Source organism: Struthio camelus, chromosome 3, assembly GCF_040807025.1.
Source record: "Struthio camelus isolate bStrCam1 chromosome 3, bStrCam1.hap1, whole genome shotgun sequence".
In the NCBI taxonomy this organism is placed as follows: domain Eukaryota; kingdom Metazoa; phylum Chordata; class Aves; order Struthioniformes; family Struthionidae; genus Struthio; species Struthio camelus.
In genome coordinates, this window is record NC_090944.1 from 101,249,959 (window position 1) to 101,322,047 (window position 72,089).

A 72,089-nucleotide genomic window follows, 5' to 3' on the forward strand; every position below is an offset into this window, starting at 1 on the left:
GGAGGTGGAATCCGCCTTCCTGATGTGAAGGGCAGCTGCCTGGGCTTCTCTGAGAGTCTTTGAAGTCAGGCTGAACTTGGCCACCGGTGTTGCATCCCTACTTCTTCTTCAGGACCCAGAAACTGGGTGTGTACATGTACAAATACAATCATCTGGTTGTATTTGGGGTTGTCACTCCGAGAGGTATTGCTGGGAATTTAGAAACTTAAATAACTGTTGTAGAAATAAAACCACTCATTTTCTGTGAGGCTAAATTAAACAGCATCTTTCCAAACATGTTCCTGCTTTTCCCTCTCTTCTGAACATGACTGTTTTTGGTGTTGTACTAGAATGCTGTGGTGTCTTGGATTTAGTGCAAAATAAATAAGCTTTTTTCCTTTTTTTTTTTTATATTGAAACTGAAAATTTTTAATGGGAAGTTCATGAAATGAGTTCCTGAAGTCCACAATAGAATTCCTGGAGGGAGAGAAAACAGGGCCTGCACTCTCACCAGTAGCTTGGAAATGATGGAGATACAGGAAACCCGTATCCATAGACTGTCTTCTAGTCATTGCATAGCTCAAAACTAGCAGCTAGTTAGCTGCTCTCAGGCTATAGTCTTTGTTTTGGTGTTTGTTTTTTGACATATAACTTTGAAAGTCCCAATTTTATTTTGCATGGCAAAGATAGAAAAGATTTGGAGATCAAGGTGTGGAACTCCTCTCCTGCTCCTCTGTCCTCCCTTAATACTGTATTTTTTGGTATGAACAGAAAGAAGAGCTACCGTCTTCTCAGCCTCACTGAGGTATGGGAGAAGGTATTCCAGCCTGAATCAGCACTTTTCTTCCTCTAATGTCACGGAGCAACTTACTGCCCAGTTAGGGAAGTGTCCATGGAGAAGTTTGCTTTGGAAGATACAGGTATACAAAAAGCTGTATAGGGCAATGGGTGAACAGACAGAAAAGAATTGTGTTGATTCATGAGGTTTGATTCTCCGCAGGGAATAACATGGTCACAGGGCTATCCGTTCATGTTCCCTACGTGGGTAGCTCCAGATCTATGCATTCACCTCCTCTTAGAAACAGCTAATCACCTCGTGTGCAGCTGTTCTACTTCTCCTCTGCCAAATACCAATTGGTCCCTGACAGTCAAGCTCCTGACAGGAAGAATAGCTCACTGGGTAATGCTGAAGGAACCTATCTGGAAACTGTGATCCAGAAAATCTCCAGATTCTTCATTTCCTGCTTCATCAAAAGTAGATTTTTCATGAGGATTTTGAGTGCAAGTAAAAGCTTGTGTACAGTTATCACAGGTTTCATTTCACTGGCAGAGAGGAAAAGTTTCCCTTGGAGATACAGTTGCTTTAAGCATCAGCATGCACTGTGTACATAATATCGTTGAGTAAATCTCCTTTAATCAGATATTTTCTTCAGAAAGCAAATGCACAATTTATCTTTCAATAGAAAAAGAAGACTGTGAGTAGAACATATATAACAGCTTATTACTTACAAGCACAAATATAACGGACCTCTAATCTTTTGTAATAAGGGCGCAAGACCACAAGGGGTGTAAGCCAGCTCCTCTTTTCTCTCTCTTTGCCTAGATCCTCAATACACAAGTAGCACAAGTATAAGAGGGCATGCAACAGAGGAAAAATTAGAAATATGGCTACAAAATTCTGGATTTATTCTCTGAGTCCATCTACTATGTGTCAGGTAAACTTCTAATTAGAAAATATTTTGTTTTGTTTCGCATCGCCTTGGTTCCCATTCTTTCTTAAAGAAAAAAAAGCTAATTGATTTACTTTCTGCAGAATCACTGCATGCATGTGCAGCTCTAGTGTAAATCTAGTCTTTTTCAGTTAATAACATTTCAATTCTCTGTTGTACCTTCATCTAGAGCTAGATGAGCAATTTGCCTTTAACTCAGAAGAACTTTAGGTCTCAGTCTGAGATCAGAGGTGCACATCCTGCTAATAGTGCAGAAAGATCTTTGGTTTAGCTGGAAATTTTAGACTCAAAAGTACTTATAAAAATCACTTGAAAATGACCATTCCTCCTAGCTTATAAACTGTACAAAAAATAATAATCCTCCCTTGAGATGAGCCTTTCCTTTTCTTTTCTCACTTCGCCTTGCCTTGCCTTGCCTGTGCTGTCCTGTCCTTCCCTTCGCTTTGCTTGACTTTCTTTTCCTATCCTGTCCTTCTTTTCCTTGCCTTGCCTTGCTTCGCCTGGCCTTGCCTGGCTTTACTTTCCCTTAAATGACCCAATTTACTGGACTTTCCCTCAAGGGAAGTACTAAATCACCATAACACTGCAGCTTGAATAGTCCAAAGGATACTAATGAAGCAGTGATTTTCAGTCTTTTTTTAGTCTGCTCCCCTAAAAACTTCCACTAGACTTGCAGATTATTTATAGTGAATTTAAGATCATTTGCATTGGTCTTTTTTTTTTCCTCACTGATTCTTAGAAGTAGCTTGTGAACCTCTTGGGGCCAATGGACTACAGATGAAAATCATGTCTCTAAATCAAACATTAGACCTCAGTTCTTAAATACTGTCTGCAAAGTATTTTCTATCTTACACCGTGACTGAGGTGATATTTTCATTTCAGCTCCAGCTTCTAGGTATTATTTCCTGTTCAAATGAAACTATTAACTTTTTCTTTACTTGTCTTTTTTAAAGCTTCTGATCTCTTGTCTAGAATGGACTTTATCTCACAAACTCTTTTTCACATCCCTCTTCAAACTGAAGATATATAAGGAAGCAAATTACTAGTCTATGGGTAAGTCACTCCTCTGCTGCCCTATCTGATAGAGCACCATGAAGCTTTTTTATCTGGTGAACCTTCAAATGCTTCCAAACAGAGCTGTGTCACAGTGTCTCAAGTGAGTGCAATGCATAAAAAAGAGCTGTGAAGTTTTTCCCTCAGCCTTTAAAGGGTAGGCCCTTTTTGCCTCCTGCATGAGAATGTCTGAATTTACCAGACACTCTGGCTGTTTAGTGTCATGCACACAATGCACAAGATAGGGGTGCAGAAAGACTGTAAAATGCAAAGAACAGTAGGAAATGGTGGCTCAACTTGAAAGACATTATAGTGGAAGTGCGGAACCTGTGAAAAAGGCTTAGTCTTAGTGGCAAAAAAAAAGAAAAAAGCAGAACTCTGTAAGCAGGTAGGAAACCAGAGTGTCTGTGTGTACAAGGAACTGTGAAACGAGACATTCAGATTAAAAAAAAAGCTGTAAAAAGAAGCCAGGGCAAGGCATGAATGTTAGGTTATATGGTAAAAAGCTGGTCTTCACAAACAGAGGATGGAGAGAAAATGGCAGGTTGGGAACTCAAATATTGCCCTGCCCCAGCTACTCCCAGCCCATCACAGGAGAGTTCGTCCCATCAGGGGCTCTCCTCCACAAGCAAAAAGGAGTGTGGAGGCACGAGGACAGGCAGGAACCCAAATCACCTCCTCAGAGGAAGGGATACCGTATCCGGCTTCTCCCAGGCCAGTGTCAGCCCCATGGCCTAGGCATGAAACCTAGCAAGGTGAGGCAACGGGAGCCGCTCTCTGGACCACCTTTCAGACAGGGGCAGGTCACTGGCTAGGAGTATGAGACACATTGTGGGATGTAGGGGAAGAGCATTTTGGGATTGTGCAAGACTTATTATGGGATGTTCAGTGGAGAAAAGGAGGGATCTAGGTGATTTGGGGAGAAACAAATATGGGAAAATAGAGGGACATGGGGATAAAAAGCATCCAGTTGTGTGAAAATGAGGCTGTCCCACTGATGGACCTGACTCCTGATCAGCCAGAGGGGGAAACAGGATGAGGCCATTGGTGCTGTTTGCATTTAAGTGAGTGCTGAGTGTGTCTGTCCATGTTAGCTTGTGTGACTGGCTGTGTATATATATGTAAATATATGCTGCATGTGTGTGTTTGTGTGGGTGCCTACTGGGAATGCATTCTCAGCCTTGATGCTGATTGGGACTGGGGACATGGCACTGCAGCAGCCTCACACCATCAGGTGACTGGGTTTGGCCACCTTACCTAACAACGATAAAATCAAGGCTCATCCATGAAAGAAACATTTAGTGGGGAGAGTGCTATGCAGACCGGAAATAAATAAGAAGTTCCTTTAGGTAATAAAGAATATGAAAGTTGCACATGAAATCCTTCTTTATCTTAAAGATTCAAGCCAGGAATTCAAGAAGCAACTGTGTGGGAGATACAGTTCAAATTCCTCTCCAGACTTGTGGTGCATAAAGTTCACACAGTTTGCGTCAGCCTAGCATCCCAGAAAAACAGGAAAAGCCGCTGAAAAAAAAGAAAAAGATGATTATTTTACTATTTACAAATACATGTGTAGCATATCAAATTTTCACTGGGAGGTGGCATTTTTTCATTTTGGTGCATCTCATTGTTTTCCAGTGAATAGCACAATGATTTGCCTAATTGAGGAAACAGTGGAGCCTTGCCGGAAAGTTCAATGAGTTTATCTATTTTCATTTGGGAAAAGGGCTGTCAGTCCATATTTCAGCTCTCCAGTCTGAAAAAGCATCATACATTATGGGCTAGACCCTGGTCTTGCTTTCCTTGTGTATTGGTGCAGAGCTGTTCCTTTGATTGCAGTGAAGCCACTGTGATACTGAGCCACTGGGAGGTCGTTCAGAATCTATCCCCAACAGCTTGCACAGATCTGCATTTGTCTTTCTGTGCATGAACAAAGGCCTGACCTTTCATTTTACCTTCTTTTTTTTTTGTAGATTACAAGACTGAGAAAATATTTATTGCTCACAAGAGGGATAATTTGACTTTTTGTTGTTGTTGAGTGAATGCACATGAAAATTCACACAGAAAAAAGCCCTAACCAATTCCCCATTCCTTCCCCACGTCTTTGGAAAGCTGAAGACACTCCGTTTAGTAGTGAATTCCTCTTTACATGACTAGCCATATATATAGCCAGGAGATAAGACATTTCAGCTGGTATTTTGAGACAGACAAATCAGAATCATGTTCTAGGATGCTAGCTGATTACTTTAAGATTGTCAAGAAATAATTCTCAACCTCTTCCTTTCCTAAGCTGCAAAACTGAGTTCATTATGAGTTTTTTGTTTCTCAACTTTTTTTCTGATGAAGCATCAGTTCCTAGCCATCCTCAGAAGCAGGACACCAATAGGAATGGTACAATGGTCTTAATCAAGTATCATAAATTCCATAGTCTCATGGGGTAAAAGCGAAACAAGAACAGTGAAGTCCTGCCTGACAAAAGAAATATAAATTATCTTTAGAAAAAAACCCATCTTATAAGAGGTTGGTGCTTCTTTAATATCCATCCAGTGTAAATAAGGAAGATCTGACAACTTCTGGAAAAATTCTAGACATGATTAGAGAGATATGACTGCATTCAGGGAATGGAGATGAAAAGCTTTTGGCTAATGTTCACTGACCATAATGTGCTCATCTGTTCAAGAGGTTGATCATGGCCTGGCACGGCCTGTGGTTGGTTAATACAGGGAATATCAGCAAGAGTTTATCTCTGCTGAGCTATGGAATTTCCTATAGCTTCCCATTACATGGGATGAAACATAGTGAGTAATACACTTTCAGTAGAGGCTCCATACATCTCCTGGTTTGCCCTCATGGCTTGCATGGAAGGGGAAGATAACTTCCCACTCAACCCCACTGACATTCAGATGAATACTGACTGCTGCTAGAATTCATCCAGTGATATTCCCCACGCAAGTCAGGGATCAGGATATTTAAAGAGAGCTGTATCTTTATCCCCTATTGCTCCAAAGACAATTAAGAGCTGTCATTACAATTAAGTTACATTAAACACGTGGAATTTGACTTAAAGTTTTTCTAGTCATCCTAATGCAGCTATTTTCATGATTCAGTGTTTCTGGATAAACTAGATCCTCCGTTCCACAGAGTCCGGAAAAGAAATTCAAGGTTCTATGCAGGTGAAGAAATGTAGGTTTATTTCCCTGTCTCTTCAAGATGACATGGGAGAGAAACATCCACAAAAAATTCCTAACAAGAGGCAGGAGAGAAGAGCTTTGCAGAAGTTCTATTATCTTCTCAGTGAGAAACTTCTCATTAAGGTTGAAGGGTGTAGACATGTCTTTGAATGAAAGTCCTGTGAAGGGTTGAAAACAGGTGGGGTGTGTCACAAGAATTTCATTTTTGGAGGAGCTATGCTTTACAGCCAATTTTTTTTCATGAATTAGTCAGTAACTTAGACCTAGACCTTTGTGTTAGAGGTCCACCTTGCACTGGTTTCAAACCACTTAGATTCATGTCTGACAGTCATACCTTCAGGTAAGTTAGCTATTTCAGATAAGCCTCCAAACCTTTGAATACTTCTCTGCATCAGAACTTCACTCTAAATCTTTTGCAGTTCACCCAGCACTACTACAATATCTAATTCATTCACTAATATTCATCCAAGGTAACAGTAATTGTGATGCTATTGTGTCACTTCTAAATAATTAAAGGCTCTTCAGCAACACCTGTGAAACCTGCCTGACTTTTAAACTAAGCATAGTTATCTTTTTTATGTATGTATTTTATTATATCACAAATACTACCCTGGGAACATGGTCAAACAGATGATTTTGAGAGTTGCACTCTGAAGAAATGAGGAAAGCATAAAAAGTATTCTTCAGGGAAAAGTAAATTAGAAAGATTGGTTTCATTAGAAAGCACATAAGCTTTTGTGATCCATCTGTTGGCAGTAGCTTTCCTTACGAAAGAGACCTGTATGATCAGAGCATTGGAATTCAGAAGCAGAAAATGTTAAAGTGTGTACTGGAGCAAAAAAGCAAATTTAAAGTAGAAAGACTTCTGGGAGGCAAAAGTTAGGCAGAAGCAATAATTCCAAATACTTAGATTTGTCCCAATGGAAAAGAAAGTCTGTCCCGTGCAGCGCAGATGACTTATGCTCAACACACAGATGCCCTGAAATTGAAGAAAAAACACACAGATGAGACACGCGGAAGGGCATGATGGCTATTAATGTAGAGTCTTTCCATCTTCATGTACCTGCACTGTCATGGGTTGCTTGCATGTCCTTCTTTGTCTACACCTGGGACAAACTCCTTTAGGAGGACCCTGAACTGATAGTTACTCTCCAAAGGGGTCTGTCAGGCTTTGTATTGCTTTTCTCTAACCCGTGAGCACTTCTAGTGAAATGGTGCTTTTACTGCAGCTCTCTGTTTACCTAAGAGGTAACAACCCAAATCCCCGCGCTGAGTGGGCAAGTCATCAGCTTTGGGCTTCTCCCGTGTAAAGTATTTTGTATCCATTCCCCCCTTCAGGAGAAGAAAAAGAGGTCTCTAGTCATTTTTGTTTTCAGCAGACGTTTCTACCTGGACACCACAGACTCCTTTCTGGCTACCAGCACCATTACTGCTTCCAGAGGCTTGAACTTGCTCCACTACACTCTCCTTCTTGCCTGCCAGCCAGCCTTTTTTTCTTGGTTTTAAGGTACCGTGTACGCTGTTTCTATTTGTATGCTTATACAGAGCTGTGGGAGATAAAGAGATCAGCTAATACTCTTTCCAGGATGCTACAATGCGAGGCTTCTATCTTCACCTTATTCTTCCTTAGTCTTATTTCCTCTGTCTATAGGCTATAAATTTGAAATTTCACAAATTCATACCAAGTGATCGCTTATAAAGAACCCCACAGACTCAAGGCAAAAGAGGGGAGATTCTAACATTTTTCAGGATTAGAGGAAGAGAGTTAGGATGTCTGAAACAAATCCTGTTCAGGGATGGTAGGTTTATTGGTCAGAAGACTTGAAAATCTGTTGTGTCAAAAATACAGACCTTTGATTTACAATATATGAAATGGGTCTTTGGAAATCTGGCTACAGTGAAAATAAGGGAAAGAAACTCAGAGTTATGTCTACTGTGCTTTCTTAGCAGTGTTTAACTGGAGGTAAACGGCATCATCTGGAGTACAGAAGACTCTTGTGCAGAAGCATCTCAGATGCCTTTTCCTGAGGGTAAAGGAAAACCAGACGGAAGAAGACAGAAATGTATTGAAAACTGAAAATAAGTAGAAGGCTATTAGGCTGACATTCTCATATATTCTGAAGGAGACTGGGTGCCAAATCTATCTAGATGCTTTAAAATTTTAATTAAGCTTAAACTAACTAAGTCTTTAAGATCTTTGAAAATGCTATTCTTTAACATCCTTATGTTAGTCTCAATATAGAGTCCTAAATCATAGGGTCTTCTGGATCTCCCAAAATGGAGAGCCAAAGTATTAGCTCTACAGAGGGTAGAACAAGTGGTTCTGTCCATCCCCAGGCATACATGTTACCCTGTCCCAATGGCTCTATCTTCACTCTGCCAGCCGTGAACACTAGCATGGACAGAGGCAAAAGCCATACAGGAATCCATTTTGCCAGGTGATTGCACAAAGGAACAAGGGGGAGAGTGGCTTCTTGCATCTTCCTTCTTCGGCCTTGCAGAAAGCACACATACTCTGGCCCCAGACTTTCTTCAGCTGCTCCTGATGATTGCAGGTAACAAATGATTCCTCTGTGGATTCTTTCTGAGGTAAAACTGTAAAAATTCACACAGGGCATCATGTAGGGATGAAGGAAAGTGTACAATAGCTGCTCTTAATTTCCTGATTAGGAGCCCTGAAATAACGCCTTCTATCCCTCCCTTGCAATCTTATCTGAAACGGACTTCATGAAGGTAACTTCATTAATATTTCACACTTCAGTAATATTTCAGGCAACGTCACGTGAGAATAAAGCAAAAATGCACTTCTGAGCTACTTCCGTGACATCTCTCCAACATGCTTGACATGCAAGGCACAGATTCATCTTTTAGATGATTAGATAACTGGATTATTTTTCCCCTTTGTTGTTTAGTAGCTTCTTGCTCCCATTTTGAGGCCCAGATGCATAATGTATAGCTTCTTTACTTAGCTCAGTGATGAGTTCGGAATTGTTTCCTGGAGTCTTCAATCAAATACGAGTCACAGAGCAAGTCCGCCTTAGACGCTTTGCAGAGCTAGGTAGTATATAGCCCCATCTAAAGCCAAAGGGAATATTTCTGTTGACTTCAATGAAAGCTTTCTGTCAGTTGTCTTTCCCCAGCATACAAACTTTTAAGGAAAATTAACATCTCTCTGACATGCCTGCATTAAATCTTTTAGTCTTGTATAGCTTTGTCAGTATACTCTCGGGAAGCAATTACTCCCAAAGCATAAGTGATGGTTTTGGTCGTAATAGACACAGTATTCCCACCATTGTGGTGTTATTTCAGCAGTCATGCAGGTACCAGTACTGTATGTGCACAGAACCATTTTTTCTTGGATATCTTCTTTTTTATCTGAAATTTTTATTAAGCGGTAAATAGATGTTGAAAGCAATAGATAAAATTTGTTTAAATTGGTGTCGATTCGCATTTCAAATGGGGCAATTGAGTAGAACAATGCTAAACATTGCTTATTTAATGATGCATGATATGAATATGGCAAATAAAAATTGTTTTTATGTACATGCATACACATGCATACCGTCGTGCAATGTAATCTGACAGGCTTCAGGCAACTGCAGCTCATGATAAATTGTATGTCATATCTTTAGTTCAGTGGCATACCTTTTTTAAGATTTTGTCCCTTTCAGTGTAAAATGGCATTCATTTTGGATTCATTCTGCATTACAAGTACTGACAAAGCAAACTGGACTATTTGGCCAATTGCTTCATTTTGTGCAGCACTTCTCTTTCATTATGCCTCACCAAATCAGGTTTGACATCCCTGACTACTTTGCATATCCTGTCTAACTGAATGTTGGATTCATTTTCATTTGTGCCCTAAAGGTACATGCACAGAGCAGTTATACTAGGTTTTTATAAAAGAAACCTGAGAATTATGTTTTTAGTTTGTCACTAAATCCATTCAGATAAGTTCTCCCTAATTATAAGATATATGCTTGGAGTCAGATTCACACTATCTACTCCATAATGATGTTACTATGGCACTCCTATTGCTAGTCTAAACATGAATGTTTAATTTATAAGCGTTATCTTTTGAGAGGTCAGCATGGGTTGGTTGTACATTATGCAGAGCCAAACTTATTTCTTTTGCATTTTCTGCTAAATCAAAGGCTGAATGCTTAGGATTACTAGGAGATAAAATACTTACAGGTAATTTTAGTGAAGCGAGAGGGTTCATCTATTTTGCAAAACATACCTGTTGTATCTCAGTCAAAATTCAGAGCATAACAGGGCTGAAGTCCTTATTCAGGAAAGCTCCTTAATTTCTAGTGAATACTTTCTGATTATAATACATTTTTTTTCTTCTTGTGTCTCTTCCTCCATAATCTTCTCTCCATTTTAGGATTTTATTTATTTCTGCATGTACTTATGTAGCTTATATTGTATTGTATAACATAACATAATATAAAACGTGGGTGATATTTAGTCTTGCATACACCAATGTTGAACTGGACTCTAGAAAATAAGGATTTGATCCAATTCCGATCAGAGATAACAGAAGCTTAGTCTCTGGGTGACCATCTACCTGTGAAAAAGGTTATTCGTCCTTAAGGTCAGACTGTTTCAACCCTTCAACCCCTAGATGGCTGTGTAAAGAGAAAAGAAATGAAGTAGGGAGGAAAGAGACCCTCTGTACGCTCCTAAGGGGCTGTGCAGGCTTCATAATCTGTCTTGCACTGCAGTGGTTTGAGACATGGTCAGAGTGGTGCACACAGCTTAGGGTTGACCTAAATGGCATAATTTTGTCTTTGGTTCTCACACGTATGTTAAAAATGTATCAGAAGAATGCAAAGCCCCTGCCTTTTAAAAATCTCAGCTTGAGCATATTGACGGTTAGCTTTAATTGGCCAGCCTCAGAGCTTAGGTATAAGCTGATATACATAGTCTGTGCACATCAAATAATACTTAAATATTATAGCTTCTCCCTGCACAAAGTCATTTTTTTCAATGAAATGGAATTGTTGGATTGAAGAATCTATTTTATAGCAATATTTTAGTGAAATCCATAATTTTTAAGCTAATGTTTGATGGAAATAAAAATAAAATCATAAAACTATATTATGGGGTAATAATATCTGAAACAGATCTGTAAAATATGTGTACAGTCTTTCTCTAGCTGGGGAAAAAAAATTCTGATTGGTTTAAAAGGTGTTGATCTGGGCAGGAATGCCTCTGAGTTCAGTCCTATTCCACTACGCTACGATGAATTATGACTTTTTGGGTGTTATAAAATGTTGATCAAATATGGTGTGTGTTATTTAATTCTTTAAGTATCAAATTTCCAAAGTGTATTCATACTACTTGCTTTAACAATTGTGTTAAATTTTCTTTGCCGTCACATTTGCAGAAGCAGCTCACACTGAATTTTGATATCAGTATCTTATTACTCCTATGGTTGCTGAAATGATCAGTTAGGAAGAGAGTCCTCGATGACAGTTGCTTTGCCATAAGATAACTAAAGCCTAGTAACTCAAGACCATAAAGGTAATTATTTTAAAATCATTGTTTTTGTCCATTCATTGACTATTCACTGAATTCTGTACAAGAACACCAGTTGGCAAGGTGAAGATACCACCACATGCCATTCACAAGCTGTATAATTATGAGCTTTTATGGCAGCACCACATGTAATCACACAGGATCACTGAAAGAAAAAATAAAAGAAAAAGATTATACCTCTTTTCTATTTGTATATTTCTTTGTCCTTATATTTTGTTAGAAATTTTAAGAAAGACTTTGTTTCATCAGTACCTGGATTTTTTTTAGTTTAAGTCTTCATCTGTCATTAAATTAAGCATGGAAACTTAAAAGGATCGATGGGTTCATTGGGTGTTGACACAGTTTTGCCAACAGTAGACAATTGGCAAACTCTAGATCTCTGTTTCTATTGATCCAGGCTACTTTCACTTGGAGAAAAAAGAAAATTTCCACCTAAGTCAAAGTGACATTGAAAGGCCTTTTATTTTACAATTACCCCCACATCTCCTTGCATATTTTCGTTCATTTTGCACCAACAATATTTAAATCGTCTCCTCTGTGCTCTCTTCTTATCAGATTCTCTTTAATTTCACAGTATTCTGAGCTGAAATCTGCTCTGTGATAGAGATATCCTGAATTCTTTAGTCATTTCTAGTAACTCGCTCAACAAAATCAATTGAAATGGGAGATATGCCTGAGCAAGAGCTGAATAAAAGCTGACTGAGGAATTTAAGTATTTGTCCTGAGGTAGGTAGAAAGGTATTTTCAATTTCTGTGCACAAAGAGAAGAGAATTAAGAATACAGTGAAATCACCTGTAGAGTAGAATTTTCCATGAAGAGAGATTCATATATTTGTAATATTCTACAGGGAATAAAGTGAAGCACCTTCCCACAGTGGCTAGTTTTCCCTATATTTTATTGTAATAAAGGAATCATACACTATGCCACAAGGCATTTATCTTATTACTATTAGCAACTGCACATTTGACCTGGGCAGGAGATGGTCACAGATTTATTCTAGCAGTGCAATATCTTTCTTAGAAAAATGTCCCCTCCATAATATACAATCTCAAAAGATATGCAGGAGATTAACTTCTCATAGTAGCATTTTGATGTATTTGGTTTCATATTTATAGATGAGTTTGCCTAATACTGTATTTCCACAAGTATGATTAAACACTGAAAATAAAAAATATTCCTTGTTAGACATATGTTTTTAAACATGATAGAGTTGACAAGTAAAATAAAATGGAAAATTTTACATGGTCAATAATATTTTGGTAAAAGTGGTTTGATGGTTTCTTTTTTTCCCATTAGGAACATCTATTAGAGTCAATACATATCCACCTCGCTGGATGAGCTTTTTACAGAAGTGGCTGAAAGATATCACAGACTTTCTCCAAGAATTTAAACTCCAGTAAAGATGGAGGAAGGAACACACTTAAAACTCCATCGCATGAACAGTTTTTCAGATGGATTATTGTGTGTTTTTGGTAGTAGTAGTCAGCTTTTTTACTTTTTTTAAACAAGTAAAAAATATTCTTAATTTTCAGAGACCCATTTTAGCCTTTCAGAAAGTTCATTGAAATGAATTTTTTTTTAAAAATGAAGAATTTAAAATTGTTGCTATTTTTCATAGTCTTCAAAGAGTAAAGTTTTGTTCTAGCTGAAACATTTTCATTTCACTGTGTAAAATCTGGTTAAATGATACACTTTGCCTGAATATTCTTGAAAAACTAATTTCGATGCTATTTCAAAACCATCCAATAAAAGTCAAATTTCACAACAAAAAGTCCTGCTCCAAAAGATGGAATGTTTGGAAAGTGAAAGATTATAAATCAATGCTATCATTACTGAGCCAATAAATGGTCTGGGGATGCCTTAAAACTGCTTTTATGTATTTGGGGCAAGCACATGTTTGTTTTTTGACTATGATGGTGAGGGAGAGAAGTTTAGGGAAGACAAGAAGCTGAAAGTTGCCTTGTATCCATTTATGTAGCAATGAAGATAACTATCTCCATTTTCAACAGTAATATATATCTGTCAGAGTTCTTGTATGATAAGTTTGGCTGCCAAAGTGGACCTACAGTTTCTGTAAGAATCTTACTGACATTTAAGAAATACCGATATTAAAGGAGATACTGACCCCATGTTTGCACTGCTGTCCTTAAGACTTTCTATCAGCAATTTTCTGTTCGGTCTTTTACAAGGTCACATATGTGAAGACCACTATACCTTTAGTTCAAGTTCATTCTCCATAAAAGGCAGTAAGATGTTAAGGAACTGCTTGAAAGATTAACTCAAAATGTATCAAAAATCTACTTTCTATTTGAACAAAAAAGAGGTGGTGAAACAGTGAAGTTCTGAGGCATGAGGTCTGTGCATGGAAACAGCATCTAAGAAACAAACTTTCTTTTTTATTGACAGAGATATTGGGTGGGGAGTGAGGAGTTCGTGAATATTCATATAGAGGCGTTTGCCTGTGTCCTGTTTCCAGAAGTTCACTTAACAAAAAGATGTTAGTTCAAGTATCTGCCTCAGACTTACTCATCTGGGAAATGATCATCAAAAGGTAGTTGTGAAATCGTATTGGCAGTTGCTGTTATTCTGAGACTCTATTTTTACACTAGTCATCTTAGTTATTTTTATATTTCAGGTTTGTTCTTAAGTAATGCTGTCATTTTATTAGAAGATTAGATTAAATATTGGGAGTAGCCTTCATGTTTTGCTACAGGTGTTGACAGTGAAAATTGGCAGGTGGTTTGCATGATGAAATATGCACTGTTTAAAATTGACTTACCATTTAAGTATCTACTTGTGATAAAACTTATACACCTAAAGAGAAAGAAATGTTAATATGAAACACTAATATCTTGCTGTGGCAACAGCCTCGACTATTCTTCAATATATCTCATAGCAGTATCCCTGTCTATAATAAAACCACAATATTCTTTATTTTTTTAATTATATATCTTTATTTGGTCTATGTCCTTCCGATTCAAAACACTTTATACCTGGGCTGTTGTACAAAGGAACATCTGACACTTAGAGAGCTACTGGATATCAGCTATTGAATGTGCCAGAGCTCTGTAACACAAAAGTATATATATTCCGTGTACAATAAGTGGAGTTTTGCTTGTTGATTTGTTTGTTTTCCACAGAGGAGGAGAAAGAGGAAAGATGCAAAGGAAAATGAATCAGAGGAAGCAACTGGGGAGTTGTTAAAGTTAATTGAAATTCCCACAATATTTGTACAAAAGAAAAATGCCAGATATTCAACAGCTATACATCAGCCTGTGTTTGTTGACATGAATGAAATACACTGATTTACACTATACACAGAAAGATTCATCTCCCATTGTTATAATGAAAAATATGTTTATTTGGGGTGGGAGTATATTTCAAAAGATATGTCTTTCATTTAGCAAAATATCTCAGCAAAACCTCATTGGTGGCAGGAAATTTCCCTGGGAACCCAAAAGAATTCTCTAAGTTCCAGCAGTTTTGTTCTCTAAAGTCCCTGTAGAGGTTAATCATCATGAGCAATTTCATAGTTCATTGCCAAATGAGAGAGACGCACCATACTTTAACTATATGCAGGACTGGAAGCATACACAAAACAAAAGACTGGCACTCCTATCAAGCATACTAGAGACACAAGACTTTAGAGTATTTCTTCCTTAGTAACAGAACCTATTTTCTCTTCATTACTGTACATTTGACCATAGAAACACATAAATAATGGAAGTCTGATTTTAAGAAGAATGATTATTTCTTTCAATAATCAGGCTTCTACCCACTCGGGGCAGTTTTATTCTTATGTAAACCACAGACTGCAGTACCTCAAGATCTATAATCAGATAGTTAAGAGAAGAACCAGGCTTTCGTTCTGACTGGGAAGAAGTCAGGCTGACCTCAGTGAGATTCTGGCTTTGCAGGAAAAGACCCTGAATCTAGGAGGTAGCAAGCATCTTCTGCACACCCTGTGGTTGCCCACGGTAGCTGAAGATGCTCAGAGCTCTTCAGGATTGGCCCTGCACCTCCCAGGGCTGCGCTGGGGCCCTGAAGGGCAAACTTTCCTGAGCAGTGTTATCATGAGGCCTGGATAATACACATCAAGGCACAGCTGAGCAGCAAGACCATAAACCTCTGATGTCATCAGAGGTTTAACTGCAAATAATAAAGAAATGTAACTAGCATTAACCTAAGATAAGTCATTCTTTTGTTTAATGTAAGATAGGATAATATGCAGATTGCATCACAGAAGGCAAAAATGCCTGCTTAAAAGCAAACAGAATATTTTTGAGATTATTTAGTGGTTTATTTTTTTCCTGTGACAGCTTTCAAAAATTAACTGATGCCTCCAAGCACTCCAAGTAACGGTGCTCTCAAAGCTGTAGGAAGCTGCATAGCTCAGTGAAATTCATGGGGGATCCTTAATACAAACACAACCCCGGAAAATGTGGTCAGCATCAGCACACCCAAAGCTGCAGTAAAAATGGATAGAATTTATGATCAGGAGTGTTTTGACTTACAGTTAGCTATTAGATGGGATTGTTCACGTTGCCTTCTTCAGTGCAGCATAATAAAAGTCAGTATTTTATTTACATCTGTATGAGAGGAATATCATTCGGGGACTAGTTTGTTAAATAGCTGTAAATAGCATTTTTACTACCTTTTTTGCATTGCTCTGTATCACTGCTTTGCTAGAGGATAGCGAATCCACACAACTCTACTCCTTCCTCCCCCTCAGGTTACAGAATCCTTCACAAAATTTCTAGATTGAATAGCAAGGCTATCCATTCCTCTTCTGCATTTCACTTCATATTAATGTCTTAATTCTGAAGAGAGTTAGAGAAGTAAACAGCTGCTGAATAATTTTCTCTGTGGTCTTCTCGCTGCCTTTGTTGGTGCTCAGCATCCCCACTACCTAAGCATAAGCAAAGTCTTGAGGCCCGGAAAAATCTTATTCCTTGATTTTCTGTTTTCTCCACCTTTTCAGATGGGGTTTATGGCTGTATTCCACACATGTACTATTTACTTTTCTTTCTGTCACTCTTCAGCCTACTTCCATTCTTCAGCCTACTTCCATTACACTTGTTTTCAGTTTCCATGTTATGGTTCTCCTTTCTCTGATATTCCCATTGCTATTCCCCATACCCGGGTAGGCTGCTTTTCTGCATACGGTGTAATTTATGGTACAAATATATACGAAAAAAAAAAAGAAGAAGAAGGTCTGGCGAAATCCAATGCTTTCACAGTAGGACTTAACTGAACAAAGTATGAACAAAGTATCTATGGCCTAATAAGATGCTGCATGCACTATCCACATGGACTTTTACAAACATGGAAAGGGTACCTGAGAAAAAAAACTCTTCAAATTTAGAGTAGGAACATCCAGTAGCATGCCCAGCTCACAGACATGGTCTTTTTGTCCTTTGTTCAGGACACTAAATATGCACACATATACATGTACATACATGTATATTTGTTCTTAGATATGCAGTCATTCCATTGTCCTTTGGCTTCAACTGAGAATGATAATATTGATGGAACAGCTGAAATGTGTCTTCCCTCCCAAAACAGACAGTTTTCCACCCTCAGTCACTCTTCTCTCAGCAGTTTATGAGATGCTCTTTCTCCTCTGGTACATTGCTTTTTAGCAATCTCCAACCTCCATCTTTGTGTCTTTAGTTACACAGTAATGAAAATTTAAATTGTTTACAACAGTTAGTATGAATTTTACTTATTACCAGGTACTATATTATAAGACTGCCCAGAGGTCATAGCCAACCTCTTATCCCTATTGTGCCAGGGACTGTGCAAATCCCTAGTGAAATATAGTCTCTGGCCCTGAGATTTTAAATAAACACGATACAGTATGAAAGGAGAAAAATATGTTAGCCTTATTTACACGTGAAGGAGTGAGAAGTTGAGAGGCTTACCATGACACAAAGAACATCCATATGGAAGTTTGGGTTTGAAGCAACTTTCAGAGAAAGTGTGTTTTTTTTTTCTTTCAGGGCTATTGAATATGTTCATATATTTTTTTTTTTTTTGAAGGGAGAAAAATAAACAGAAAAGCAGAACAGGAGAGGAAACCGAAAGGAGAGGAAATGGATATATTAGTGTCACAGAAAACTAATATATGCAGACTAAACGGAGGCTTAATTTGTCACCTTCTTTACTCAAAATGCTAAGGAAATTCAGTCCTCTGAGCTTCTGGGAGACAAGATTTGAAAAAAAGATGCTTTTTGGAGCAGGACAAAACTACCAGCTTCAGTAAAGAAGAGTCGGTATTTTCAGTTTTGCTTTAACTAAACCTGGTAGGCAGGTTTAACTTGGTAACCCAGCTGAAAGGGTTAGTTAAAGTATAACTGTGCATCTCTACACCTATATAATATATTAGTCTTTCCCATCTAAGTCAAACATATAGCCATATGTTACAAACACTTATATTATGAGGTCATATACGGAATGAGGGATCAGTAACAGAACTGTATTAGAACATAAAATATCAGCATTTTCCAGAAAACAATGGGTATGCAAACATCAAATTGAAATAGGAACATAAACAAGAGCAGATGCCATATTTCTCCTTGAATGACAGCAGGGAGCCTCCATTCGCTCTTGTCATTTTTCAAGCTGACAGAGAGGACTGACTGCAGCTGAATCAGATGTCATCCAAAATTACCACTCAGAAACTAAAATTGATACAACTGCAGAGACTTTACCAGAGACAAGTAAGCCAATAAAGGGTACAGAGGAAACATCAGACAAAGCTGAAGCGCTGGGAGTACCTCGCCCATATGTACACAACAGCGTAATTGTAGGGGGTTTGCTTTCTGCCTGTACAACCGGACTCCGGAACATTTGTACTGCTGAAATGAATTATAGGTGCAGATGAAAATGCCTGCAACTGAGAGCCCCTGACACCAATCACATGCAAACACCTGCAGGCACGAATTTTCATATTTATGACAGCAATTCCGCCAAGGCTATGCCTCTGCTGTGGGGCAGCTGTGCCTTCTCTTGCATGCCTGGCTTCTAGTGAGGATCAGGAAGAGGCATGCTGGTGTAGGTTGTGGCTCATACATTTGGGGTTTCTGCCCATGTAAGACAGGAAATGGTGGGTGACGTGGAAGCCCTCGTCTCATCCTACCCTGAGACAGCCGACTCTCCGCACCTTAGGTCTGAGAAACACTCCCAAATCTCACGTGACGTTCGTAGCTTGATGTACTTTATATAAATGTAATTTGCTCCCTTTGGCAAAGGAAGATCATTGTTTTGGAAAATAAGTTTCTAAAATATAATTTGAAAATGCTCCTAGCAGAGCTGCTACGGCTTAACACCGACGTGGACCCGAAAGTGGCCACGTTACACTCCTCAGCTCTGCAGGGTCAAAGGCAGAGGTGAAGTGAGTGACCTGCTTAAGCACATGCGAAGAATGGATTATAAATGATCCTTGAGATTTATTTTTCCAGACATGAGCTATTCCGTAACATTGTTTAGTAAAGCTTTCACTAAGCACAGGAAACTGTAGAATCAGAAAATTCCTTTTTCTTCATTCCCAGCCAGCTGAGGAGCTCTGACAAGGACTCCAGTTATTATCTACACCCTGCCATCACTTACACCCATAGAGCAATATCAAGTTTAATGGGACTGTACAAGTGTAACTGAGGTCAGAATTTGGCCGTTTTCGTTTTCCACATACGTCTGGAGTTATAGCCTGTCACTTTGGGAAAAATATGCTTTAACCGAAAAAGAAAGTTTTACTTTGCTATAAAAATGTTAATGCAGCTGCATGGGGTAGAAGTTGTCATTTAGCCTTGTTATTTTTTTCTCTTCATCTTAAAAATCAATGAATGACAGTTCTGAGAGACGGAAGCCTGAGTTCATTGAACTTTTCTGTAAGGGTGAGTCAGCTAAACGAAGTCTTCCCTGTCTTGTACCACCAAAAGTTTGTGAACATCCTTGTTGAGTGAATGTGAGTGCAGCCATACACTTTAGCTAAATGCAAGGTGAAAGACTTATTTCTTTATTTGGGATCCTGCCTGAGGCATCTAACTTAGAAAAAGTTTCAGGCCTTAAGGACGACTTCAGCTTATGATTCATTGACTGATGATGTGTGTCCTTGATTTGCTCTCCTTATTGTAATAGCTATCAACCAATGTAATATCCTCTTATGCAGTATGATTTCCTCAGTAAAATATTTAGAAACCAACCTTTCTTTACTCTGTTCTGTGTTGCTTTCTGCTGAAGTGCTTGGAGTTTTCTTATATAACCACTGTAAAGTAGGACACAGTACTGTGCATTTTTTCTCTAATGTTTCTCTTCTGAGACTGGGCATATTTCTATATTTTTATGAATTTACTGTCTGTATGTTCCCTCATTTCTGTCATATACAGAAAATCAATGGCAGGAGAGTTTTCTTCACATCTTATCTGACTCAGAACAGGAAGGAAAATCTAGTGTAAAAATTCCCAAAGTATTTCAATAAAACTTGTTTTACAAACTTGTTTAAGTCACCTAGAAGTATGAAAAAGGTTGAAAAACAAGGGTCTTAGGTTCTAGTGGATGACATTTGCAAAACCTAGGTAACTTTGAAACAACTCATGGAAATACAGTGAGAGAACATTTGGCAATTGAATAATATTCATCTGTCAGAGGTCAAACAATGTTATGGAAATGACTTAATTTTGATGAAATGCCAGTGGAAATGAGGCAGAGTTCTGTGGAAATGGTGCAAGTGATGGCCCTGCCCAGAGACAGCTTCAACACTTTTCTCTTTTGTCTTGAATGCATATATCAAAATATATTTGAGGGAGAACACTGAACTTGTTCCTAGGACCCAGGCCTTTAGAAGCCCTGATGTAGAAATATTGCCAGCCGAAGAACAATAAGATAATCAAGCTGCCTCATATTTGGGACTCTCAAAGTCCTTAGCTCCTCTGCAGCCTTGAAATCCTGAAGATCCACCAGATTCCCTCAGCTGCTTATGACAGATGGCAGGGAGGATGAAGGTACTGGAAGTGCTCAGAAGAGGCTATATTAAATTTGGAATTTCCCATGGGATAGCAACATCCATTTTCCAGCAAATTTCACTGAAATGTATTAAGATGCGTCTATTGGTACCTAAACTGCTTTTGCAAAAAAAGAAATTAAGGAGTCGTAATCATTTAAGAGCTTTTGAAAATGTAACTCTGGTGTTCACTGTGTGCTTTCTGTCTTGCTGCATCTTCTGCTTGTCAGAAATGTTTCCAGAAGCTAGGCATGAAAGTAGTTATAAACAAAAGTGAGGAACAACGTTGAAACACTGATGAAAATTTCTGGAAATTAAGAAAAAGAGCAATGAAATCATATGGAGACAGTAGAGGCTTTGCTACCTCAAGTGATGGGACTATGACAAACGTAGATACTTGAATAAAAGTTTGTCCATTAGTACTTGGGACCAACATATAACTATATGGATTTGACTCTGCCTTCTCGGTTTTTTAATGTTAGTCTCCACAGGGACTCTTCTCTCTGCTAGGATCTTTAAGTAGATACACTTTAGGGTAATGAGGAACCCGAAGAACTGAATATTCAAAGTCATTATTCATATTATAATGTTTTCACTTGCCTTATTTTTATTTGCAGTGTAATTGCAATGTGTTTTATTATGTAAGATCCTTATGATGTTGCAAGGACTGAAAACAAATTATTTACCCTAGCAAGCTAACTTGTCGAATGTTTGTTTTTTCTCCTGTTTAAATTATGATTTGAAAATTGCTTTGATGATTTGTATACCACTGAAAGCTAGCAATGGCGAAAGCATCAAAAGATAGTCTCAGTCAGCAGCTAAATCCTTAAATTTGAGTCTAACAGACTATTGGTCAGTGTGATAGAACTGTTTTGTTAAGCATATCTCCCTTTATCTTGCTGAAGAACCTAGATGCTTTCTCTTCAAATGAAAATCACGTTAGTGCCTCTGTTAATTTCCATCACCTACTTGTGCACCTTCTTCAATTGCTGCCATCTTCTTTTTGAGACAGACTGACCAGCTCTGACACTATCCAGCCGAATCCTATTGTGGCCTTGACGAATCAACACTACCAGACTGGGACACAGAGCTCTGCAGCCCACTTGACTAAGGCCAGTGGCTCAAAGCTCCAAATTAGCATCAGGTGGGAACCGCATAATTCATCCTTCTGAACCTATAAAAACCATATATGCTTCAGCAAGCTGCTCTAAGGAGACAGCAGAACAGTAGTACAGCAAGCATCTAAGAACATTTAAAAGCTTATCCAATGTTAATTATAACAATGTGACTCAGGAACAGACTGATTTTCATTCAAATGAGAGTGTATGTATGCAGAATTTTTCAGTTACTAGGTTCTAATATGACTTTTGCATACTCTTTGTCTCTGACTGGCTGTCTAAATGAAGAGCTCTGCTGTAAAAGCACCAGGGATGTCCTTTGACCTTTGAGGACATCAAAATGAAAGCTGTATCTCTGAAAGGTTAAGTAGTCTCTGAAAGTACAGACCCCTTTTATTTTTTAATACACATTACGTAGCCCGAAATTAAACCTCTTTGGGTCCATTAATCAATCATAACTCTTTGCTAGTTAAGGCTTAGGCATACCAACAACAGTTCTGACAGCTGATATGCTAAAGGTAATTAAATTGTTCTAATCATTTTTTAATCTTGCTTGTTATATGACAAATCTAGAATTTCTCTTTAACTAGGCTTCTGATATTAAAAAACTTAACTTTTATAAAGGATAGAGGGAAAATTTTGGAATCCAAAGTGAGTTTAATCAAATTACTTTTTAGTTGCTTTTTGTGTCTGTTATCCTACATTCTGTTCTGCAGCCCCACTACAGCTGCAGGAATTCTCTGAAAAAGATTGTTTATAAAGGAGGGGAATTCAGTGAAAGAAGGGCTATTTTTTTTCCTGTCTGCTATAGAGAATTATTTAATAGTAGAATACTCTGCCAATTGAAAGGTGAATGAGCTGAGACATCTCCAAAAGTCAAGGGCTAGTACTATGCTTCTTAAATGAGGATGTTGATACTGCTCTTTGTGGTGGTTTTTGGAGGGGAGTAGGGGAATGCGGAGGTAATTGTATAAGTATCTGGACTCAAATTTCAAAATCTTGATCTAGATCCTGTACTTTCCGTGAGCTTGAGGAGTCTGGTTCATGTTATTATGTAACACAAGAGGCCAAATGTGACAATTATTTTCCAAACTCTTCAGATTTTCAGCTAGGGCCATCTCTCATTAGTCTAAGTTTAAAATAAGAAATGGTAATGTATGTACTTGAAGGTATATTGTAGAGTAAAAATCTATATCAGAGAGATGGAACTGATGAACTGCAATCTTTCCTATTTCCCAATCTCTAAAATATGTGTCCATATTAAAAGACAGAAAGAGAAAGGGCAGCGGTGGAAGCCACATGCCTTTGAATTGCAACTATATCCTCTCATATTCTCTGATTTTTTGTTTGTTTTTTTTTTTTAACCTGCAAAGTAGAGATTAAAATAAGCCTTTTTCATATCTCTCCTGAAATAACTGTCATCAGAAGCTCAGCATTTTCACTAGAAAAACCTGTATGAGCTCTCCTATTTATTCCTTCTTTGCACTTTATGTTTTCAAGGCTTTTGAGGAATTAGAGGGGGAAAAGACTTTGTATGGTTGAATAGATCTGTAGCTACACACAACAGATGTAAAAAGGCAAAAACAAGAATAGAAAAAAGTTACATAGTAATTGCTGGGTTATTTAGGCCAAATGTTAATTTATTATATTAATCATCAGAGCAGCAGGTTGCCAGTTTCTGACTCTTTACAGCTCTTTGTGGTGGGTTATGAAAATGCATGTAAATATTTTTGTAAGTACTGGCTTTTCGAAATGTTTGAGTATTCAGCTTCTCTTAGAAAAAAATAAAGGAACATGTCAACACAACGATAAATTCTGCATTCACTCCAGCTAGAAACACTGAGCCTAGAGTATATGCAAATAATTAGCTATATATTTGCAGGGCATTCCCATGTTTAGTTTCATTCCTGTTCTTAATACAGTGCCATGAATTAGATATAAGAGAATTGGCTCTGCACAGGATAACTTGTCAGGGAGTGAATTCAAAACAGTGAAAGAAGCAGCCATCTGCCTCTTCTTCAATTCCTCCTCTTAAATGTTTTTAATGTGCCTGTAAAATTCTTCAAATTGTTGGTGACTATAGTCCTTTTCCCATGTTCCCTTACCACATAGGTTTCTGCTAGAGCTGTTTTTTATGTCTCCTTATCAGTTGCATCTTGATTGCTCCATTCTCAGTTAAGATGATTTCAGTCATTTCATTTGGTGGTTTTGCAGGAGGAGTAATAAATCTCATCTTGAGGAAATCATTGCTTTCCCTCCCCGCCCCCTTAGGAGTTATAGCATACTTGCTATTTCAGCTTGTAAAACTCTTTAATAAACTGTGTGACCTCTGAACCTGCCTGCCATGTCTTTTTCCATTTTTCTTCAAGGCTTCCTTAGAATAAGGGGAAACTTCCCAAGTCTGCTTATGGCCCCAGTTCAGTGCAGTACTTAAATGTATACCTCACTTCGGGGACTCAAGTACCTTACCGTAAGCTGGCTACTTTCATGACTAAGCTGAAACACAGGTGAACCAAGCTGAATCAAGACCTAACTGCAAAGCATACAAGGCAAGATCCGTAAATGACAGGAATCATCGTAGCCCCATTGATGTCCATGAGCCAGCTGAGGATTCAGCACGACAGCCTCTGTTGATAACATTGATTTATCTAATAAATAATAATTGAGGATTATTCTCTTGGATGTCCTTTTTAGTGACTCACATTATGCATGCAAATCCCTTTGAGAGGGTTTCATCTTCCCCTACTCTTGTAGTTCAAGAGTTAGCTTGATCTAAGGTCATTTTTCAGGTTACTTCTACAGTCAACAAAGAGAGATGGGCATCTCAGTGAGAAAGCCTGGATGAGTAGTCTGAATTAAGTTTTATGAAAGGTGCGTCAGGGGAATCCTACTCCTTGCTTTAATTAAGTCTCCATACTAAAATATTCACTTCTGAGTAGTATTCTATCATAACGTTTTTAAACATCTGTTCACAATGTAGGGTAAATATTCCTCAGGATTAATAAAATGTGCAACTTCTAATCAATTGATTTCCATAAATCCGCAATCAAGATGTATGCTCTGAATGTTTTCTTTTTAACCACCAGAACTGCCAAAAAAGACATCAATAAAAGGTACGATTTATATACATCACAATTTGGGACACTTAGACAGCAGAAGTAAAATTACATGAGCTACTGATGCATGCTTAGAGGGATTTAAAATGTGTCAGAATCTCTGAGCAAAAACTTCCAAGTTTCACATGAAATGTACTCCTGTCCATTCTGGCTTGTCACTTAAATCTAACACCTCTGTTTCTGGATAAGCTGTTGGCTCAGCTAGTGTGGAAAAGGGAAAGGGAACCAAGGGGAGGGGCAGCTGCTTCCTCCACTGGAGATATCTTTTGCCTTGGAGACCAAATATTGTGAAATTCTTACCAGTAAGTTTATATCAGAAAGATAGTGCAGTAACAGAGGAATTGCCAAACAAGATCAGATTAGCGACGTGTCTGCTCCAGTAGGCTGTCTCCAGGCCTGACCTACATCAGATGTACAATAAGAAAGTGTTAAAGTCTGTTCAAGGGACAGCTATACATGTCTAACATTTTTATAAATCTTGCTAAACTGAAGACCTTAAGCAGGTATTATAGGGCTAGGCTCAAGAAACTAATCATATATGTGAAGTACTTATGTGAAGTAATTTCTTGTGCTGAATTTTTGCTGCTTTTGTTACAATACTGGGACAAAACAATGAGAAAGAAATTGTTTTACTTCCTCTTATATCCTTGCTTACCGGATGACGTCTGTAAAGAAAATTTCTTGTGTGTTGCAGGGGGCAGGGGAAGAGGAAAGGGTTTCTGTACTTGGAAATTTTGAATCTTTTAAAACTACTTGAATTTCTCAGCTTAGTAAAAGTCAGATTGTTTCAAGGCTGCACTGATTAAATGATTCCTTATCTCCTAAACCCTACTGTGTTGGAGACAATATGTTTCCATGTCTAGGCAAAATGGTGAAGTATGTAAAGATATTTTCAAATCAGGTTAGAGTACACTTCCCATAACAGCAAAGACATGGAAGTAGTTTTGTGCTAGGTCTGGCTGACAGAGTTGAAGCATTTATTAATGGTGGAGTATGTAAAACTTCAGAGATGCATCTTTTTATTGTTTTAAGTCTAAATTAGAGAACCAAATTCCTTTCTGTTTTTTCTTTCTTTTTCTTGTTGCAGCATCCTATTCATTATTTGTCTGGAAAGAGCAATTCCAAGTTTCTTATTCAGTTAAACTCAGATTTAAAAGGAATTTACATATTTTGGGGTTTTATAATGGGAAATATCTCAGCTTAAGAGGTAAGGGGAGATTGAGGGAAAGGAAGCGAGTTCCCTGCTTCCACTACTTTTTGCCAAAGCAGGTAATGGGAGCTCTCAAAGTCTTGCTTCTCTTGGGGCCCCTTTTTAGGCATTTTGGAGACTGGCCTTTTGGGCTCCTGAAGAGAAACCTCCTTTCCAAAGGGTCTGCCTGGGTCTTGGTACCTCTGTTTTATACTGTGTGGGGGTAGTTGTGATGTATGAACCCTGAGGCCGTCATGGCATAGTAATGCAACCCTTTCTCACCCCATGTTTGCCTTCCCTGTGACCAGTCTAGGACAGGCCACATTTCCAGAGCCCTGGGGCAAAGCACCGTTTTGGAGTGCAAGGAGCCAGAGTTGTATAAGCAACACTTTTCCTGCACTGTGGGATCTTCCTTTCTTAAGTTTATAACAACACCTGGTGAAATTAAAGATGAGTCAAGTATAGTAGCTTCTTCAGCTAAGTACCAGATATTTCAGAAGAAACAGTAAAACCTAATGTTCTAATTTTCCAAGTCAGGATTTGAATTTTAGAGCTTTACAGTCACAGCTCCACCCCTCTACTCCCTTCAATTTTCTTTCGCAGCCTGCCCTCTGAGCTTCCCCTTTACATGCTAGGACACCTGAGCATGCGGGATAACAGATTCCTTCTTCGATTACTGCTGAAATCCTGCCTTACTCTGCAGAGCTGATGCAGCTCTTCTGCCTCATTTCTATTCACAAAGACATGTAAAACACAATGTCTATCTCATTGTCTACAAGTTTTAGATTCCAAATACAATGCCAGGTCTAGAAGTCAGGGCCTCTTGTCGCCTTTCCTTGCCTCTCTTCCGCTGGTCCAACTGCCTTGTTTTCTCTTGTTCTGTTTTTCCTGGAACTCAGAAGCATGACTTCTTTGAAGGCATACGAAAGAAAAATTCCAGTTCACCGTATGGCTCATTGATTCCCCATGTTTACTTGTCATTTTATTCTGGACACATAAACTGACACAATTATTTCTCCTTTTGTTTGGAAGCAGGGATGGTAATGGTAATCAACCTTTTCCAAAAATGCAACACATACAAATGCAATCACCTGCAGTACTTGGCCTTATTTAGATGTGTGAGGCATTAAATATTTGGCTAATTCTGTGCCACTACCATTGGAGTTACTCTGGATTAACAGAGGAGTTACTCTGGATGAATCAGGGAGCAGGTTTTAGCCCACAGTTTATCCCCACTCTGGATGATGTGTTGAGTACTTTCAAATTATGCTAATGTTGTTGTACTGGCCTTTTGTACTTAGGGGAGAGGATCCTGTAGCCGTGACAGATTGATCAGGTTTGTCCTGCAACAGAAATTGAAGCTCGGCTACATAATTTGCTTTTTTACTTCACTTAACAGTAGCAAGATGTAACTGGAAATGTTGCTTTATTGCCTTGTAGAGGTATTCTTTCTTTGCACCTTGGGAGTAAAACAGGATCCTCTCTCAGTCGACTGTATGTTTGTATTTCTTAGGAGCTGGTATATACAAACATTTAACCTACAAATTGATTATACTTTTGCCTTTGTAAATGACAGCTGTATTTCTGCATGGTGCAGATGGCAGTAATACCTGCACTTCGTTCATGCCTTGGCACCTTTCCTATCCTCTCTTGCCTCTTATAATAAACACAATGCCAACTTCAGAGCATAGTGTGACAAAATGTAACAGAAATAGGCACTTAATGCACAAGAGCTGGGACCTTCTTAGGTTAGGTGGCCTTGGAATATATTAATCCCCTGCCTGTAAAAGCATTTACAAATGTTTTCAGCGAGGACACATTCTCATTAGCATTTCCATACATAGCCTCTCCAAAGCAGTGTCATGCACTGCCTGCCCTTTTCTGCGCGCTGCTGCAGCAGTGTGCTCCAAACAGCGGTGAAGTCAGATACACCGAGCTGGATGTGCGCAATACATATTCATACATGATGCATCCATCTTTCAGAAGTGCTAACTGTGGAGGCGTTTGTAGAGGCAACTCTATCTTTAAATTAGGCCAGAGGGAATAGCTCTGGTTATGCTTCTCACTTCAGGGCCATTGCTGTACATAAGCCCTTCAGTGTCAGTCTCTCACCTAGAGCTTCTCTCTTTCTTGCTCTTGACTTCGCCACAATAAGACAGTAACCATACGTACCTGGCAGTGATGTGCAATGTAAGCTGATGATCCAAGTTAAGACCACATTATAATCTTTATGGGATATGTGTACCTAACTTTCAAACATGAATTCTTAAACTACGATTTTCAAATTCATTGAAATTTAAACAAATAAATTTTTTGGTCGATACTGCTAGTTCATACTGACATATAACAAATACTAGTTGAATGTGACCAGTTACAGGTTTTTGTCAAAAATAGTAACTCTGGATGGTATCTATGTGATTTGAATGGGAAATAAAAATAAGTCCAGGATCTGCATATGTTTAGCTAAGAAGCAAACACTGATGTAGAGTGAAGATCAAGACTTGTCAGTAAGCATTTTTTCCTTTCCTATAAACATTTTTGCCATGCATATACCCAGAATATCTGAGGGTTGTAGTTGTAAATGTCAGGGTTAGCATCCCTCTTTCTGGTTCAGGAGGCATGCAATCATGCACAATAAATACTTTGTTTTAAAGTTTCAAGGTGCTTAAAAATTTTAGCATGGAGAAGGTTTGCGGGGTTTGTTTTTCGTAACTGCAATAACAACCTTTTATTAGATGCTATAAAGCCCAGAAAATAAATGTAAATATTGTCACTAAATTCCTTTCAATTGAACATGCATTTAGTTGCTATCCCTAGCATAGTTCTGTCTGCAAAAGGCATAAATTTTGAAATGCATTAATAAGTAGATATGTATTATGTAATATTAATTCTGTGTTTATAATTGGAATGCACTCTACATTATAAAGTACTGTTATACCTATACATATGTATACACATACATAAATACATATATAAAAAACCAAATCTAATTAGATGCCCTGCTGAATGCAGTGGCAAGCCCCACAGATATGTTGTCCTGGACAAGAAGGGCAACAAATTCAGGATGGGCACTCAGGTATCCAACAGCTTAGACAGCTGTAAGGGCTCAGCTATGGAAGTAAGGCACCATGTGATGAGTGGAGACAGACCACACCACCACACAGCAGGAAAAAAAAATAGTAGTAGAAAACACTTATTTCCCATCACATTTCAAGAATTTGGGCAAGGACCACAAATAGGCTGACTCCTCCCTAACTGCCTTGGGGACATGTGGTACTAGGCACATAGGAACAGGGCAGCCATTATATTCCTCCTAGGGAAGAAATGTTATCACTTCTGTTCCCTTTCAGTCAGGCTACATTCATGCATTCTCCCTGCTTTTTCACCTGTGCATTGTTCTATATTTATTTTCACCAAATTTCATATGATATGTTATCACCTATCGTGCCGTTTGTTATAGTCTTGTCTTTTATAGAGCTAGAGAGAATTTGACCCTGTAGGTCACATTTATCCTTTGAGGAGCAAATGCAGAGTAGCAAGAGCGACACTACTGCCGTGTAAACTAGTCCTGATGCAGACTGACGCTGGACCTGACACCAGATCCCAGCTCGTCCCTTGCCTTTGGGCGGAAGGGTCAGTCATGCTTGCCCATTACCTGGTTCAACTGCAGCCTGCCTTTGCCACTGCACGTAACAGTTTTCTATGACCAGGTTCACGACTTCAGAAAACACTCCTGTTGCACTTCAAGCTAGGACGAGAAGGAGGTTCAACTGGGATCCTGCTGACTTGAAACTCCTCATACCTACCTGCATCCCAACAAGTAGGAGACCAGGGAGACCTGGAGCAGTTCCTGCTCTGCCTAGTTGGCTTTTCTGAGGTGTACATTGCTATTGCTTTGGCCAGAAAAATGACTGATAGCGCTGAGGAGTCTTTCTCAGAGAAAGGTTAATTGAAACCTCTGTACTATCGCAGGGAAAGCTTTGGTTAAGCAAATCAACATTTTTCAATAAAGAGAAAGAAATTCCAAACATTTGATCATAAAATTCATAACCAGAGCTAGTCACAACAAGATCACATTTTTTCTGACCAAGCTAATTTCTGAAGACCATAAAGGAATATATTTTTGACAGTTTTGGGGCACTCTGTTAATATTTCTTCCTATTTCTGATTTGCGTCTGTGTGATTTCATTAACTGATAATTGTTTTTGATGTGGAATAAAGAAGGAGATAAATGGCTCATAAATCAATAAGTGATGAGATTTCAGAGAGTCGCTTATTGATTTTTATCTCCAATTTACTCTGCATCGAGTTTAATTATAGCTATTACACACCATTTGTTTGAAAAAATTGCATGCAAACATTTGCATGAAGTTTGTTTAGTGCAATTATAGTTCATTTGTTTTGAAATAAGTTATGTCTTTTGAGATGGAAAAACTGCCACTGAAATTCCTACATTGAGAAAATATCCACGTATATCATCCTTTAACCCTTATTTGGAAGCATTTGGTTGGCTTCATGCACATATAATTCAAAAACTAGTTTATTTACAGGTTGTTATCATTGTAGCAGCAACACTAGGTGAAATTTTCTGTTTCAATAGTCTGTCCACCTGAAAGTGTATTTTAAGTTGAACAGAGCCATGCAAATAAAGAAGAGTTGCTTGTACAAACTGGTATGGAACACATTATTCCCTTATACTTCCCTTTCAAGTATTTTGAGACCAAATTTACCTGAACTGAAATTTATAAGGTAAACTTAGACAAACTGAAACTTTTGCTTTTGGGTTTCAATATATACATAATTTCATCTAAAATCATTTTCTTCAGATACTTGTGTCATGAAGAAAATGGAAATATTTTTCTTTCCTTTGTGATCATATATTTTCAAATCTTTCAATTGAAAAAAACAATGTTTTGCACAGTTGTAGAGATTAATATATATACACAAGCTTTTTTTAAAGGAAACTGATAATTCTGCTTTCAAGGATTTCCCTACCATTTTAGCTAATTTTCTACTGAACCTAAATCTGGTATTGTCACTATATTTCAGTGAATTATCTGTTAGGAATACCTGTCTAGTACAAAGTTTTTGTGCTCTTTCTTTAGCGACTTAATTCAGGAATCAGTTTGCATAATAACATGACACAGATGTATTCTCTATTGTAGAAAATCCTGAAGTAAATTCTCAAAATTGTGATCATGGAATTACTTCCACTTAGTTTCTTGGGAACCTTGGAAATGCAATACAGTATAAATGGCTCCAGTCTCAAATAGGTAGGATATCATAAAAAAGAAGTCTAAGATCTCTGAAGTCTTTCTTGATCTGTGAAAGCAAAACTCCTACTGACTGCATGCTTAAAAATGTATTGACTTTTTAAGGCAATGCGCATTCTAATTGCAAATCAGTTTTTTTCTTTTACACTTACGATGCCTAAGGTAGCAAACTTTGTGTAGTAAATTCCCTTTAGAACGTCCCAGCTCTGACAAATAGTGCTCAAGTTTATGCATGAGAATCCTCAATGAGGAATTTCAGAATCAAGATTTTATCCATGTTTTATCCAAGTTTAAAAAAGAATATATTCTTAACACCTATTAGTAAGCATTGTTTCCAAGTGAAATAAGATCAGCTGGAGTACTTCCATTAATTTAATTTGGCTTTATATGAGCCCATATGAGCCAATTTCCTTGCCTGTAAATTCATGATACTGATGGCACAATACCTGTGTAACTTCCTATGCTTAAAGAGTTATATTCCTAGGCATCCTTTAAAAATGTCAGTTATTTTATATGGACAAGGAAATATCAGAGAAAAATGAAATACGTGGCTTTCTGGCAGAATATAAGATTATTCAAAGGGAAACAAGGAAGGAGACTCTTAAAGGGTTTGTAGAAAACACTGGATTTGTATAAAAATATTCCTTCCTCTCCCCCCACCTCCCTTGTATGGGCAAAACACGGAAGGTGTACACAATGAACTTCTAAAAACCACCATTTTTTGTCGAAATGTTTCGCAGGAAAACATTGTTTTCTAAGTAACCATGGCCTTACGTTGTTTTGCATCTAGAGCTGGTAAAAAAGCAAAGGAGTTTTGACATAAAATATGTAAAGGAATATAGACATTTTAGTTTATTTGGAAACTCTCACAGAGTTACATAAGCATCTAAGAATACAAATGAAACATTTTAATCTAATTCAAAACAAGTAACTTGGATGATTCAGATAATGATCTGGCAAATTTTATTTGTAGATCAACCGCTTAATTACAACTGTTTTAAAATTGGTTGAGTATATGCTGTGAAGTGAGGCGACATGTTCTTCTCTAGATTGTTTGTTTTGACAGCTTTTCCACTGATGCCTCAAAAAGTAATAACACTTTAACCTTATTTCTGAAGAAGAAGGAGTTAATGGAAGACATTTATCCACATAACGTGAGGTAAAGATTGATGTAAAGAAACTTTGTTATGCTTTCACCCTCTTCCACAGCATCTTTTACTCTTGCTACTTCATATGATCCACCAGCTCTTCCTGAGGCTACTTCTCATATATTAAATTATTTTGTAATTGTTTTATTCCACTGAGTCTCTTCTTCACAATTTCCCCTTTTACTTTCTCAATCCTTCTCTTATATTTTACTGCCGTTTATATATGCCTTTTTTTGTGGTCCTTCCTAGTCTGGATTTCTGAATTGTTTCAATCAAATGTCAAACCCTTGCCTATTTTTTCAGGCTTTCTAATATTTTTCAGCTTTTCCTCTGCTTTTCTCAAGAAAATGGTTTTACACCTTCCCTAAATCTAGCATCTTGTGCTTATGCATCTCTTACACTAAGTCTCAAGATTTTAGTTTAATTTTCTTTTGTACTTTGTTATGATTATTTTTCTCACTTTTTGCCTCCCTGTGTCCAGCAATAGAATTACAGTCAGTGAAGCAATTTACCTTTTCCTCCTCTGCCTCTCTATTCAAGCAAACTGTTGATTTCAGCAATAATTGCTTCTTGAATTGATGTCTCTGCGCTATTTTGGACTGAGAAAATAATTACGTCTTATGTATTGTAAAACTAGTTGTTCTAAAGTGTTTATTTAAGCTACTGAGAAAGTGTTTCTCTAAATCTTTTTCTGCTGTAATAGTTGGCCCGATTCTATGCATGCAGTAAAAGCTGTCCTTTATTACTCCATTGTTAGACTTGGTTGTTTCTTTCATCTCCCTTAGGAGGGATTCAATATTCTTGCCATTGTCACAAAAGCAGGAATATAGCTCCATTAATAGGTCTTTAATCTAAGGAATAAAATTCGTAATATTCTATAAAGATTCTACTCATGTTAGTCACAAATGCATTTCTTGCCAGCTGGACCATGCCTGCCCCCTAAAACTGGCCAGAAAAATGGGAATCCTTCCTCACAAGCCATTTTGAACTGCTCAGAGCATTTCAGCCTTCCTGTGCTGGCCACTGGCCCCGCTCGCTGCCCAGAAGGTGTCCCCGCTTGCTGGCAGAGAGTCGACGCCAGCCCCTGCAGGCCATGTTTTGGGAGCTCATGGAAAAGTCTGAAACCCTAAAACCCGAGGCTTGGATGTCAGCTGCTGCGATTTCATCCTCCCCCTGCAATGACTCCATTTCTCTGAGTATCCCACCACCTCCATCTTCTCTGTGACGCCTTTACCAAGGGAGGGACGCGCTGGAGCTGCTCTGGAGCATAATGTATGTTAACCGGTTGAGCAGTAAACATAAAGTACTGGTCAGCATAGTGTTGCCAAGTGGAGCAAACAGCCTGCTTACCTTCCTGCCCAGCTTCCGTCTTTATCTCCTAGCCAGGCACTGGTTTCTGCTCCTCTTTTAAATTTATTTTGAAGCGTCAACAGAGTTCAAAAGTTATTGAGAAGGACGGAAGTCAAAGATAGAAATATGGGCAGACAAACAGAAGACATGATCGCCTAAGCCTCATTTCTGTGGGAAATCAGACAGGAGAAAAAAAAGAAGAGGGTGTCAGAATAGACATTGTAGGCCCTGATATTTTTCGCTGAAAGTATAATTGTGAGGAATTGTGAAAGGTTATCTACCCTATTCGTCTCAGGGTAGATTAAGCATATGTAGATTACCTCTGACCAATGGTCTCATCTGAGAAAAGAAATCAGTTCAGGTGATCCCACAGTTTCCTGTTTTGGTCTTTTCCTGTTTTGGTCTTTTCCTGTTTTTGGTCTTTTTGGCCTTTCCCGAACTCCAAAACTGTCTCTTCTGTAGATGAAGATTTTTCTCAAGTTCCAGGTGCATAAAGAGAAAAATCTATCTATTGCTTCTTCTTATATGTCTCATGACCGGTTATTGATCTGATGGTCTGCTGTGATCCTTTTTTTTCCAAACTAAATAAACCCATTTCCTGCACTTTTTCCTTTGAATTATCAGACCTCAAATAAATGCTGTGTCTTTCTCCTGGAGTATCTCCAAATCACCCCCTTTCCTACCGTATGACATTCAGATATAGACGTCAGTCTAAGCCTCCATCTCCCATAAGTGACATCAAATGGTATCTTCTTTTATCTTCTATTGGACAGTAAACATTAACAAATCCAAAAATAAGATCTTACTCATTTTGCAACAGTCTCATATCCCTGAATCATGACCATTTTGCCCTTCACTAGTATTGCCATGCTTTTTTCTGAAGTAATGCCACATTTCGCTGTCTGGAATGTGACTGCTTGGGCACTACTTGTCTTCACAAATAACAAATAACTCTTTTTATCACCTTGTTATACTGCAGATGCTTCCAAATAGGTTTTAATAACAAATATAATAGCCCTTCACAGCTGTCTGAGACTTTCCCCCCTAGCCGCAGGTTTGCAAAGAAAATAGCTGCTAACGCAGAAAAGTCCATACACATCTAGAGGGTGGCATTAATCACGCAGCAGTGTGCATAGTACTGCATAATGTCAACAAGTATTTGTAGCTCATGCTTGGATTCTGCAAATATCACACAGGTACTTAACATTTTCATTGGTTGAGTGACTAAATTTTCATAGGTCTTAAAAATTAATACAAAAATTGTCTAATTTATCTACAGAAAGTTGGGCAGATCGCTTTAAGGAGTAAAACTGGTTTACTCACATTCCTGCTTTGCAGCACTGCATTCCTAATCAACACTTAGCTAGAATACATTTATACTATTGACCTAACAAGAAAATCACCACTAAGGAAGCTGCATCTGCATTTCCTTTGCCCTTCTTTTAATCCTTATTCAGGAAACAATCTTTTCAGGAAATCACGGAATCATATACTCAACTTCAAGCATAGATGTCAAAGTCCAGTAAAAGATCCAGTCTGTGCTTAAAAGCTTTCTTGTAGTGGGACCTAATGATGCATATAGATAATCAGTAGAGGAGTTTTCCTCAGTGCTTCTTTGAAAATGGGGTGTTTCAAGCTTAATTTTTCACCCAAGAAATATGGCCTTAAATTTATCCCTGGAATAGTTTCACTGGTTGAAAGAAGATTTAGAACCAGCTTGAATTCAAGAAGGAATAGCTTACAATATGTTGATGTTTCTCCAAGGGTTTAAAATCGTATTAAAACACTAGGTAGTTTTGCAAAAACGATCATAATTGTTTGTTATGAAAAGAGATAGCATATAAAATTGCCAAAGAACATCTTTTACTCGGTATTTTTAATATCTTTAAATATCTCAGTAATCACAAACTTACATAAGGCCTCAATCTTGCAAATACATTTATGATGGTTTAAATCCTCTCTTGTATCATGGATGCATGGCCTGTAAAAATGTTTATAAGTGCTATAAATATTCTTCCTCTGTGATTTGCTTTGTTCTGTCTGCACCATTCATTCAATGACTGTTCTGAATCATAAGTCACAAAACTGTACATTCAGCCAATTTTGTTGTTCAATCTTTTTTTTTTTTTTAAAGTGTACACGGAGGGAATTTGATGCATCTCCATCCTAAACCATTTATATTTGTCAGCTACTGCTCCTTCATACATCTCTTTAGGCTTTAGTTGAGGAACTGACTGGATAATAATCCTCATATAATTTAAGAAAGCGTCGTATTCAAGTTAGAGATTCATGTTAAAAAATGGCACCCAAGGAAAAGTATTCTATGTTTCACTGAACTGTCAAAGCAACTCTCTCTTGAAATTAAGGTGTAAAAGTTATAGAAGTATAGTAGGCAGCTATACGTGTGCAAAAAAGCAAAGACACAATTTCAGCTTGTGAAGAGAAGATACAGAGGGGAAAAAATCCCAGCCACAAACAGCCACAGTAAAGCAAATATGGAAAAGAAATTGTCTGGAAAGACCCTTGAACCTGAACTCACAAACCTGTGGTCTATTCCTGGCAATAGTGGTATCTTGCTGTAGGATTATAGACACATTTCTTTATCAAATTTCTGTACCTGACTTACACTGTCTATATTTTCCCTGCTAAGACCAGAAGAGCTTGAACTACGGCCAGTGCTTCTGAACAGCGCACAGTGTCATCTTGAGCTTGGCTGGAACTGCAAGGTGCAAATGGAATACAAATGAATAATGAGAACATGGTGTACTTTTCTGCATGTTTCCAGTATCTTATTTTTACTTTTCCACTCATATCAAGTTTATAAAAATATTCCTTTTATCACATCAGATGCAAAAATTACAGTAGGCATTTTCAAAATGATCTGATTTAACCAAGTAGACTCCTCTAGACCAAATAATAAGAGCTGGTTTATTAATAATTATTTTTATTCCCTCCACCACACTATTCATCAGTCCTAGAAACAGAACACGGATTGAACAATCTGAGTTGCTGTTTTTTCTGTCTCTTTCAACACTGAAAATAGAATTCCACTAACGTATGAACGTTTGAGATTCATTTCAGGTTTTTCCTAATGTTTTCATATAGATAAACCACTAGGATTCTCTTTTCCTTACTGTTCAAATACTTGTAAATTCAGTGGAAGTTACAGGAATGGATTTAATAGCAGAGGAGAGCCAAGAAAGTTTTTATTCTTCCTTTCACTTTCCCATTAACACTGTTTGGTGTATAGCATCTGTCACATGAGGAAGGAAAAGCTGGATGGTTTGGAGACCCTTAGGACTACATCCAGGCCTAGATTTATGTGGATCCCATTCTGAGAGTGCCAACAGCCTTCTTTCAGCATTAATAGTTTCTGTGATTCCTAAGCTTTGAAAGAAAATCTAGAAAAGGCAACCTTTATCTAAGAAAATCAAATTTTTCTCAGCCGTGGAGTATGGAGATTCTTGCAGTATTTTATGTGCATATGGAAGAGTGCAGCAGGATTTAATTAACTAAAAGCAACAGCAATCTTGTTTTTGAATGTTTACAGGAAGAATTGTATACCTACAAAATGTGAATCTATGGATTCTCTAGGTTCCTTCCAAAATTCCATAGAAGACTATTTTTTTTCTGATTAAATTAAAAGGGAACAATTTCTTAAATCAATTTGAAATTTGGTTGTCTCTATTGGGAAAGCAGCAAGGGAGCTGCAATTTTTCAAAAGTGCTTTACACAACAAGATTGTTTCTATTGACTTCAGTGGAAACAAATTCCAGCTACCACTGAGCAAATCTGAATACCATACCTGAATGTTAGAACTTTCAGAAATAGTCATTATGACAGTTAGACTTTTAACTATAACCAAGAAATACGAAGATAGCTCCTGTGAAATAAAGACCCGCGGAACCGGAGGCTACTTGAAAAGTTCTGGACCTAGATTGGGCTTACAGTTGCCGCTGTAAAATCATACAGCTTTTATCCAAGTTTGGGTCAATAGATTGTTCCAGAAGCAAAGGCTGCAGAGGGTCCTACCAGACTAGTGCTCCTGAATTTATGCTCCACTGGCTCTGCTGTTCACTTAGTTGTGGGCACCAAAACTGTCTGTTTCTTCTCCCTTTATCATTCCAAAATCGATTGGCAGCAAATTTGTGTTCTAGGGATCTGAAATCAAAAAATGTCATCAAGTTCAGATCTACTAAAGATACCAGAGAAATATTCAGCCTGTCAGGTTTGTTTCTTTGCTGTCTAGGTGAAATGTAGCGTGCTATTATGGCAAGGACAGACCCATCCTTTGATATGTCTTTGCTGGAGTTTTCTTCAGATTTGAGTAAAAGGTTCCTTCATTGCTCCTGCGAGCGGTTTATTTGCCTTTATTTCTTCCAGACAGTGTGGCTTGTGTATTGCCTTCCATAAAGGCAGTGCTCCATAAGGGCAATGCCCAGTTAAACGGGGAGATTTGGGCTGCAGGAAGATTTCTGAGGAGCAGGTGATGGAGGTGAGAGGACAGCAGTGTACTCTGCTAACTGCGGGAGCAGGCTGCATGAACAGGTAGCAGAAAAAAACTTAAATACAGGGACTGGGGAGAAAATACTGAACAAAAATTATTATTAGTGTAGCCTAGTACTAACAGGTAGAACCCTAGGGAGGCTGGGACCAAACTCTGCACTGGGAGACCTCTGTGAAACTCTGCTGCGCTGCCAGACCCCCCTGCTCCCTTTTTTCCTGCTTTTCTTGTGCAATCTGAACCCCTGGAGGACTGCAGCTCTGCACTGCAATGCACGTCTGCCCGGCTGCTGCCACACATGGGGAGCAGACGTGGGCTCTTGCTGGGAGCAGAGCCCACGTGTGGCACAAACATGGATGGTGTATAGTAAAGGCAGCCTGGGCTCCTGCAGAGTCCGCGGCATGGGCACATCAAAGGGGAAAAAGCCTTGCGATGCGCCAGTGAGGTGGGCTGCGGTTTCCTTTGCTGCTAAGCCATACAGAATATGCTCATTTCTGGGTTCAGCTGATGCAGAGGTTGAAAGGAATAAAGAATTTTGCTGTGGGAAATGTCAGAGTCAGGTAAAAAATGTGAACTGAAAAATAGCCCTTTAAAAAAAAGTTTGCCTTGGAAAAATATCAAATTTTAGAGATGTTTCTATCTTTCATGGAAAATGCTTGGCCTCTCACTTTATAAAAATATTATTACACATAGCATCAATATGGTTTTCAATACCAACTTGTATTATGAAAGAAAAACATATACACAGGGCAGCACAAAGAAATGATATTTTAGTTTGCTTGCTAACCCAGAAGACAATCTGTGGATCAAACCAAATGTAACTATTCATAGTTGTTTCTCTTCTCACTCCCTCAAATTACCTTTTCCTCTCTATTCTCTCAAAAAGGAACATGATTATTTAATTCAGTATAAAATATTGTAGTTTGCTAGAAATTAATTAATTTTCTGTACTTGTAAATCTGAGAAAATTCAATTCAGATATTAACTAGAAGAAAAGAAATTGCTCTCCCTCTTTTATCCAATTCCTTTATGGTTTGAATTTTTCCTAGAATGTAAGAAATACATGTTCAATACCTACTTTTGCATACACAGTTGGGCTACTTTCCTAGTTGAAGTGTTGGTAAAACTTTCAGCAACTCCCTACTCTGACTGAGGCAAAGAATAACTTTTACATCTCCCAAGTCTCATTACCCTGATATACTTTCAGGTAGGAGTCTCTCTTCTGCTGACAGTGGATTCTTTCCATTTTAATCCCCCTCAGTAGTCAGTGAGGAGGAGAAGAGAGCTGCGAATAGCTCCGTCCAATGCAGGAACAGGACAAACTAGAGCAAAGAAAATGTTTGTCATAATTAAGAGTACTTTGGCATTTGGACATGCTTTCAGGGAGCTGGTAATGTGATCCCACATCCCTTTTAGAAAGGAGGGAAGTGGGAGATGATCTCCTCCACCAGGGTGAGAGCACTAGCTCTGAGCTGGTGGCTAAAAGCCGACCTGGATCTCAGAAAATATCCTTCCTACAATCATTTTCTGGGAAGGGTAAGTTATTAAAGGTCCTCTAGTAATGCTAGAGCTGTCACTGTATTCAGTAAAATGGGGAAGGAAGGAATCAGCTTGTTCTCACCGCCCTCAAGGAAATCACAGCGAGTTTGCCATGGTGCCACTGCATGCGCTGCTGCATCGCCGCACGTCGGAGCGAGCAGCAGGAGGACCAGGGCTCTTGCCGACGTTATCTGCCGCGCTGGGAGCTTTTCTGAGACAAGCGCTGCATCGCCACTGCCCCTGCCCCAGGGACTGCCAGGGAGCTACCAAAACCCCTGGTCTTTGAGCACCTCCCTGCTTTGGTCTGGGGACCGCTCAGACCAAACAAAGCGACTTTGAAGAAGTCATCAACCTCCGTTGTTACGAATGTAATTCCAAATAATTGGCTCAGCCTGTGTTTTTTTGTCAGCTACTGAGGCATGACGGTTACCTTTTCCCCACAGCCCTCCACACTTGAGCCTTTAAGCCCTTTCCAGGGCACCTCGTGCTCAGGCTCTTCTTCAGTATTATGATCCGTGCCTGCTCTTCTTTTGACCTTTCTCTTGTTTCAAACCTTTCAAACTTCATGTTATGCCTTTTGTTCGGTCCGTCACTTTCCATAACCTGGCAACTGCCATATCCACTTGTTTTTAATTACTCTGCCATTTAATTTGTTTTTAACATCTGTGTCCAGTTTCTGTCTGGGGTCATTTTAATTGTTTATGCCTAATGGAATTTGAAAGGAATATAATTTTCTTATATTTCATTCTAAGATAATCCCTTGTGGTTTGGTACAGTCATCTGCTGCCATTAATTTGCTGTCATACAGATGATTTCATTACCTAGGGATCATTGTTATTACCATAAAATCCCCATTTATTAACTGCCATATCAATTATCCACCCCGTTGCTTACTGATCCGAAATCTCCTGAGCAGCTGACCTCCTGGGACACGTTTCATCTCTTGAACAAATCTACTAAGTTCACTGGAGTCATGTAAAGGATGAACCCAGCTCCTCCAGCATACTAATCTCCTGCCAGTACTTTTATTGAGATTTCTACTGATCATGCTATCACCTAACAGATTTGATACCACACCAGTTTACAGCTCCATTGTTTCATGATTTTGCTTATACCGATTGGCCATTCGTCACTACTATTTTTACTTTCCTCCTTTTCCTCTGTAATTCCCTCAGTTGTTTTTTGCTTCTCAGTTTCCATCTGACTGTTCAACTTTTTATTCTGTTCTCCTTTTCCTTCTCTAAGTTTCCTATGATTGCATAGCTGCACTTCTGTCTACTCCTGAATTGCAACGTTACCTCTTCTGTGTTTCTCTTATATTGCCTGCAAATCTCTAAGTCATCTCTGCCTTCTCTTCACATCAGGCATTAGTATAAATTTTTCCTATTCTTTGCTTCTATTTTGTTTTTTCTGGCCACAATTGCCCTTTTTGCACTTACTGCCCGGAGTCTTCTCTCCTTCCTCCATCTTCCGGCCCCTTTCGGAATTTTTATTCTTGCTCCACCATCACCTTACTTGTTATCACTGGTACAAAGCACAAACCAAGCATAGATAGCATTTTAATATCTAAAGATGAATACTTTTTGTGTGTCTCGCAAGGACTGAAATATCTCATCTGTTGGGAGGTAATAACCCCCCACCCCCATATAAAAACTCTGGTCCTTATTGGAAGAAATACTGTCACAGGGTGGGAAGTATAGTCCAGTGTACAGATGTTTGCCATGTGATCTGCCAGGCAAATCTGGATTCTACTGATGCATACGCTTTTCAAAGTCAGTGTTATTTTCTCAGCAATTACATATACTATCTTATAAAAAGCACATGCATATAAACTTTTTCATGCTTTGCCAAGAAAATCAGCATAACTATTAAAATTAAAAAGGCAGTAACTCGGGACTGACTTAATATTGACATAATACCTTCTTCTGACTCATGATCTGAAACACTCTGTCACTATCAGCTACTCTGATCCAGAGGTTTTCTTCATGCCTTCAAAGAAGGAATTTCTGAGTCGGAATAACTCCAAAGGAAAGGGCTTTGGACTGTAAGTGGGTTTTTGACTCGGTCTGAGTTGGAGTTTACAATTTTTAGTTCAAAAGCTGGCAATTCGGAAGAACAGCAACAAACAGTAACTGAGACAGTCCTAGTATTTGAGCAGTCTCATATTTTCATGTGCAAATTTCCTAGAAAATAATAGCTCAGTATGTGAGCAGAATAAACATCTGTTGCCTAAAAGACTCCAGTTACTGTAATCACTGCTACAGGAGTTTCCCTCAACCTAGTTTAAAGCAGAAAAAAAAGGAAATGATTACAAAATAACTCAAATTATGTTATTGCAATATCAGAACTCTCTTGCAGATATACCTAGAGAGCCAAGGCATTGTTTATTTTTGCTTAATTAAATGAAACACTAGCAATTTCATTTTGAGGAAATGTCTTATCAGTATTGGTTTTAAAATAATTTTGCTGTTTTTTTAGATCAGAGCGCCCTCATTTTATCTGGCCTTAATGAGTTCATGCTACTGAACTAAAGTAGGTGGCAATAACTATGGTGAATATAAGCTTAGGAAATAATTAATACGAATTTTCTGTTTGCACTGACCTTTGATCTGTTGGAAAAACATGTAAGTGACTGCAGCTGACCATAAATGCCCTGAAAAACACTGTTTTGGTGCCTCATGTGCTTCTCTTTAAGTGAGGTCTCTGTGCATAAAAGTGAGGGGCACAGAGGAGGCTCCTATTGAAATTAATGAATATTCTGTGGGGGTTTTGAATGGCTGTTTCCCTGCCCTTTGTTAGTGCTGTTCAATTCATTGCTGCCTCTCCTTCATCATGGCAAAGCAGTTTCAAGTCTTTGGACAGTGATGCCCTCACACATATCTCACCTGTGAGTGAGTAAATGTAAGAAAGCACCAGGGCAAAGGTTTATGGAAATATGAGCTCCAAAGAAAGAGTTACAACCCATCCAATTTAGCAGCATTTAAATCCAAGTGAATTAGCAGAACATGGGGGTAGCACTGACTCACACAGCACAGTCCCTTGGCGGGCCATGGTCCCTCCACCACAAGCTCAGCACTAAACACATGTCGTCTGAATGCTCCCCGCACACGGCTGTTCAGAAAAAATTTGACGTATGTTTTATGAGGACGAACTGCAGCCTGGAGATTGCTAGAGAGTGAATGGGAGTTAAGCAGCTTCACCTCAATACCTCTCTTCTTCCTGAATTGCATTAAACTTGGCCCCACATGTATTCACTGATCAGCAGTTGTTATTCGAGTGCGCTGACTGGTCACTGGAGTTCATTCCTAGTCTGTGATTGACTGAGGAGATCTAATTAAATTGAGAACATCACAATATGAGACTGTTGAGAACAGAAGAAAAGTCTGGGGGGTGGATAATGTGGCGATACAGGGTTTGATAACTACGGAAATCTCTAAAGCTTCTGGGCTGAGGCAGTCAGATCTCACCAGAGGCATCACTATCACAGAAATTAGATTATCATAATTCTTTGGTTCGTGACAATAGTTCTGCTCCATGGAGTCCAGGATGGCATCAGAATGCAGCAGCCAAACTTGTAACTGCTGCCAAGTGACCCTGGAGATGGCCTGCAGTGCTGGGTGCCTGCGAGACATAGAGCATCATGCTCATATCACCCTTGTGGTAGACCTGAATTACAGCTGCTGACATATCCTGTCTTCCCTAGCAGCAGGCAAAACCCGGGCTCTGTCGGGAAGGATCATTGTCTGCGTGTGCAAGATCTTGTCTGTCCCCCTTCAACACATGATGGTGCCACAGCCATGTATGGATAGAGGAGGTGGCTGTGTTGAGTATGGACTGCTGGGAATGTCCCATATGGCAGATAAAAGAGATATGCAAATTCAGAGTCACCCAAGATTTCCACTGAGATGCCAGTTAGTTTGCTCAGGACCAGCTCCCAGTGCACCCCTGCAGTGTGTGGATGAGTGGAAAATAAGGCTTGAAGCCTGCCTTCATGTTCATGCCATACATCAGCCATAAACCCAAACTTGCAAAGTTTCAGTAAAATTTGCAAGGATTTGCTAAAGGAGTAACCTCAGAAGAAGGAGAGTGCACTTGACCTCGTAAGTGCGCAGCCTTGGGGAAGCCAGCTACCCTGGCACAGGAGGGCCACCCTGCCACGCAGGAGTTAATCCAACCGAAAAGAACAATACAATTTCAGGTGACTTTTACAAACCTGGAGTTTCACCCTGAGGGAATGACTAGAGGAATTTTTTTTTTTTTACCTCACTACTCTTTTGAACAATTTTTTAAATCCGTGCATAAAAGCACTGAGTAGCATGATAACACTGCATACTGGGAACCACACTTATTCTGTTGCCTGGAAAAGAAGATAACTAAATTTATATCTCTTTGAATTGACTGTACTTTCTGTAAATATGCTTAATGAATGTAAAACAACAGAATTTCAGCATTTTGAAATATAAATCATGATGGAGGTGCAGCACTCATGCTTCTATAAGCAGAAATTGACTCTTCAGTGACAATAAACAACCTCACTATTGGGCTTTTAAAAACATGTATTTACTCACTACTAATTACTCCCTAGTATTCTCTATTAAAGGATTACATCATTTATATTGATCAGGATATATGAATCTTATATCACAGTATTATTTTTTTTATTTTAATTTTAGCCAGCAATGCAGTAGGAAGGCGTTTAATGCCAAACGTTTAATGAAAGCAAATAGAGCAAACATGAATAGCAAGTCTTCTAATGAATAAATCTGAATAATAAAATTCCCTGTGGAACACAGAGGCAGATAGGTTAATTCTTTCACTTGAATTTTAATCCTGACTGAAAAAAATACCAAAAGGATATCCACATTTAACACTTGGCTATCCATGAAAGTCAAAAAAGAAGGACTTTTCTTTACAATCAGTCTATAGATGTATTTACTTAATAGAATCAAAGAAAGGATACTTACAACGTGATTTCTGTAACGTCAGAGAGGATGGGTCATCAGCCGTGCTGCTGTGGTTGATAATACAATTTGAGGCAAAATCACTGGAAGAGCACCCATTGAACTGATTTTGAAATGTCATCATAGTGGTATAAGAATGTTACCTCCCCCGCAAAGCATTTAAAGTATATTTCCTACCTAAAACTCGCAGAGAAGAAGGGATTAGAAGTCTTGGTACCCATCATTCACTCTTATTCTGTTCTTTAGGCCTCGCTTTGTTCTCTTCTCAGTGGTACTTGGAAGACGAAGAAAAAAACAGCCTCCATTGATTCAACTGCTTAAGTGAACATAAAAGCTGATTTCTCTCTTCTAAATTCCAGTTTTCCTCAATCTAAAATATATTTCAGTATCATTACTCACTACTTTAAGAAGTTGCTTTCATTTGGGTCATGAAAGATGAAATAGGGAAGTCTAGATCTCAGAAGCACCACAGAAACTATGAATTTTTAGTTGAATTTCTTTAAGTAGCTAATAGTTCTAAAGGGGAAAACAGGATTCCCTCAACATGTTAAAGTTATACTCCCAGACTGAACAATCTGTGCTAATCTTACAGAAGTCAATGCATATCTTAGGAATTCAGGGAGTGCAATAGAAGCCCACACATTCTAGACCATTTCTATGAAATTCTTCTTTAAAGTTGTTATTTAAAGGGTGTGTTACCAGAAAGCTATTTCAGATAGTGATAGAAAATTAAGTAGGATTATATTTCAATATAAGGATGATTTTTATTTCCTTCAAACTCCTTGCAAAAATTACTTACTCCCTATAATAAATCTAGAACTGGCCATTTACTAAATGACAAATGAGATCTGTCCAATGTAAAGGCAAACTTAGGATAAACTTGTAGTTTTATAAGCCATTTTCATACTGCTTTCTCCTCTCACAAGTATGAATGTGAGAATTAAGTGCTTATTTGTAACACCCAAGAAAGCATATAATTAAAGGCTAACTTTTGGGTTTGACTGCAGAAATCATCAGGTATGTCAAATCATCCCAAAACGTGGCAAGATGGTAAGATCTGTTGATACAGGATTCAAGACCTACAGGACATAGGACTTACAAAAGATAGATGTCAAAACTAACAACAGAGCTATCCTTAGGATGAATAATATGTAGAAACATGTAGGAAATAATGAATCTCAGGCATCCAAGTATGAAGATGACAATAAAGTTGCCAGAAACTCAGAACATTGTCAGCTTTTGTTAACAGCATTCAGTGCTGTATAGCAAAAAAACTTAAAATCAACTATCCCTACAAAATAACATAATTTTATTTTTTGGAAACCAATATCAAGAATAAAGCAAACACTGAAAATTTTACACATGCTAATATATACACACACATACACTTTTTTTCTTTTAAGGAGTAAGAAAAATAAGGCATCTTGATTTTTTTGTTTTGTTTTGATTTGAGAGGAAAATAATTTTTATTAAAAATAGATTGCTGTCACAAAAGAAATGACAGCTTGAGGGAAAAAAAAACAAAACAGCCTGGTAGCAGCTTTGAAAAGTTAGAACATATCAATCAAAGAGGATATGCTCTGCCAATATCAGACACTGAAGAGAAAAAAAAAAAAACACACTTGCATGTAATCCTGCCCAGGTTATCAGTGAGCCAGTGACACCTTTCCATAGTGACATCAAAGGCAGCTGCCCGAGCTGGCAGCATCACCTGCATCTTCACACATCTCCAGGCAATCCCTCTGGGCATGCAAGTGCTTTACTAAACTGGCAGGGTCTGGTGAGCTGCTGGGTGTTAGGAGAGCATGAGATTTTCGTATGTGAACAACAGATGATGGGCGATGCTGAGCCACAGACTCTTGTGGTAACTCTATCCATGTTGACCATTTCTGTTACAAAGCAGTCTGGAAGCAGGGTGTGTTTCAGCATCAATGGTGTGGGGCTTGTTTCTGAAATGAAGAAGAAGAATGAAATAGATTTTATCTTATTTTGTAAAATGTTAAGGTCAATGAAAGTGTAAGGAGTGCCGTAGATACAAATGGACTCTGCGATGACAGGTGAAATTTTGTAATGTCTGTAAGGTGATACCATACATCCTAAGCAACTGTTTGAACAAGTCAAATGGATTCTGCCTTCATAATTTACAATGAATGCTCTGAATAAATCTATATAGCAGGGGCCAAAAAAACCCCTAAACAACAAATGAGATATTATTGTATAAAAAGGTGGAACAGACCATCTTTCTGAAAGTATTACAATGTCAGTGATGTGCCCTCAGCTACAATATGCACTCAATTCTGGTCAAGCTATGTGGAAAAGGAATAAAGACATAGAAATTGGTGATGGAATGTGCTAAAAGCATGGCACAATTTCAACGAGGAGAGATTGCCAAGACTGAGATTGTCTAGCCTAGGAAATAGATGAATTTGAAAGGGTTTAACAAGACTATAAAATATTGAATGGTGTATGACAAAAATCTAGGTATTTTTCTCTACAGCTACATTTTCTCCTAATACAGGAATAATCAATTCTTTAGCGAAACTGAAAGTCAACCAGCACAATCCTGTGGGGAAAAAAGCACATTATGCAAAACTAAGTAGTAGGACTCACCACCACTGATCCTCAAGATTTAGCTAAATGCTAGAAATATTTAAATATGCATACAGGCAGGGAGAACAGCCATCACGTCCGTGACCATTTAGGCAGCTCTCAGGCTCCAGATAGCACCTTGAATCCCCTTGCCATCCCTTGAATCCCCTTGAATCCACCTTGAATCACGTGCACAAAGCCTGGTCTCGAGCCTTGTGCTCCAGTGGCGTCCATGGGGCGGAGGAGGTGTGCTGCTGCTGTTCCTCTTTAGGCATGAACTGAATTGTTCAATTTTTTCTGTCTCCACCCTGCAATGAGCCTGGGCCCAGCACCAGCAGTGAGCTGAAGTCCTTACACAGCTTTCCTTCCCACATACTGCTGTCTTTTGAGTCTAAGACCCTGAATCAAAATGCCCACAGACGGCAGTTTCAGACGAGTTGAATCCACGCTCTGCAGCAGTCTGCATTTCTTCTAACAGATGGTTATGTGAAAGTACGCTTTGTTTTCCAAAGACTATCAGCCAAACTTATCACAATTTATTGTGGAGACAGGGAGAAGGAAAAGAGGTAAATTTTTATCGCCTGTTATTAAGATGGACTTAGCACACAAAGGTGGAAGGTTTGGACATAAACTGATGATGCTCCCTCCCAGAGCTCAAGCACAACAGTTTAAAATCATGTACATGCAGATGTGGGCAACTTTACACCTCTTGGAGTGAGAATAGTAAGTACTATATATAATCAATATGTCTCCGGTCACACGCCAACATACTAAATAACGAAGATAAACCTCTCACTGTGGGCAAAGTATTTTGTGACTGTCCACTGTGAATAATCTGGCACTGAAAGCTTTAGTATAGGATGCTGGATTGGAAGGACAATTAGTTCCAACTAACTTTCCAATTCCTATCATTCCACATTCCTAATATATGTGTCACTGTGTAACAATAAACAGTGTACTGATGTCCAGCTTTGATTAGGTACAAAAAAGAATGCATTCACTCAAAAATTCAAAAAAGAATGCATTCATGTTATTAAAACAATAAATTAAATATTTTCTTAATGAAAATTAAAAATACAGAAAAACTTTGTTTGCCACTTTCAAGGAAAGTAAGAGGAATGAGCTTCCTTTTACCAGCATATCATAACAAAACAGAATAATGGCTAAGAAAATCAGTGCCCAGATGACAAAAAATCTCTTTGTATAGCAATATCACAGTTTTATATTCTCATTGAAGGAGAACTAGCTCATTTGAAGAATGCATTTGTCATGTGAAAAGCTGCTAGAGAAGTTTCTATTTTACTGTATACTTTAAATGAGCAAATACAATTCTTAAAATGAGCCTGATATGCAGATCATTGAGCAAGTTCTGATAATCACCCTTCAAAAACAGCGGCAACCTTAATGTGATTTATACAGCTGTGAGAAACTTTTGGCTTGTTCCAAAACAAGGCAGAGGCTACCAAAACAGCCTAAAAAATGAAATGCAAAGCTAATGAAAATCCAGGAGATTAGTTTCTGAGACTGAAGTACACTCACTGAGACAGAAAAGAAGATGTTAATATAAATGAAAAGCAATTTAGAGTTTTGCTCTTATTCACATGCTGAGAAAAGCTTGAAGAAAATTGATCTGGGGAATGTATTTAAAAAAAAAAAAGAGAAAGGATCCAAACACAGGTTGATAATAAAACAAGTAAACTTTTCTTTCTGCAAACACACAGAGAATTAAGAAAAGGTTGCAAGAGAGAAAAATATCCAACCTGCAAATGACAATAAATGAAATTGCTTTAGAATCACATCCTTCATGCAGAAAGAAAATACAGGCACATCCCAAACCTTATGTTCAGCTCAATCCTGCTAAGAAATCTTTGAAGGTAACCAAAAAGGAAGCACAAGGAGTTATTAAGTGATAAAATTTTTAGATAGCAAAAGAAACCCCTAAGGTTTCCAAAGGAATGAATTCATAACTAGCACAGCTCTTCTGAAAGATAATAAAAACTGAGGAGGAGAGAAAAGTGTAGAAGAAATAAAAAAGAAAGCATCAGGAATTTTTTAAAACGCTAATTACTCATTTGAAGTTACTCCAATGACCTATTGTTTTTAAAAAGATGCTCCTCTTGCATCAGGACTGCTCATTGTCTCCTTCCAGAGACAACTGGTGAGAAGTTTGCTCCAAAACCACAGGAATGCATTTGAAAAGCTTTTCTCCCCAGTAGAAAATGAGTCTGTACGTAGAAAAGAGCTGTGCAATGGCCACTAAATTCTACTTGCAATAGGGACATAATTATATGCATGACTTTGGGACTGTCCTGATACTTTACCCATTATGAGAATGAAGTTAGGGTAGGCATTAAGGACCCCCGGGAAGCTGGGTGAAGGGATGCTATTTTCCCTTGGCTGGATATTTGTCAGAGACACTTTTGCTGATGACATGGAAGAACAGTGAATTTGAATGAGATGGTGACTCCTCTACAGTTAGTGGTAAGAATATTTCTGGTTTAAAACTCCTGTCTTGAAACACTATAAAACATGTAACTTAGAATATTTTTTGTATCAAAAATTTCTTCCTAAATAAAAAAGAATATATATTACACTGCAAAAAATTACCTCAATTTGAAGCTTAAATGATTTATTGCTAAAGAGTTCATTGTTTTTCACCAGCTCATAAAAATAACTTGATACTTCTACTTCAAATTGTTTATAATTAAAAATCCTTGATATGCAACTTTTTTTATATTGTAACAAGCCAATAGGCAGATATGAAAAAAATATAAAAAATAGAGCCAGTAGCTAAGTTTTAGAACAAAAAAATGTGCATTTTTCTCCACCAAATCTTATTTTCCTCTATGCTTTCAAATATTTTTTTTTTTAGTAAATATTGAACTTTTAAAATGTTTTAGGTGGAAACAGAAAAATTAGGATTGATAATACTAGTTTGGTGGCTTTTGGGAGACAAGATTTGGACACATCCTGACACTCTTCCTTTCCTATGCCAAATCATCTGGTTGTTTTCTTCAGCTCTGCTTCAGCGAAGGGGCTGGCTGCCCTTTAATATTTTCATAAGTCACTTTTGATTCCCAGCCTTGGCAGATCTGATCAAACATGAAAGCAATATTTAAAAAATACCCAGCTCCTAGCTAAGTTTCTAAATCTCTTGTAGATGTGTGTAATGCTATAAACTGTCTTGATTTGGAACCAGATTACTGGAGATACAAAACCGGCCGACGAGAACACCGTTTCCTTGTCTCAGCACCAGGGCTCTTTCCTCCTCTTTGGTCTGGTAAAGCCAGGGCCCGAGTACGGCTGGGCTTTATTTCTGTGCTTTGTTTATTCTGATATGCTGAAGGTCAATCATCCGGTTATGTACTTCACTTAAATAGAAAGTCCTTTTCATGTAGGAACTTAAAGCATTGATTGATACAACTTAGTAACCCCTCCCTCTTTTGGAGAAGGTCTAAAAATGTATATTCTTGTTTCTCCCCTTACTTATTAAGGAAAGTTTCTCTCTGGCTTCTGCTTGTTAGTCTTTGTCTTATGCACTGAAGCATGAAGGTTTGTATTCCTTTTTTCTTAAGCTATGGTGGTTGTTCTCATTAGCCATATCAACACGTATTTTGAGTCTTACAAATCTCTTGGGCATAATGCTGTTTTACAGCAAGGAGTTTAAAAGCTTGATTATGCATCGTGTGAAAACAAGTATTTCCTCTTAATATAATGCCTTCAGACAGTATGGAAAATTCCAGAGCTGTTCTCCTATGAGGAAGGTAAAGAAAAAAAGCACCTCCATCACCTCAGAATGTACCCTTATTATTCATGTCTTCTCTAAAATGACTCTCTTTTCTAAAATGACTCTCTTCTCATACAGAAATCTTTCTTCTCTCAGCATTTCAATCTCCTGCCCATCTGCCTGTCATGTTGTTATTGTCCAGAACTGGATGCAATATCCCACCTGAGCACAAACACATTATTATATCTGCAGCATTATTTTCTACTTCATTGTATTTAATTGTATTTCCCTCTTTGGTCATTTTTTTGTTTTGCTGTGATTGTCATTTGCCACCATGCTACCCATTCATTCAACTTTGCTGGCTTTCCCTAAATTCTTGGTGTCCTCTAGTCATGCCTTACCTGAATGATTTGTGCATGGTGGTCCTCAAATCACTATTGCATGGAGGCCAAGGGGATGCCATCTGGATCACCCAGAAAGGAGTTTTATAAAGTGAGTGTGCTGATGTGAATCTGATGGTTGGTTGTGCCTGGGGCATACTAGAGCAGAAACACCTATTTAGTAGTTACTGCAGTTACTTAAAAAAGGGAGCAAGGAATATATGACAGAGAGATCTAAAGAACATGCTTCTTAGTCACCAGGGCAGCTGGGCTGCTTGCATTGGCCCTCTACATTCATTATTACTTTTCCGTTATAATATTCTATAGATTTTCTCTTGATTCAGAGATAAAAAATGACAATTGCTGACAACTGATATAAAATATACAACAAACAGTCCTGTCTCATAGCTACACATGGAACAATCAAGAGTAAATGAAGTTTCAGCTTCATAGTTCACAAATTCAAAGCACAAATTCTGACAAATATATCTGCATTTATATATGTACACTCTCATTTAATTCACCGCAATTAGGTATCTAGCTGCCTTTTTTACACACAGGTCTACAAGCCAGAGACAGCAATAACTAGGAATTTAGGATTTAGACTATAAGTATATATGTTTATTTTTTTCCTTTTTTTCATATTCTTACATTTCCTGTTCTCACTGCCACGTTTTTAAGGAGATAATAGAATGAAAAATTTAAATACAATTTAAAAGCTCAAATAACAAAGTCTTGCATTTCCTATATCTTAATGTTCAAAGCAGGTAATTGATGTTATTTCAAGTTTCCTTTCTCTTATGCTTCTCTCTACCAAGGCAAATGTCAGCTATGTGGTTTGCATAGTTCATGCCCTTTATTCCAGACCCCAAAGGATTTAGACACTTAAGGAGGACTTTAGTAGGATCTATATGACTAAATCCAAAACTACAGTCCTCAAAAACATTACAGAATCTGCCAGCTATCCTTCAGGGTATCCAGTGCCCACAGACAAGTGTCTGTATTTTTAATGTTATTGTCCCTGACTTGCCTGTTTCTCATTCTTTACATGGTCTCAGTCTTTATAGGCCTCAGTCTTGTCAAGGTTAGGTGACCTACCTTATTCTGGAGCCTACAAACAAAGTGTTCTTCTCACTGCTTTCTTTTAGGGTCTGCTCTGATAAGCACTGCTCCGTGCATCAGCAGCCTTAGGAGGAGGTAGCAGCATCACCTTTTTGGACCATGAAGTAATGCTTACAGCATTTCACTCTGAATTTCTGAAACACTTTAAATCACATCTCCTATTTCCCAGGAAAGTGCCAAAGTGAAAAAAGCTATTTATGAGGGAAAGGCAGATGGAAGAGAAAGGGAGAGAGTTCTCATTTGCTTCTATGGAAACAAAGCCATTTCTCATGGAATAATAAGGGTGGGGAACGACATGCGAGAAAGAGAGAAAGGTTTTTGAACATGATGTCTAGAATACAAGCCAAATTCTGCTTCCTGAACATGAACTATATGTATATTTTGCATGAAACTGTAACTGGATAAAACAACAATGTCATTATGGGAGCAGGAAACAGGGATTCAGGACTCTCCCTTATCTCTACCTCCTTTCAATTGCTAGGCCAGTGAGACGCCGTTGTTTTTGCTCCTTCTTCTTTGTCCAGAGAGTCTTTTGTGAAAAATGGGACTGAGCCAACAAGAGGGAGGTAAACTGTCTCTCCTCTGTGAATGGAGTACAGCCCTTATGATTGTGGCAGTTTTCCAGGAAGAAGGTTCAAATCCTTTCCTTTGGCTACTTTTCAACCATAAGGCTAACCTACTCCTTCAGTTTTGGGACAACAGGGCTAAGAACTAAGTTCAGTGAAGGAAACAGGCATGTAAATGTTGGTGTTGCAGCAACCAGCTTTTAGGCACCCGCTTATCCTGTTCTTCCTCATCCCACCATTGCTCTCCTCCTTGCGGTTTCCCACGCAGATGCCAGGGCCACAGACCCTGGTGCAGTGCAATGGAAGAGATGGATGTACTGCAGCAACAATCTTTAAAAGCTGAGACTGAGCAGGGTGCCACCTGCAACAATAACAACAATTCATTGAAGGCGTATTTCACAGCCTCCCATTCCTCTCCTTTCCCTAGCCTTCTCACGTCTCTCTCAAGGCTACATGCAGGTATTGCTGTCTATCTGGAATGCAAGACCACTTATTTTAAAGAACTGATCAGGGAAAATCACCGATCTTTTATAAAACGTTTCCTCAGCAAGTAGGAGACCTGGGTTAAATTTCCTCATCAAGTACAAGAGATTAAACTGCATGCTTGCTGCACTCTAGAAGACTGCCTAAATCACAAGGCTACAGGCACCTAATCCAAGGCTGCTGATCCTTCTCTTCTACACTGCAGTGCCCTACACTGTGTTTTGCTTTTATCACTGCATAGTGCTGGGTCTTTACAGCTAATGGCTCCTTATGCTCCACTTCTAAACCATGACCTCCACAGTTATTGTGCTCTTGCAGCAGAAATAACCCTTCCAACATTTAGAATTTTATAATTTCTGAATCATTGCTCTTTCCCTTGGTACTGTAGATTCAATTAAGTGAAGAATAAAGGAGAAAAAAAGTTATACATAGTAGAGCAACTATGAAACCATTCTTTGTTAAGCCTTTCAGTCTTACATAAAATAGTCATAGCACCACAGTGGGGTCCATGGTAACCCAAGTGCATTGAACACGTTCATTTTGATTTTTGATCTGGAGTAAGAATTTTGAAATGCATGACATTCCAAGTAATTCTGATTATATTTTCACTTTAGTCTCAAATGTTTGTCCAAGAGTCTCAGAAATGTATGGGCTTTTCTGATTTGCTCTGTTTGGGTTTTCTTTTTTTAAAGGCAAGAAATAAAGAAAAAGGAAACAAAGAAGATCAAAGATATTTAACCTAATATTGGTCTGAGTCATCCAAGCCTGCACTATCCTCTGCTATGGAAGTGGGTAAGTAAATGAAAGGCGCTTCTCCTATCAATTTAACGAGAGAGAGGCAATAATATACTTTGCTAGAGTTACTAATGAGGACTTTTCACTGGGAATTTTGAAAGAAAAAAAAAGAAACAGAGGGTCACATATTGAGATTTTTACATTTACTCAGGCAAACCCCTATTGAAATGAAAAGGTGTGCCCCTTAGGCCTGAGTGACCCAGAGCTCATTTCAGAGTGTACCTTTATATTTTTGTAATAAGGTTTAAGTAACCAAAAGAGACCTTGGGCCAAACCCCCAGCAAGCATGTAGGTGCCTAAGTTCAGTTAATTTGAAAATAGGTTACACTTTTTTATGTAGGAATCGGGCTGCATGGCTCATGGGCAGCCACAGGGTTTCAGTATATATGTGCCATGTGAAAAGTCTTCTTCAGGCCCCAGGAGCGGGGCCCCAGAGGCAGCCAGCTCTCCCTGCTCACGAAGCGCTGCGGGCCCTGCTCACATGAGGTGCCAGCCCCAGTGCAGCTGCACCCTGCTGCCCAGGTCACCCTGAGCTTCATTCCCAGGCTGTTTCTGAAGTAAGGATCCCAAGGTTTAGGTATGGATTAAATTCAAGGCTAGGAATCAAGCAGACAGAAAGTTATTAGGAAAACTTACCACCTGTGGCTGGGTTTAGTTCTTGGGTAGCCCAGCCTCAGGACAGCAGGAGGTGAAGATAATAAAGACCAGGAATGGGACCGGAGGGTCAAGAAGTGGAGATGATAACATTGGCCCAGCAACAACATAGGACAAGGGAAGGTCAATGGAACATTTCTATAAATTCCTTCAATCTATTTTGGCTTTTAAAACAACAACTTGAATTCTCTCAAGGAACGCCAAAGGGAGAAAAGAACGATTTCTTCTGTTCTAAAAATAGAAAGATGACATGACTTAACGTGAAATCCTTAAAACTCCTCTCATCAGTTATGATAGAAATTCCTTTGAAAAGATAACATTACTAGAAGAGAAATGTTGAACTAGGAAAAACTTGGTTCAAATTGCTGCAGACTATACTGATTAACTCAGAAGCTTTAAATGCGATGACTTTCTCCAATTTTCCTTATTCTGTTGGAAGGAGAACGAAGGGACAATAACGGTCATTCTGACATCCTCAAGACATTCAAGTGTTATTTCTAATTTAGCTAGGAGAAATGGTGGCTGTCATTTTGTAGAAGATTGTAGTTTATCATCTAGAACTATCAGTTTCACCTGCCTTTTATTAATTTATTTGACAAGCTGATAACAGATCTTTGTCATCATTACTGAATGTGCTTGTGCTGTATAGTCTTTATAATTTTATCTAGCACGGGTATTAAACCAGATGGGCTATAATTTCTTTGTTCACATAGTGTACTCAACATATAACATATTTCATCAAACCATCAGTGAATACATAACGTATTACTTGAATCATCTCACTTTGTAACAGAAATTGTTTTGTAACTTTCAACACATTTTTGTCACCAAAGTAGAAAATAAAACAAAATAACACATTCTAGTAGTCACTAGCATTTTGTGTTGCACTTTAATCTGACTGTAACTCCATCAGTTTTTTTGATCCATAGGCTTTGTACTTTATATTCCCCACTGTCATTCAATTACACAAATCATGTATTCATTTAGACGCCCCACTGACTGAAATTACATTGACTGTGTTTATTGAATCCATTTTGAAAGCAGAGCTCTGCCACACCTGCACACAAATAAACATTACACAGCAGAGCTGTTCTCCGTTTTACCACGGCAGTTTACAGACACTCAGTGTTTAATCTTTTGGTAGCACTCCTGTCCTATTGACAAGGCTAACTGACTTGGTAGATGATCTTTTTCTTTGTTTCAATGTCAGAAATGTTCACGAAGTTCAGGTAAAGTATTTCAGCAGTTTCCAATTCATCTTCCAGTTTAGAAATACACTTAAAACAGATTTTGTTATCTATAATTTTGCTTTAGTCGATCTGTAGAGGCTAAATGCTATATTTCAAATGCTATATTTCTAAATGTTGCTTCATCCTATGTCAAAGTGAAAGTCAGGGCAGTCTACTTTTCAAAATACTAAGTAGATAACTATCTGTTCTGGTATCTACATCAATTCTTTAAATATACTACGCCTTCTGCCATTCCGTCCTACATTTTACAAAATAGTATTCCAACCTTGATTATGTAGTTTCTATTCTAATGTCTTTAAATAACAGACATAAAAAAGATTCAGATTGTCAGAGGCATTAATATTTTATATATTGCTAACTTTCTACCAATATCCTTACGAGTCTACCTTGCTCCTTAATTGATGGTTATATTTCTATGATTTAGAAATTTTTCTTGCTTAAAGAAAATCAGTTCGAAGTAAATAGACATTGATGGAAATAAAAGATTGTGTAGATATATTGGAAAAATATGTATTGTATACATGTATACCCTTGAATATACAAATACCTCTTTACAATAGCATTACTATTGATAAGTACGCCCTAATACACACAGAAGTAACATTACTGGATCCAAAACACAAACGCCTTAGAAACTAGGTTAATATTATTTCTATTTAAATAAGCACAATTGGTTCTGTTATGTACTTCTAGTGCAAAATCACTGTTCTGGCTGATTTTCTGAAACACTGTAATTTTAACTGTCTAATCCACAGTGATCTTTATTGTAGAGCTATCTTCCAAAACCGGGCTGCATTAGGAAGAGTGTTGCCAGCAGGTCAGGGGAGGTGATCTACTCAGGCCTGGTGAAGCTGCATCTGGAGTGCTGGGTCCAGGGCTGAGCTGGCCAGCACAACATGGACATAATGGAGCGAGTCAAGTGAAAGGCCATAAAAATAACTAAGAGCTTGGAGCATCTCTCATATGAGGAAAGGTTGAGAGAGCTGCGATTGTTCAGCCTGGAGAAGAGAGGACTCAGCGGGGATCTGATCAGTGTATATAAGTATATGAAGGGAGGGTGTAAAGAAGATAAGGCCAGGCTCTTCTCAATGGTACCCAGTGCCAGGACAAGAGGCAATGGGCACAAACTGAAACACAGGAAATTCCGCTTGAACATAAGAAAATACTTCTTTACCGTGAGGGCGGTTGAACACTGGAACAAGTTGCCCAGAGAGGTTGTGGAGTCTCCATCCCTTTAAGTATTCAAAACCCAACTGGACATTGTCCTGGCCAGGCTGCACTGGCTGACCTTGTTTGAGGAGGGGGATTGGACTAGACGATATTTAGAGGTGCCTGCCAACCTCAATATGCTGTAATTCTGTGAAAACAGAATAAGACAATCTCTAAATCTCTCAAGTGTCTAACACTCACACTTTCTATGCGTTTAATATGTATGTGATCTAACGATCAAGGCATGCCTGTGTCCCTGTCAGTCTGGGCATATCTGAATGCCTGACCAAAATGTTTGGATCTGCTGACACATTTAGCAAATGTGGGTAAGAACAAACGTGCCTGAGTTTGATCCATACGAGATAGGAGCCGGTTAAGATTTTTTTCAGCTGTGCTCTGTTTCTTGGTGAGGAAAGCCAGGGCATGGCAATATTCGCTCTGTGTTTTGAGCCGAACCTTCAAGTGTTCTGGGTCTGTGCTGCTCAGGGAGTCTGCCCAGTTTGTCAAAATTAGAGCCATCTTCTTGTTTCCACAGGAAGCTGATGTTTCCTGAAGGTAGGCAGGTGACCAAGAAAGAAAGAAAGAGGGAAAGTACATGGCACAGTCCCTCCCCAGCCCCCATGGCTGCAGACACGTTCAGGTATTAAGAATAACGCAGAAGCTCAGCCCAGCTGAATTTACACCCCCAACAAAGGTGATAAAGAACCCACAGGAAAATCAGTAGATCCCTAAAAAAGAACAATTTAAAAGCTATTGGCCTGAATTTGGCCTGGCAGCCCAAAGAACAGCAATGTTGCAGGTTGGAGGACTGGGCTATTTGTCCTCAGCTAACTCACTGTACAGCCCAGCCAGGAGCTGTGCTTCTTGCATGCTCAGGGGCTGTTTGGGCACCTCATGAAGTGGCAACAAAAGCCTCAGACTTTGGAATCTGACCCCAGGGCCTCAGCTAAAAGACACAGAAAATGGCCCACGACTTTCACTGTCCATCTGCCCTGGGTACTGCCAGCACTTACACTGAGCTGGTTCCAGCAGATTCCATGTAGCTGATCCCAAAATCTTGGAGCCTACCCGGAAAGGCATGTGCAGAAGCAGTGCAACTGCAGCAGTAACAACATGAGCACCAGGTTAAGTCCCAATGCCTTACCAGGGCTATGGCCCTGGTCTCTGCCTTGGGTTTACTCATGCTGCCAATCAGCTAGAGGTGCCTTACCTTGGAAAAGGGCTCTCTGCTCTGTAAGACAAAGGAAATTGGTGGTCCTTTCTCTTAGGCTAGTGATTTCTAGGAAGAGAGGTATCAGAGAAGTACTATAAAATCCCTTCTGCAAACACTGGGAAGAAGTAAAAAGGCAAATGAGTTGTCAATACACTCAGCTCCCCAGAAGCAGGGCTGAGCTAGCTGAACGCATGCAACATCTGTTTAGCATCATTCACTTTTTGGAGTGTCCTGCACAGGAATCTGAATTGCCCAGCACTAGAAGGATGGTTCATCAGAGCCCACACTGGCCCCCAAAATTAACTATTAGCTATTTGTTAAACTAAACTAAGGTAGTAAGTTTAGTTAAAACTGAACTAGAATGCAAGTAAACCATCATAAAACTTAAAGCATATTCTTCTAGGTCCACAAGACTTTAAAGGGCTAAAAAATAGCATGTGTTATACCATGAAATCAGTAAAGCAGCTACCTGAGTAGACAGAGCTATTCCATTAGCATCAAATGGCAAATGGAGGTTCACTTTCAAACACAACTTCCACTTCTGGGTGAGTAATTTGCACACTTGTGCAACTGCACCGGTGGTTCTTTACACAAACAACAGCTTATATGAACATAGTAGTTAGGCATCTACAAGTCAGTGATGCCTGGAAATTGTTGATTAAGCATATCTTCAAAACAAATTAGGCAAATATGTTTTCCATTGCACAAATGTTTCTACGAATATGAAGAATGACTTGCAGTTCAGCTGGAAATTTTATCCATATCTTATTTAAGTTCCATTATACCAAAAGGTCGAGCCCTATTTAATAGGAAGTATATTGGTCAATGTTACAGGTGATGAAGAAGTAGAGTTATGTTCTATTTTTCTTTTTTAATATATGGAGGAAGCAAAGGAAGAATACTTGTCAATATACAAGTTGTTCCATTAGGCTATTTCAAGAGTGCTGTTTATTATTTTACAAAGTATATGCAGATATTAGTTAATTCAGGATACCAAAATTCACCTACCATAGTTATAGGTGCAAAATAAGTGCCTAAATACAGGACGTATTTTAGTAGCTACTGCTCCAGCTTGCTCCTGCAGGAGAAGAGCTCCTGTAATTCTGCTGCGGGTCACTAGGTGGAGAGCAAGAACCCAGGACAGGGACCCTCTGGGATGGCGATCTCTAACGCACCCAGTAAAGGAAGATACATTTTCCTTTTCTCTCAAAAACTTTTCAGTGTGGAACACACAACACTATACCTAAGTGCAGTGTTCTGGCACTTGAATGCCAACAACATCTGTAAGCGATGAGCAAGCAAGCAAAGCCCAGCTCTCCCTCTGCACAACCCAGGTTTCTGTGCAATCTGCCTGGGGGGGGGAGGGGGGGGAGGAATACTACAGCTTACTGAGCACCTCCTTCTGATTCCTGAGCCCTTGTTTTTGTCGTAAAACTTATTAATGCTGTGATTTTACGTTATGGTGTTTGCTTGATATGTTCCTCAGCTACCTAGACTTCACCTCTTTCCTCCTTTATCCTCCTCTCTACTCTGTTTTTGTTATACTTTCTTTATACAACATACTTCTGTTAAACAGGTCCGGTAGGCTTTGAACCACTGTCCCATTACTGGAGAGCATTAGTTAGCTTCGTTTTTCTCTTTCAGGTGATTCTTTCTTTGGGGATTCCTCCCTCTCACCCCATCCCACCTTCTCGTCACAGCTCTGATGACAGAATCTTGAGTTCTAAGAGTAAAACATATTTTAAATGAGAAGCCTCAGTGTGACGTTGCAATGGCCTGTCACAGCCTTTCTCTTTTTGGATGCAAATAATGACAGATCTTGAATTTTAACCTTTTCTTTCTCTTTTTACTTCCCCTGGGAATTGTCTTTCTTCTCTTATGCCTGTCTGAAGATAACTGATGTAATTGTATGGCTAGAAACGGAGAACGGAGACAAGACCTCAATCATGGTGGGAAGGCAATGGCAACAATGACCAGTTTCTTGTGTCCAAGCTGTATTACAAAGTCCCTATATATTAAATAGCTTCAGATCTGAAGCCACTCCACCTCCCCCTTCTTCCTCCCCCTTAATGACCCCATCTTCAGAGCAAAGCTTGCCCAGATATGGTCAGGCTCTCCTAGAGTTTTGGCCAGCCCTCATAGTCCCCTGCAGAGCACAGGGAAGGCTTTCACACCGTGTCAGTTTTAGGCACATAAGATTGGCACCTAGCTGTGGGGACCTGGGCTCTCTCTGCATCCAGAGGAAAGAGACAGACAGGCTCCTGTAAGAGGACAATTTGCAGCAGGACCACCCTGGCTCCCAGGTTGATCAAGGCTGGAGCGTGTTTACCCCTCAAATGATCTATCTAGATCTGTAGGAGCTTTTTCTTCTTTCCTAAAAAGCTTTCCATAGGTTTTGGTTTTGTCATTATTGCTCTTCTGAAGGACATTTCGATGTTGATTCAATTTCTTCCCTGTCAGTACAGCAACTCATTTATGTCAAGCCTAAAATAAAGGTCCTTGCTTTTAATAACATGATGCCTTCTAATTCACTCTGTCAGTGAGGGCTGCATCTCTAGGTAGTTCTCTAATAAAGGCACAGTATATTCATTCCTGATTAAAAGAAAAAAAATGCTGTATTTTTTTAAGAGCAACACTCAGCCTCACTGAGTGAACACTAGCTGAAAGTAGAAATCAGCATAACCAAAGTGGAAATAAAAGGAAATTTTTGACTATCAGGATAATTAACCATCTGAATATGCTATCAAATTCCGAGTATTTTTTTTTCTGCCTTTCTTTTTGTAACTTCCATATTCAGAATGTTTTCATTTTCCTCTCCCATGTCTGATTTCTTTCTTCATCACAGAATGCAAAGTCCTAGGCTTATTGGATTCATTAAATAGACCAAAATTTACAAAACTATTTTGTTATGGTCTATGCTCCTCTGATTTTGTGGTGCTATTACTCTTACAACTGTCACTCTTAGTCATGCAATTTGCACATCTCAATGTCATTAAGTTTCAGAAAATAGCTGTTTGTTCTTTGCAAGTTTATAAATCCCAACCCAATGACTTCCATGCAAAGCTTATGACAAATCCTGTGGTCTGACTCATTGTACAGATCAATTCTCTGGTGCCTTTGCCTAGAATTTTGCCTAAGGCTTAGCAGGCCATCTAGACAGGCTAAAGTCTAAATGCTTCTCTTTGCATTCCACCCCCTTTTCTCATGAACATTAAGTAAATGATTAATCCAGAGATTATATTAAATTCTATACCTTGTGCTGTGCTGTGCAGGTCAAAATATAAAATCCTACCAGCTTCTGAAGCACTCCTACTGCTGTTACCTTAATTTACTTTACTGTAGGTAATACACACTCTGGATTCTGCTTTCATGGTGGCACACACCTCTCCTCCGTAGACTTGATTTGTGGAAAACATTGGTCCTCAGGGCTCCCCACAACGCACCCCAGCAATTCACTCTAGTGACTCGCAAGCAGTATCAGCATTTGCATCCTCAGGCAGTTGTCCATCATGGCTTGAGGGTTTTCTGGTTTCCAAACCACTAGAAATGTAGAAAATCAAGACTAGTGCGATGGTACTCTATTATGAAGCAGCGATCCCGTTGGCATGTTACATGACCACTCATGCCCTATTTGCGGTAGTGTGGGCTATGAAAGCTTTTGAAATAGAAACGTGAATGCAAGAGAAAGCTCATAAAACCTTCCTCATGGCTTCTTGAAAGGGGAGAGACCTGGAGAAGGGAGAACAAATAAGAAATATGGCCTTGGCACTGGGTCCTTCAGCACCAGAAACGCTTTTTAGAGTGCTGTCAGACAAGCGCTGTTGTCTTTCTCAGAGACGGTGCAAGATGAGATAAAGCCATTGCCTAGCTTGATGAACTTGGGCTGTTCTAGATTCTGTCTGCATCTCCCTGTGTTCACAAGCTGTAAGTTTTGTATGGCAAAAGCCTTCTTTGTTTCTCCTATTCTGTGGTTATAGATATTCAGCTGATCAAAAGAGAATGCAGAGTAACCACATCTAAGACAAAAGCTTTTGTCTGAAATACAGAAAGAACTTTAAGACGTCTACCTTTTCAGCATAACTTTTACTGCAAGAAGAAATATATGTAATTCAGATTCATAAAGCTTTGTCTAATAGGAGTGATGCTAACCTATCGAGTCATTAAAACAATTATCTTTTGCTGCTCTATGTGATTTATTGTTAACTCTGTGCTATGATAATGTCAAGAGGCCCCAGCTAAGTCTGAGCTTTAGAGTCTTCCAAAGTCAACAAAAAAAAAGGGGGGGGGGGGAGTGTGAGAGATCCATGGTCATGGAAAGCAAAGTGCTTTGCCCAGGAGCACACACAAGGATGGAGCCAGAGTTGGAAGGTGAATCCAAGTATCCTGCCTTTTCTGAGGGTAACAAGTCTGCCGTGCCTCCCAGCTTCACAGATGTCACCTCTCAGCCTCGTATGAGTTAAAATCTGTCACTTAACATGAAACACCTGGTATTGTTTTAAAAGCTGAAAGTTTTCCAGTGACTTTTCCATCTCATATCTCACCTCTTGATAGCAGTGAGATATCACCTTGGGATGAGCAAGGTGAATCTTCACACATCTACCTGAATCCAAACACACCAAAATTGACTGAATGAAACATCCCAGGAGGAAGTGGCTTGCAAAGACCATTTTCTTGCCCTAAATAGTTATTCTGTTTGTTGTGACAACTTGCATTTCCCTGGAACACATCCAGATGACAATGGAATGTGAGCTGACTTTATTACACATGACAGACAAACATCATGAAGAATAACTCATTCAAAAGCCTTTAGCCTTTATCTGTTGTTCTTTTCATTTACATTTTTTGTATGAGAGCCTCTGCCTTTGAGGCTTAGCCAGTGCCTAAAGGGACAGGGAGCTGCGGGCTACAGGGAGTACAGGGAACGAAGGGCAGAGAGGTAAGGGGCCTTTCTCATAAAGAGAAATAAAGAGCAGAGACCTGTCCTATCCAAATTAAACCTTAAATGCCCTTTTCTGGATACAAAATTTTAAGTGCTTAAAGATTTCATTGTGCCTGTGAGCTCCCCGCACCTTTCTCCAAAGCATCCACTGGTTCCAGACACTGCCGAGCTAGAATCTCTTCAGTGACCAGAGATCTCTGGCCAACCCAGTCATGTCCTCAGCCTGATGTCGCTGGTGCCTATTGGCATGACCATTATTCAGCATCTTAGCAGCATCCTCTTAGTGACTCTCTTGTGCCTCATTCATTTTCTCCATGCTGCTGATAGACATTATATCAATACCTAGTCAGTGCAAAAGTAAGTGCATACAAAAATTCGACGTGATGGAAAAATACTCTCCCAAAACCAATGATGGCAACTGCAGTGCTTTGCCTTAACTTGCCTTAACAGCTCAGCCTTTCTATCCTTTTGCTTCATTTTCCTTCCCTGACCATCTCACTCTGTAGCTCTGGAAGGGTTTGCAGAAGGCTGAGGGAAGAACTGCTTCACGCTCCCCTCCTTGTGCCTTACATCCCCCACTGACTTGGTCAGGGTAGTACAGAGAGTAAGACTTGGCTGCAGGGTGCCAGTGCAGACCAGTGCTCTTTGGAGTAAAGGATGGAGAAGAATTGGTTGGCTCAACATGCCTGGGGGACAGCAACACATCCCTAGTGCAAAGGCACCTGGCCTGGCCACAGCCCCCACCGGGACTGCTTGCTACGTGTTTGACATGGAGTAAGAATTTCTGGAGAGGTGTGTGAGGGTGTCTGCATTGGGGCTAGACAGATGGCTCTGGTGAGAGAAGGACCTTCAGGACCCCGTTCAGCCCCTGAAAAGAAAGAGTCCCTCAGCTGTGTGAGCTTGCCAGGTGTTTTATCCCTTTTGCTTCCAAAATGACCTTGCAGTTTCAAATCCAGGTACACTGAATTTGTCTACCAGATAGCCTTTCCCAGAAACAACAGTCATCATCCTCACTTCTGACATTTGCAGTGCCACTGTTTTCTAAATGCCAGCTTTATGTCCTAGACACCCATGAGCCTTCTGTGTCAGGAAGTTTTGGGTATGGGCACGCTTGAATGATGAGGTGGGCTCAGGCTCCTGTAGGTGTGAGAGCATGCAAGACACTGCAGTATCTGTGTTGGTGTCTTATAGAGAGCGTCATGGGGGCTGAGCTCTCCCAAGACTTCCTCTGTGGTGCACCAGGTGATGTGTGCTGAAAAGACAATGTTAGTTACAAAAGGTGAAGGATGCCAAGGGAAACTTCATAACAGGACAATGTAGGTGCAGTCAATGAAATCTGTCAAGACTGGCAAAGGAAGCCTCTTTGTGAACCTGACATTATCTGATTTAAACTTCTTATGCTCGTGAAGAGAAGTTGTCTCTGAGAGAAGTAAAATCTCCTTAAACTATTCCCATCACAAAACATCATTATTACATTATCTATATAGCATGTGCTTCATTAAATGGGGCTTATATGCTAAATAGAGAGAGTTTTATTAGGAAGAAAAAAGCAGATGTTGGCTTATTTAGTGTTTTGTTGTCTGCGATGATTAATTCATAGCATATGACCAGTTTTGTCACTGGTCATCATTTGCCACCTATACTAAAAAAAATGTTGGGATAATGAATTCAGAGCTGGCACAAGACTTCTCAGAACTGTAAGCAAACTGAATTTTCCATCGCCCTCAAATGAATTTTCTGGTTTATTTTGTGGCTGGGTCAGTCCTGCCTTGGGAAGAAAAGAGACAGGAAGGAAGGAGAGAGCTGGGGTGCTATCTGAAATGCCTGGTCATTAAATTATGGTCCCAGTTACTACAAAATGAGCACCTGAAACCCTGAAGGTTCCTTCCTTTATGATCTATATGGCTGCAAATGTATTTGGTCAAACCTCCGTCCATCTGTGTGCTGAAATGTTTGACTCCAATTTCAAAGTGTTAGCATTCATAAGAGAAGTGAAATTGTGGAGGAAAGCTAAAACCATGACAGTGCAGCTGAATCTGCAAGTCAACATGGGAGCCAAGGGCAAAGGAGCAGTGGACTCTCATGCTGCTGCCAGCTCCATAAGTGGATGTACAGAGCTGTGCCAGGGAGCACACCAGGCTTTACTGAGGTCCTTGGCTCAGCTTCCTATTGGCTGGAGGGACACAGTGCTGGGAACTAGATGCCAGCTGAGGAAAGTCAGAAAGGAGTGATGTGTAGGCACACTGATCTGCAGCAGCAGTCGCTGTCCTATACGCTGCTGTTTTGCCTTTGGCACCAGCAACACCTGCCAGCCCTGGCCTTCTACTGCTCTGGCATAGCCTACACATATCTTTATACCCATGGCAGTCTGCTGCTCCAGACAACTGCCAAATGTGTAGTTTATTATATATATATGTGTGTATCTGTATGTGTCTCTTAGTGCTATTTAAGATACGAAACTGAAGAAATCTAAATCTGAACAAACTAACAAAAACTCAGTCCGTGAAGGAGTATAACTCTCACTTTCACACTGTCATGTCATGAACTCATGTCATCCACACATGACGGAATTTGCCAGCTAGCTATTTTCAAAACATATGCAGAAGTCAAAAGAGTTTTTTCTGCTATTATTAGTTCTGGGCATCAGCAATAACATACCCAAAGGGTTGAATGACTGTAGCTGCCTTTAGTTTGGCCTGCCCAGATTAGTAGTGAAGTTTAGACATAGAAATCAGCTCCGGAAATCCTTAAGCACAAATAGAACTGCTTAGCACACGTACCTGATTCTTCTTATCTCTGCAGATCCTCATAGTTTATCCTACATAGTCTGACTGATCATTTGTATGATTAATTGTTTTTCTGGGGCAGCGTTTGAAACAAAAGAGTTACCAAGGTGTATAACAGTTACGCTAATGGTTCAGTGTTTGTAATGGAAACAACTCTGATATTTTTCCTCATTGTGTTTAAAAAGTAATAATCCAAACACAGAATGACAAAAACCAAAACCCAGCAATTGAATATCCCAGAGCCTAAAAAACGACCAGAATGAAAGCTATGGAGCCAGCATGTTATTTACAACGGCACATTAGTCTGAGCTAGTTCTAGACGAAAGACAAAGGGCTAAAGCAAAAGAAAGTAACAGAAACTTTAAACAAGCATCAGGAAGCACAATCCCAACCAGCCAAGAATGAATGACTGGGTTGGCAAGGAAAGCTCTTGAGGAAAAAGCAATGGAATCTTTTAGCAAATAGTTAGCAATGATGCTAAGGGAAGTGCAGTGCTAAAAACAGATAATCGTTGACAAATAAATGACCTTAAACAGTTGTGCGGAATGTTCTATTGCTTTCATCTGCCATTCATCTGTTTACATTAAGTTCTTATAATGTTAATTTCCCACAGACAGGAAACTGAAGTTAGTTTTCATGTTGGATTTAATTCACAGAGAGTATTGATTGTTATGGTAGATAATGTCTCTTAATAAGCATGTGATGTGTATTTGGCTGGTGTCCGTAATAATTTATTTCCCATTGTTTTGGAGATTGGTGGCTCCCCTTGAAGTGACATCTGCTAGAATCTCCTCTCTGCAGTTTTGTTTCTCCTGTGAGTTCTGACACTTTCAAATTACAGTCAATCGTTCGTAGCACACAGATGGAGGAACATAATCAATATGATTTTAGATAATATTGACCGTAATGTGGAACCCATCAGGTGGGAAAAAACAGCGTTTCAGCATCTTGCTCTGCCATAGCGGAGGCCATAACTTAGTGAGCAGCCATCGCTGTAATCATGGAATCATTGAATGGCCGGAAAGCTTAGGCTACAAAAAAAAAGGTTAAAAAATTTAGCTTTAGCTCAAACCAGAGGTAGCTTCAAAGTTAGACCAAGCATCCTTGGGCAATTTCTATTCTACGCCTGAATGTCTGCCATACTAAGGAAGGAATATAGGCTTTAATGGAGAGGAAACTGCCATACTGCCTTTTCAGCCCCACTCGCATTGCGTTTCGAACCTAAACTTGAGCTTGTCAAAAGTCCAGACCTGTTTTGTGTCCACAGCTCCTAGCAGTGCATACAGGCACAAGGTGAGTCTTAGGACACACCAAGGTGTAAAAGGGTGTACCTGAACCCATGTATTACAGACGGGATGGGCCCGGCTGTTGCTCTACCTGCCAAAGCGAATTCTCTGTTGCGAAAATCAGTGCCTTGCTGTGCCAGAGTCACAGGGTTCCCTGTCACATACAGGATTTGTCACATACTGCAAGACAGCCTGTAGCTGTAAACAACCGTATTGATGCTACTACAGTGTGGTAGACCACATGAAGGTGGGCTAAGAAGTACCGAAGGGCTTGGCCTGCCCCCGACTTGTTTTCAGAAGAGAAGAAAAAAAGTAGCGAGGTGATGAAAATTAGAGTGTACCAAGCAGCAGCCTTACTTTCAGCCAGCCCACAGAAAGAGGTCAAGTAGGTATACCTTGTAAGGGCCTGACATGTGGCCTTAGTGCCTACTGAGCCTAATGAAAACTTTATTTTCATGCTCAGTATAATTTTTCATTTGCCTCTTACTCCAATTCAAATTACATTTTTCCCACTTTTCAGTTATGTTTACACTGCAACTTTCCCTAGTTAAGTATAAAAAAAAAACCACATATTTTTTCATGTCCCTAGTGCAATTAGTTTCTTGAAGTAGTTCCCTGCTAGCTGAAATAAAATATTTAGTATGATGCTTACATACAACCTCAGGAACTGGGGACTCTGTCTGGGGCACTCCGGCTCCCAGAGCTTGCTGCTTTCCTTACTTAGCAGCTCTGTTTGTTCCCATACCCAGTTTACAGCTTTGTCCGTTCAACTGTTGTCTGATATGAAAACTCCAGAGGATGTCTTTGTAACATGTTACTCAGGTTATCAAAACTGCCTTCCTCTCAGAGTGCCTTGCTTTCTGGAGTCACAGTTTTCAAATGTATTTGGACTTGATGTTGTATTGTCGCATGTTACTGCTAAAAGCAGTTTAAGGACATCACCCGAGTTTACCAGCATTTTGGACATTCTAGTCATTCTCCTGTCATCCATTTCTAATCTACCAATGTAATTATCTTTTTTTTCCCTCTCCATGTTTAATATTGCCTTCAGAATATGCTGTAAAGACAGCCATCCATACGAAGTTCCAAGGGCAGGTTCACTAGCTACATCATCAACCTAATCCTTCACGCTTCTCATCCAGAAATTAGGCTTACCTTTTAGTAACCCTTAAATTACTGATCTTGCCCTTTCATATGCATAAAAAATGGTGAAAAAATCTTTTAATTAAACTGAGGAATTAGGTTACAGTTTGCAGTAGGTCAAAATACGAAACAGAGCACATGAGATTACTTCACTGGGACCTAGTCGTCTTCTTTAAGTTCTTCAAGTTAGTTCTCGAAGTCAGTAGAAAATCGGTTAATTTTATCGAGGAGAATGAATTTCACTTTTATTTTGCTAAATCAGCTAAAAATTTGGTAGTTGTCTAGGCAGAGGTCCAAATCTGGAAACATTTACAAAGCTGACTGTATGACGACCACATAATATACTACCTTGCAGCCCAGCACAGATCAAGCCAAATCTAGTAGAGTGGGGACAGTCTTTCCCTAAAGCCCTTACAGACTTGAGTACTTACTAAGGGTTTCTCTCAGCTTTGCAATTGAAACATTCACTAGATAGATAGAAATAAAAAAACGAAAAAACAAAAGAGAAAGCACATTAGGAATATGGACGAGAAGCAAGGTCTCCAGAAGGCTCCCTATTGTGCTCTCTGCCTGTGACACTTGCATTGCTGTCTGCCCAGTATCTCAGTGTTGACAAGATAGGTGAAAAGCTTAGCCCAGCCTTAGGTAGCTATGATTTTAGCCTGCTAGGTAGAGTAACAGTCATGGTAGCAGTGGCTGTGAATCTGTTAAGCTGAAAAGATCAAGTTTCCCACTTGATTGAATATTCATATCACCATATAAAAAAATATGCTCCTCCACTACCTCCTCTCTGAAGAAAATCTTCCTATACAGTTCTTTAAAGAAAAGGGAAAGTTGCCTGCCCAGATGGGAGAGATCTAGACTCTGACCATGAGTGGGCAGAAGGTAGCTCTCACTCAGATATTAAGTTCCAGAGAAGAAAAGAAATTGAAATAATGCCTGTGTTCAGCATTGCATGTTAAATATTTCTACCGGGCTTCCTAGACAGCTTAAAGGCTTTTTCAATTGCTTTCTTGAAATATCCAACTCATTTCATGCACACATAGGATTTGCGTTTTGGAGGTCTGAATTACGCTCTAGGGAATACAGACTCAGAGAAGTCTATGTCCTCTCTTTGCAGATATTTTTCATCAACTAAAGGTTCTTTTATATCTCTCTAGGAATTTACTTCTTCCTGAAATCTGTTTCCATTATTCCTCATATTTATTACTGAAGGTCTAAACTCACATTGTATCATCTGCATCATTTAAATGTACATCACTGGCTGTATCTAGTATAGATCGTAAGCTCTTTGCAACATGGTATTTTGAGCCAAGAACCTGAATAATAGTTTTGAACCTCAGACAGTATTTTCAGAGCAGTTAACAGCCTCATAGTTAACACATCATGCCGAAATTACATCCCAGTAAGTATCATTCATATTCTATTTAGGATCTTTAATTTAAAAAGATGCCACAGCCAATTATTCTCTCCTTCCTTCCAGATCATTCATGCTAGCCCTATGTATTGTTACCTGCTACAGTAAATAGAAGTCTTCAGAAAAGCAGAAGTATTTAGTAAATTCCTTCCCCTCTTGCTTAATATCAAGTTAGAACTTTCCCAACAACTTTAACCACTTTCCCAGTAGACCACAGAGATGGAATCAATGAAAAAAGACTTCCCATCCATGCCCCTATCCATCTGTTGTTTTCTTTCCAGCAGTTCTTTCTTCATCAAAATCAGCCTTTTCTGATAGCTTCTGTTAATAAGATAATAAGAAAAATCATTTAACTTACTAATTATTCTCCTTTGGTTTTTAAACAGCTCCAGTACGTTCACAGAGAGAATAATTTTTCTGGATAGGAATAGATGAGGGAGAATGGTAGTGGCACAACGTAATGCAAAGGAGTTTGTTAGGTTTATATAGTTTTCCAGCCCTAGGAGGAAATGGCTCTAATGAGGAAACATACTATACAATATAGCATAAAATGTTCCATTAAGAATGAATGCTATTACTCAGACATTACTGCTGGAGAACTTGGATGAAAGGAAGAGCTTATTGTCTGGTGACTCAGTAAGCCTAAAATTAGTAAATTGGGGAGCTTGGGGAGGTTCAGCCATCCATCCTACTTTGCCTCGCTGAAGTTAACCAGTTTGTTTTGACATCAGTGTCTTATAGCATGCTGTGTCTTTGAATATTGGAAATGTAAATTTCACATTTTTCTTCTCCTATCCTCCTTTTATAGTCTAGGAAAACCTTTCAACCATCACTCAAAACTAAAAAGAAAATTCACTCTACCTTAATTCCCTGTTGTACTTCGTGCTTCTAGCTGAAAAGCTATCTTAACTTCAATCCTTAGGTGGGTAAAACAAAGAAACACTAGAATTCTCACTAAAATTAAGTTGTTTGGGGAGGGGAAGGAAGAGGGAATGTTAAAACCCCAAGGCTAGAGCCCATGTAGGAAACTGGCAGCAAGTCTTCCTGCAAACACTGATGGGACCCTGCAGGGGTGAAAAGGATCTCAGCCCCCAACATTGGTGACTTCTCCTTCAGGCCAGGCTTGTTTTACTATAAAAGAGAAAGGACTGTCAATACTCTTTTTGTTTTTGTAGAAAGTAGGGAGAAGGTGCATATAACTTCTCTCATTTCAGGAAAACAGAAAAAGCATAAGGACCGTGGGGAGCTCTTTCTAGCTGAGTTAAAGCATTGTGCTTGCGTTTTATCCAGTATGTCACAAAGATCTGGTACCTGGAAAGGGCTGTAAGAAGCAGGGTCTTTAATAATAGCTCAGTAAATTCTAACTGCTGATACTCATAGTTGGAGGTCTACGGAGCAGGACTATGGGAAGCTTGCATGTTCATTTTCATTTCCTTTGCCTAAACTCTGAGGATCTGAACTGGGGCTGCAGGATGTTATATGTTATATTGGGGCTCAGGATTTCGAAACATAACGTCTCTTGTTACATGGGGCCACTTCTAAGAGAGTGAGCAGAAGGCAGCTGGACCCTTGCGCTACTGTTGTTGCCTGCCAAGGGTGGGCATTTTCCATGACAGCTAGGCGGTAATAGACTTGGGTATGTTCTTACAGAGCTGTTCTAGCATAATACACTGTTGTCTAGATGTGTCCCACTGAAGTCTGTCTTCTTCCTGTAAACAAACAGAACTGGGCGGGGGGGGGTTCTTTTTTTCTCCAGAAATAGAAAAAAGGAAAGAGATTCTGTAGAGTCTATCACTACATCTTTTAGTACCGACAGGGTAAATATAAGTAGCC